Source organism: Hemitrygon akajei, chromosome 20 (genome assembly GCF_048418815.1).
Source record: "Hemitrygon akajei chromosome 20, sHemAka1.3, whole genome shotgun sequence".
Taxonomy (NCBI): domain Eukaryota; kingdom Metazoa; phylum Chordata; class Chondrichthyes; order Myliobatiformes; family Dasyatidae; genus Hemitrygon; species Hemitrygon akajei.
The window spans coordinates 60,220,177-60,292,265 of NC_133143.1; the positions used below are offsets into that span (position 1 = coordinate 60,220,177).

The 72,089-nt window shown below is 42.0% G+C and overlaps 3 protein-coding genes across 5 annotated transcripts; all 3 read right to left on the bottom strand.

Annotated features, from left to right (window-relative positions):
* Positions 1 to 8,681: 8,681 nt before the first annotated feature.
* On the bottom strand, positions 8,682 to 39,323 carry LOC140713836 (ornithine decarboxylase-like). Of its 2 annotated transcripts, none has more exons than XM_073024405.1 (11): positions 39,195 to 39,323; positions 35,315 to 35,432; positions 29,838 to 30,011; positions 27,694 to 27,866; positions 23,378 to 23,512; positions 22,852 to 22,933; positions 22,053 to 22,136; positions 18,809 to 18,968; positions 16,109 to 16,212; positions 12,745 to 12,959; positions 8,682 to 12,593 (listed from the first exon to the last, which is right to left on the bottom strand). In XM_073024405.1, exons 2-11 carry the CDS (start codon positions 35,411 to 35,413, stop codon positions 12,524 to 12,526), a joined length of 1,296 nt encoding a protein of 431 aa, XP_072880506.1. In that variant the 5' UTR covers positions 35,414 to 35,432; positions 39,195 to 39,323; the 3' UTR covers positions 8,682 to 12,523. The 2 variants fall into 2 exon arrangements, with proteins under 2 accessions (XP_072880506.1, XP_072880507.1); XM_073024406.1 differs by having other exon boundaries at positions 35,315 to 35,466; positions 39,195 to 39,307.
* Positions 39,324 to 45,654: 6,331 nt separating this feature from the next.
* Positions 45,655 to 54,349, bottom strand: tfpt (TCF3 (E2A) fusion partner). 2 transcript variants are annotated; one of them, XM_073024407.1, is made up of 6 exons: positions 54,033 to 54,349; positions 52,957 to 53,518; positions 52,136 to 52,206; positions 51,249 to 51,318; positions 47,464 to 47,697; positions 45,655 to 47,011 (listed from the first exon to the last, which is right to left on the bottom strand). In XM_073024407.1, the coding sequence occupies exons 2-6, from the start codon at positions 53,179 to 53,181 to the stop codon at positions 46,874 to 46,876; spliced, it is 738 nt and encodes a 245-aa protein (XP_072880508.1). In that variant the 5' UTR covers positions 53,182 to 53,518; positions 54,033 to 54,349; the 3' UTR covers positions 45,655 to 46,873. The 2 variants fall into 2 exon arrangements, with proteins under 2 accessions (XP_072880508.1, XP_072880509.1); XM_073024408.1 differs by having other exon boundaries at positions 45,655 to 47,008; positions 52,957 to 54,343.
* A 10,472-nt stretch (positions 54,350 to 64,821) lies between these two features.
* Positions 64,822 to 71,814, bottom strand: LOC140713840 (cytochrome c, testis-specific). The gene is made up of 3 exons (XM_073024411.1): positions 71,662 to 71,814; positions 67,849 to 68,027; positions 64,822 to 65,187 (listed from the first exon to the last, which is right to left on the bottom strand). Exons 2-3 carry the CDS (start codon positions 68,015 to 68,017, stop codon positions 65,039 to 65,041), a joined length of 318 nt encoding a protein of 105 aa, XP_072880512.1. The 5' UTR covers positions 68,018 to 68,027; positions 71,662 to 71,814; the 3' UTR covers positions 64,822 to 65,038.
* Between the last annotated feature and the right edge of the window lie 275 nt (positions 71,815 to 72,089).

The window sequence follows — 72,089 nt, forward strand, 5'->3', positions numbered from 1 at the left end:
CCTGAACACTGATCTTTGTTGGATTTTGACATCTCACTCCACTTGTTTGGCAGTTTGCACTAGATCATGGTAGGAAACAGCATTTTCATTCCAAGTTGCTTTCATTAGCTTCACCACTTTGGAAACATCTGGTTTCAAGTCATTCATGACTTGAAGGAGCCAAATGTGAATTCTTCTATAATATCTTCAGTTGTTCCTTGAACTCCTGAATAGTTGATCAAAACTGTCCTATAGTGGCCTTCATATTTAAAATCATCCTCCGAATCCTTTTGTGGTCTAGTTGTAGATGGCAAACCTCCTGTCTGCTTTCATAATCTCCTTTTTCTTTCTTGTGTGCTTTTCATTCCCTTATTTTTATTTAGGCAATTACCTCATCATTGTCATCATCAACTAAGTCACCAGAGGTCTCTGTCGAGTCAGTTTTACATCTATTTTGTAGTTCCTTGAAGTTTCCAAGTTGGCGCTGTTTCTATGGACTATTCACCGATGTCTGCATTCCAACATAAGTGACACTACTGTTAGATGATCCATTGGGTTGGCAGAACCGTCCACCGAAGGTCCCTGCTGTGCATCATAATTTTAGTCATAGAAAGTACAGCACAGAAACAGGCCCTTCAGCCCATCTGGTGTGTGTTGAGCCATTTAAACTGCCTACTTCAATCAGCTTGCACCAGGACCATAGCCCTCCATACCCCTACCATCCATGTATCCATCCAAACTTCTCTTAAACATTGAATTCGAGCTTGCATGCACCACTTGTGCTGGCAGATTATTCCACACTCTTTCGACCCTCTGAGTGAAGAAGTTTCCCCTCATGTTCCCCTTACACTTTTCTCCTTTCACCTTTAACCCATGACACATGTAGTCCCACTGAGCCTCAGGGGAAAAAGCTTGCTTGCATGTATCCTGTCTATACCCCTCATAATATTGTATACCTCTATCAAATCTCCTCTTCATCTTCTACATTCCAAGGAATAAAGCCTTAACCTATTCAATCTCTTCTTATAACTCAGGTCTAAACACAGAAACATCCTTGTAAATTTCTCTGTACTCTTTTAACCTTATTTACACCTCTCCTGTAGGAAGGTGACCAAAATTGCACACAATACTCCAAATTAGGCCTCACCAATGTCTTATACAACTTCAACATAACATCTCATCTCCTGTACTCAGAACTTTGATTTATGAAGGCCAAAAGAGTTCTTAATGACCTTATCTACCCGTGAGGCCACTTTCAACAGATCATGGACCTGTATTCTTAGATCACTCATTCAGTTAACGAAGAGATTCTTTTGTTAAGACTTTTTACTGTCTCTATCATGCTATCCTTTCAGCATGTTACACATTTCTTCCTTTTCCCCTAACTGATTAGTTAAATTATTTACTTGCTCAGTCAACACACCATGTGCTCACTTTAGTTCATACACTTGATTTTCTAACTTGACACGTTCACGTTTAAATTTATTTATTTGACTTCCTAGCATGGCACGTTTATGCTTTCGTAGCTCTGATAATGCTGCCAGTGTCCAGTCAGTTTTATTTCCCAGCAACATTTTCTGAATCTCCTACCATATCTTTTCAACATCACTCATAAGCTAAATTTCACTAGACTCGGCCTCAATGGCATAATTTTCCCTTTTTTTTTGTTAATTGCATCAAATGCTAAAACCCTCCGTTATCTTTTCTCTCACAGCTGGAGATTACACAGTTTGTTTCTCAACTTTGTCCATTGTTCCAGTTCAATCTCAACGAGTACTTTTCACTTGGATGTCAATCACAGTTATTAGAATTGCAACCCAAAATGTGTGACTAGAGTTACAACTGAAGGTATAATAATACTAGGGCTATAACCTGAAACATCAATAGAGTCACAACCTGTAATTTTGCCACTGATGCACTCAAAATATCAATAGAGTCAGCCCATAGCATCTGTAGAGTCACAAACTGAAATATTTTAGTAGAGTTGTGCCCAAAAGGTATCAATAGTGTTGAAACCCAGAATATTTAGCATGCATCCACCACAAATAACAAAGTAAAATAGAGTATTCTTGTCACTCCTAAACTTCCTTTAGCTAGTACACTGAAGCAAAATCAAATGATTTCTCTGACAATTCAGGAATAGAGGATGCTCTTGTTAGCATAGCATAGAAGTGTACAGCACAGGAACAGGCCCTTCAACCCACAATGTAGTGCTGACCAGCTAAAACGCAAATCAAAAACACCCAGACACTAATCCCTCCTACCTACACAAGATCCATATCCTTCCATCTTCCTCACATCCATGTGCCTATCCAAACGTCTCTTAAAAGCCTCTAATGTATTTGCTGCTACCACCATACCAGGCAGCACATTCCAGGTATCCATTACTCTCTGAGTAACAAACTTACCCCTCACATCCCCTTTGAACCTACCCCATCTCATAAACTCATTTTGGACTTCCAGCCAGGTACAGGTATTGAGCTTAACTGACATTTCGATGACAAATTCCACCATCTTCATCAGGGATGATGCCTGGGCATGTCTAGTCTAGTGGTATTATCCCCCCCCCCCCCCACCCCATCATCCACCCACCCTTCCTGATTGGTTAGTCCTCATCCAATCAGGTTTCTGCTGTCCAATCTTATTTACAATTAAATTGCAGATCTTACTTAGAGTGAGACCTTTGTCTTTGTTAAAATTCTTTTCTTCTAGATTTATTTTAATGGCTTCCTTCACCTGGCGGTTCCAAAAGCCAGTGGTATGACACAGAAGTCTTGAGCCATTGAAGTCAATCCTATGGCCATTGCAAATGCAATGTTCTCTGCTGCCAGCTTCTTCGGGTAACCTAACAGATACACCTCCCATGCTCCTGGATGCGGGTTTCCACTGTGCATTCTGTCTGGCTGATACACGCTGCTCTGCATTCACAGGGAATCCTGTAAACACCAACAGTCCAGCAGGACTTGTGGAAAGAGTTACAGCTAACATTTTGGGTCTGAAATGTTAACTCTCTCTCTTTCCACAGATGCTGCCTAACCTTCTGAGTTTTTCCAAAATTTTCTATTTTTTTGTAGCAGATTTCCTGTGCCTGTGGTTTTTGATTTCCAATGATAATTGCAGATCTACAGACTTTTGATATTCCCCCATTAATAATTTGTTGTATATGTGTCAGGGGGCAATAGTGTCTTTTTTTCTTCTGCTTTTCCATATTTCTGTCTATACTTATTCCACAGCAGGGTCCACTGCATGGTCCTCTATGTGCTACTCACCACACTGCTAATGCTTCATTTACATAATCTGATTAACAAAGGTCAGTGATATTAAACCTGATTCTGATTTTGATTCAATACAATGCGTTTAAAAATGATATTGCAAGCTCATTGCAATTCTGATTGAAAAGCATGTGTGAATTAAGTGCATGTTGTAACTGCAAGCTGGGTTAATGAAGACAGAGTAATAGTCAACATTCATACCTTTCAATACTTCACAGCAATTGAAGAGGCAAATCAACAGTTCCAGCCATTCCTTGGACTTACTGAGGAAAACAAATAACAGTTGTTCAGACTTTGCTGTGAATTCTTGTATCACGAAGAGGTGATTTATTTTCTTGAAAACACTGTAAGCAAATTTTGCTTCAAGTGTTCTTCAGTGTAAAGTTGTCTTTGATGTAATTTCTGGTATAGGTTTGGTGTAGGAGAATGTACCTCTACATAACTGGACCATGAGCAAGTGAGCATTTAATAATTTTGGCAGCTGCTTTCCATTGACACTAATGAAGTGATTTTGCTACTGTATCCCAACCCATTCATAGAGTCATAGTCATAGAGCGCTATAGTACTATGCTGCCTCGTCCCATTGCCCTGTACCTGGACCATAGCCCTCTATTTCCCTCCCACCCATCCTTGCAGGCATACTCTATAAATCCAATGTAGAATTATATCCATAACAGGATCAATGAAAGAACACTCCAGTTTCAGTTCAACCAGCGTGCAAAAAACAACAAACTGTGCAAATAGAAAAAGAAATAAGAATTATAATATTAATAAGCAATAACTATCAAGAACATGAGATGAAGAGTTCTTCAAAGTGAACCCAAAGGCTGTGGGAACATTTCAAAGAAGGGGAAAGTGAAGTTATTTTCTTTGGTTCAAGGTCTTGTTGGAACAACGATTGTTCCTGAACCTTGTGATGTGAGTCCTGAGGCTGCTGTACTTTCTTCCTGTTGAGAGCAATGAGAAGAAAGTATGTCCTGGGTGTTGGGGATCCCAGATGATGGATGCTGCTTTCCCATGACAACATTTTGTGCAAATGTGCTCAGTGATGGCGAGGGCTTTACCTGTGATGGACTGGACCGTATCCACTACTTTTTGTAGGAATTTCTGTTCAGAGCCATTGGTGTTTCCATACCAGGCAATGATGCAAACAGTCAGTATACTCTCCAGTACTCATCTATAGGAATTTGTCAAAGTTTTATATGTCATGCCGAATATTTGCAAACTCCTAAGGAAAGCAGAGGTCCTCCTGGTTGCAGGGTAATAACTGTTCCTGAACCTGGAAGGGGGGGACCTAACATTCCTGTAGCTCCTTAAAGAATGTCAATTTCTAGAGACTTGAAATGTAGTTTTTTTGGGGGGGCTGTAAATGAGAGATGGATTTCCTGTTGTGCTTGGAGGAGAGTGTACTGTAGGAGAAAGGAAAGGAGGAGGGAACTCAGCGGGAGGTGATAGACAGGAATCAAAATTAAAATGGCAGAGATGCAGAGAAATTTCTTTAGACAGAGGGTGGTGAGTTTGTGGAATTTGTTACCACAGGGACGCCAGGTTGTTTGGTGTATTTAAGGCAGAGCTTGATCGGTTCTTGATTGGACACTGCTTCAAAGGCTATGGGGAGAAGGCCGGGGAATTGGGGATGAGGAAGTGAAAAAAGGATCAGCCATGATTGAATGGTGGAGCAGATCCAATGAGCCAAATGGCCTAATTCTACACTGATGTCTTATGGTCTTATGAAAAGATCACAGTGGTCCTAATTCTAACTGAGATGTAATTTATATAATATTTATGTTATTTTCCATCCTGCAGGAAATTATGGAAGAGAAATGTTGTGTTTCAAAATACACCTGTATCTGGAAGGTCCATCTGCTGGTGAATCAGTATCCTGGCAAAAACTACACCATGAAAACAAAAGAACACTCCAAGCAACTCCATGAGAAGGATATTGAAAAGCACAAGTCAGGAGATGGATACAATTAAATTTCCAAGTCATGGAATATCCCTTGGAGTACAGATAAGTCAATCATCAAGAAATGGGAAGAATACGGAGGAGCTGTATATCTGTTTAGGGCAGTCTGTCCTCAAAAGCAGAGCAACTATGCAAGGAAGGGACGAGTGAGAGAGGCCACGAAGAGACATATGACAATTCTGGAGGAGTTACAAGCTTCAGTGGCTGAGATAGGAGAGACTGTGCATACAACAACTGTTGCCTGGGTGCTTCACCAGTTGTAACTTAATGGGAGAGTGACTAAGAGAATGCCACCTTCGAAGAAAACTCACATGAAATCTCAGCTAGCACTTGCCATAAGGCATGTGGGAGACACTGAAGTCAGCTGGAAGATGGTTCTATGGTCTGATGAAACCAAAATTGAGCTTTTTGGCCATCAGACTAAACACTATGTTTGGTGTAAGCTGAATACCACACATTATCAAAAGCACACCATCCCTACCATGAAGCATGGTGGTGGCTGCATCACGCTGTGGGGATGCTTCACTGTACAGGACCTGGAGGCTTGTGAAAGTAGAGGGTAAAATGAATGCAGCAAAATACAGGGAAATCCTGAAGGAAGACCTGATGCAGCCTGCAAGAGAACTGCAATTGGGGAGAATATCTGTTTTCCAGCAAGAAAATAACCCACGCATAAAGCCAAAGTTACACAGGAATGGCTTAAAAACAACAAAGTTAATGTCTTTGAGTGGCCAAGTCAAAGTCCAGACCTCAATCCATTCAGAATTTGTGGCTGGACTTGAAAAAGGCTGCTCAATTAGAGTCTTTTCTGTTGATCAGTGTCAGAAAAGCCAAATTAAATTTACTGTAATACCTTTTATAGGTACTGTATGATTTTGACTAGATTTGTAATGGAATGTAGTTCTTTGAACAGTTTAAAATATCTTAGACTCTCAGCATTTCATAAAGAATAGAATAATTAGTACATTTTGCAATTAATATTTTCAGTTATAATCAGAAATATTGTTATTTACTATGCTCTATGCTCTAAAGTCAATTACAGATAATAATTTAGTTAGAGCACTAACTTTGAAATGACACATGAGCTATAGTCAATGTACATTTTTTTCAACCTCATATTAGTTAAGTAATTATGACAATGAAAGTGATAATTTCAGAAGACGTTCTCAATGTTTTCTATGTCTGTGAAAGTCCAATTTTTAGCACAGAGGCTGAAAACTACCTTTCTTTAAAACAATTAATATCTTAAAACCTGATTTTAAGCCAGCTAGTATTGTTGATTCTATACTAACACTTTGGCTTATCTGTAATATTTATGTTTACAGATAAATGCAATTTTTTCATTTGCCTTTTAGATTTGGCACCCAAGGTACCTGTTATTTAATATCTCCATTAAATAAACAGTTTTGTTGGCTTGCTGAATCAATTGTGACAAAATCTCTCTTTCTGTCAAATCTTGCCAGAATTACCAATTGAATGTTAGATGGGAGATGCCAGAGAGTAGTGGTGGATAATTGTTTATCGGGAAGGAGGCCGGTGACTAGCGGGGTGCCTCAGGGATCTGTTTTGGGCCCAATGTTGTTTGTAATATACATAAATGATCTGGATGATGGGGTGGTAAATTGGATTAGAAAGTATGCTGATGATACTAAGGTAGGAGGTGTTGTGGATAATGAGGTGCGTTTTCAAAGCTTGCAGGGAGATTTATGCCGGTTAGAAGAATGGGCTGAACGTTGGCAGATGGAGTTTAATGCTGAGAAGTGTGAGGTTCTACATTTTGGCAGGAATAATCCAAATAGAACATACAGGGTAAATGGTAGGGCATTGAGGAATGCAGTGGAGCAGAGAGATCTAGGAATAACAGTGCATAGTTCCCTGAAGGTGGAGTCTCATGTAGATAGGGTGGTGAAGAAGGCTTTTGGAACGCTGGTCTTTATAAATCAGAGCATTGAGTACAGAAGTTGGGATGTAATGTTAAAATTGTACAAGGCATTGGTAAGGCCAAATTTGGAATATTGTGTACAGTTCTGGTCACCGAATTATAGGAAAGATATCAATAAATTAGAGAGAGTGCAGAGACGATTTACTAGGATGTTACCTGGGTTTCAGCACTTAAGTAACAGAGAAAGGTTAAAAAGTTAGGTCTCTATTCATTGGAGCGTAGAAGGTTGAGGGGGGATTTGATTGAGGTATTTAAAATTTTGAGAGGGATAGATAGAGTTGACGTGAATAGGCTGTTTCCATTGAGAGTAGGAGAGATTCAAACGAGAGGACATGATTTGAGAGTTAGGGGGCAAAAGTTTAAGGGAAACACGAGGGGGTATTTCTTTACTCAGAGAGTGATAGCTGTGTGGAATGAGCTTCCTGTAGAAGTAGTAGAGGCCAGTTCAGTTGTGTCATTTAAGGTAAAATTGGATAGGTATATGGACAGGAAAGGAGTCGAGGGTTATGGGCTGAGTGCGGGTAGGTGGGACTAGGTGAGATTAAGAGTTCGGCATGGACTAGGAGGGCCGGAATGGCCTGTTTCCGTGCTGTGATTGTTATATGGAATGTGGGCTGACAGATTACAGGTTTGCAAGGAAGTGTTTGGTGAGTTCCTGAGACCCTGAAACCAATTTGGAAAGGTGTGATGAATCTTTGTGGACATGGCAAATTCAACAAAGTTGCAGGGGGTGTTTCTGGTGTGCTGAAATTAGTTTAGTGTTCAGTCAGGATCCAGTCTATATTTGTAAGGGCAGGATAAACAGCTTTCGAGGATTTGGATCAATGAAGGAAAAGGAGCACTCTGAAGTTGCTGCTGGGTAGTTTATTAGAGTATAATAAGTGATAAGAAAAACTTATGAGGATATACAAAACATTAAGTTTAAAACAATGTGTAAAATCATTGATAAAAGAACCAAGTCCTACTGCTTACTACTAAGTGATGCAAAGGATTAACTAAACAAGTCTAAAACAGAGTACAGAATAATTAATACAGTAACAACTCTCAGGGCTTTCTGCTCATTGTCGATTCTAATTTACAATGAAGAGCCTGGAGACCCTTCGAGGTGCTTGGTCCCGATTGTGATTCCGGTCTGAGGACAGAAGTTCCACGGACTTGTTCCCTGTGCACATTTATATACTGTACATAATCAAGAAAGCCCACACTTCTTGTCTGATCTGCGCATAGCAGTCAGGCACAATTCAAAAATTAGTCATTTCATAAAAGCATTTTTATTGGGAGGTCTTTACCCAATAAAGCCTTGCTTGTTACTGGAAAGAAAAAAATACTTTATCAGTCACAATTTACTATGCCACTGAAATGGTTTTGTTCATCTCTTTGTAACACATTATCACATTCCTTGATACCATACATCTGCATGCTTCAAGAATCAAAACCTTAACTCTTTCTAATTTACACACTTGCTTGTTATGAGTACTGTGAATGTGCAAACTCCTATAACACAGGCGTAGCAGCCCTGGTCTTCTTACCAGAGCCCAACAGGATCTGACAATATATGGAATTTGGCTGTCAGATATCAACAACATTATCAAATCTCCTGTTTGGGTTATGTTTGGACCGACTGATGGGGTTGGGTTTTAATTTTATAATTAACAGTCTTCTAAGAAATGGATGCTCAGCTTTGGATGTATGAAGCAATACACAATTCTCTTGATATCTTCAATATCGTTTGTTTTACCAGCCAGTAACACTTTGGTTTATGTTAGTCACACAGCAACAGGAACAGCTAAACTGAAGTAAGTATGTCAGTGATATCATTACCTACAAATATCTAAAGTGAACATTAATTTTTCATTGATATAAACAGGTTAAAATTCTCTAGCCTGCCAATCTTTGGAACTGTAATTAGTTTATTATTGTCACATGTACGGAGACACAATGGAAAAACTTGTCTTGCATACTATTCATACAATCAATTTATTATATTGGTGTAGAACAAGGTACAACAATAACAATTAAGTGGAGCATCTTCAGAGAAAGTGCAGGTAAACAGTAAGTTGTAAGATCATAATGGGGTGGATTGTGAGGTTAAGAGTTCAACTTGTACTAGAGAACTATTGAATAGTCAGAGAACTGTCCTTGAGCCTGGTGGTACGTGCTTTCTGGCTTTGGTATCTTCTGTCTGATAGAAGAGAGGATGTCCAGGGTGGATGAGGTTTATGATAATGCTGGCTGATTTAATGAGGCAGAGAGTTGGAAAGACAGACTCCATTGAGGGTTGGCTGTTACTGTGATGCAGAACTGCGTCTAGAACTCTCTGCAGTTTCTTGCAGTCACATAAAGCAGTAGCCATATGAGCCATTATGCATCCAAACAGGAGAAGCAGGAGTGTTAGGTCCCACACCACCAAGTTCAGGAAGTTATTACACTTCAAACTCCTGAAGCAGCATGGAAAGCTTTACCTACCTCAACACTTGACTGATCACTGAACACAACCAATGGTCTCACTTTCAAGGACTTTATAACTCATATTCTCACTATTTATTTAGTTGTTATTATTTTTTTTAATTGGTACATTTCACCCTCTTTTGCACATTAGTTGTTTATCAGTCTTTGTGCATAGTTTTCACTGACTGCTTTGCATTTCTTTGTTTGTCTCTGAATGCCTGCAAGACAATAGACCTCAAGGTAGAATGAGATGATTTTGCTAATAAATTTACTTTGAACTTCTGTGGTGCATTAATAAACACTGGGAAGGGTGAATGGGTCATGTGAAATTTCTTCAGACCCTGAGGATGTTGAGCAGTTTGTGAGCTTTCTTGGTTGTATTGTCTATGTGATGGGACAAGGACGGGCTATTGATGTTCACTCCTAGAAACCTAAAGCTCTCAACCTCAACACCATTGACGTAGGCAAGAGCATGTGGAAAGAAGCCCCTTTCCTGAGATCAATTGCCAGCACTTCTTGTTTTTGAGGTAGTAATGAGGAACAAAGGAATGGTGGGCAAACTTAATAAGTATTTTGCATTAGCCTTCACTTGGAAGGCACCACCAGAATGCCAGAAATTTGAGATTGTCAAGGGGTAGTTGCTATTACTAAGGAGGAGATGCTTGGGACATTGAAAGGTTTGAAGGTAGCTACGTCACCTGGGCCAGACAGATTATTCCCCAGGCTTCTGAAAGAAGTAGCTGAAGAGATAGTGGAGGCAGTAGTTATGATCTTTCAAGAATCACTAGATTCTGGAATGGTTACAGAGAACTGAAAATCTATAAATGTCACTCCACTCTACAAGAAAGGAGAGAGGAAGAGAAAGGACATTATAGGTCAGTTGGCCTGACCTCAGTGGTTGGGAAGAATCAAAGTTTATTATTAAGAATGAGGTTTCATATACTTGGAGATGCATGATAAAGTAGGCCAATGTCCTCATGCTTTCCTTAAGGGGAAGTCTTGCCTAACAATTACGTTGGAATTCTTTGAGGAAATAACTGGCAGGATAGACAAAAGTTGTTTTCTTGGATTTTCATAAGGCCTTTGACAAGGTGCCACACATGAGGCTGCTAAACAAGATAAGAGCCCATGGTATTACAGGAAATATACTGCCATGGATCAAAATTTGCTCACTGGCAGGAGGCAAAGAGTGGGAATAAAGGGGGTCTATTCTGGTTGACTGCTGGTGACTAGTGGTGCTTCACAGGGGTAGGTATTGGGACCATCTTTCACATTATTTATCGATGATTTGGATTACACATTGATGGTTTTGTGGCTAAGTTTGCAGATGATACACAGAATGGTGCAGGGGTAGTAGTGTTGAGGAAGCAGGGAGTCTGCAGAAGGATTTGGACAGACTGGGAGAATGGACAAAGAAGTGACAGATGGAAATATAGCGTAGGGAAGTTTATGATCATGCCCTTTTGTAGAAGGAACAGATTTTCTAAACAGGTAGAAAATTTAAAAATCAGAAGTGCAAAGGGACTTAGTCCTTGTAGGGAATTCCCTAAAGGTTAACTTGCAGGTAAGGAAGACAAATGCAATGTTAGCATTCATTTTGAGAGGACTAGAATATAAGAGCAAGGATGTAGCACTGAGGCTTTATAAGGCATTGGATAGACCTCACAAAGTACTGTGAGCAGTTTTGGGCTCCTTATCTAAGAAAAGCTGTGCTGGCATTGGAGAGGGTCCAGAGGAGGTTCACGAGAATGATTTCCGGAATAAAATGGTTAACATACGAGGAGCGTTTGATGGCTCTAGGCCCGTACTTGATGGAGTTTAGAAGAATAGGGGGTGGGGGTGGGATCTCAGTGAAACCTATCGAATATTGAAAGGCTTAGATACAGTGGGTGTGGAAAGGATGTTTCTTTTCATGGGTGAGTCTGGGAAAAGGAGACATTCATTTAGAAGAGTGATGAGAAGGAATTTCTTTAGCTAGAGGGTGGAGAATCTATGGAATTCATTGACTCAGAAGGCTGTGGTGGCCAAGTCTTTGAGTATATTTAAAGCAGAGGTTGATAGGTTCTTGGTAAGTCAGGATGACAAAGGTTACGAGGAGATGGTAGGAGAATGGGGTTGAGAAGGATAATAAATTAGCCATGTTCAAATGGCAGATCGATTTCTGCTCCCATTTCTAATGCTCTTATGCTTCACTGAGCAAACAGCAGAATTCAACCATCTTCACATGTAGACGGCCAAAGCAAAGAAGGGGGCGCTACTTTCACAGCCCATGATACTGGCTACTTGGTAACCAACCTCCTTACTTGGTTACACTCACAACCAGTCCATGAAATTTGAGCTGGTTATGGGGTGAGCTGTCACACCGTCACCTTGGTAAGTGAATTAGGACTGCCGAACTCAGTGTTACACAACTGCACTGGGGATAGCGCATCTTTTTGTTTTGATGGGATCGGTTCTTAGCTCCCACTCAGTTAGACAGCTATTACTAACACGACTCAGTAAAAATGTTTAACCATGCGACACTATTGCCGTTCTTGCTCTGCACATACTGTACGTAACATCTAACATAATTATTTACACCATTTAGTTTTTATTACGTACTACTACACTGATTTGACTCCTTGATGCATTGAGAATGAACAATGACCGTTTCAAGTGGTAAAATATTATGCTTTTGGAATTCTGCTTATTTTGCCCTCACCTGAGAAATAAATCCTAGGGAAATTGGAAAAGTTGTCATTGTATTGGAAATTTAATGAACAACTTCTGGTAAACTAAACACTAAAAGTTTATTAATTTCTAACATAATAGAAATGTGACAGAGAGCAGTTTAAAATTAACTTGAGAATTCAGAATAGTTCAACATTTAAATGTTGGTGGTGATTGATGAAAATTATCCTCAGCTTCTCTTAGCAATTAAAGCTCTCCTTGGACCTGCTCTTCTGTTGGATGCTGATTTTCCTTCTTTATCTTCTGGAGAATTTCCCTTTGTTTGGGAACAAAGTGACAAGTTAATTCTCATGTATAGTTGAACAGTTGTGTGCAGAGAAAGGTGTAAAACAAATGTGGGTTAAAATGTAACACATTACTGAATCACATTCTCAATTCAAATGGGAAGGAAATGAATTTGTTCCTACCAGGCTTCTTTGGTCACTACAAAGTTTGCAATGGGGCCTGGAAAACCATTGAACTTGTTTGACAACGTGATCGTGTATGCTCCCCTGTTTTGAAAGAGCAGCCAGTCTCCAATTTCCAGCTCAGGCAGCTCGCAGTGATCAATGACACAGTCAGAGCCATCACAAGTTGGTCCCCAAAGTGTTGTGCTAAAAAGTTGTTGGTCTGGGCTGACTTTCTGCAGGAAGTAAATATCAGGTCAGTTGTTAACTTGGAAATAATCAAACATTGCATTGTTGGGCAACGTAAATATATCATCTGAATGTTGCCACTTTTATCATTTATTGCTATCAACACTTTTCATCTTCTATGGACTTTTAAAAAATATCACCTCTAACTTCCACCCTGCCCTTAAATTCACTTGGTCCGTCTCCACCACCTCCCTCCCCTTTCTCAATCTCCCTGTCTCGATTTCCGGAGACAAACTGTCGACTGACATCTTTCATAAACCTACTGATTCCCATGGTCATCTTGACTATACCTCTGCCCACCCTATCTCCTGTCAAAATGCTCTTCCCTTTTCTTCGCCTCCACCGCATCTGTTGCCAGGACTTGGCTTTCGGAGATATCCTCCTTCTTTAAAGAACAGGCTTTCCCTCCCTCTACTATTGATGCTGCCCTCACCCACATCTCCTCCATTTCCCGTACATCTTCCCACTGCCTTCATAGTGACAGAGACTCTCTTATCCTTACCTACTTCCACTTCCATCACACAATCCTCTGTAACTTCTGCCATCTGCCAAGGGATCCTAACACTAAACATTTTGACTTCCCCCTCCCGTTCTCCTCTTTCCGCAGGGATCATTTCCTCTGCAGTTTGCTTGTACATTCATCCCTCCCCATTAATCACCCTCTAAGCACTGTCCTGTACATACACCTCTTCCCTCACCTGCATTCAGGGCCCCAAAATGTCCCTTCCAATGAGGCAACACTTCACCTGTGAATCTGCTGGGTTCATCGATCGGTTTTCTCCACATTGGTGAGACCTGTTGCAAATTGGGGGGCTGCTTTATGGAGCACCTCTGCACCATCCGCCACCAGTGGCCAAACATTTTAATTCCATTTCTCATTCCCTTTCCGACGTGTTGATCCATGGCCTGCTCTTGTGCCAAAATGAGACCACCCTCAGGGTTGAGAAGCAGCACCTTATACTTCACCTGGGTGCCCACCAACCTTATGGTATGAATACTAATTTCTCCTTGCAGTGGACAAATTTCCTCCTGACACCTTCCTCTATTTCCATTTTTGACCTTTAGCTCCTCTCACCTCCCCCTGGGTTGTCTCCTTCCCTTTCTCCTTTTGTTCTCATATCCTATCGGATTCTTTCTTCTACGGCCCTGGCTTCAATAATTAAGTTCCAGCTCGCCTCTTCCCCCTCCATTCTCTGTCCTGAGGAAGGGTCTCAGCCCGAAACGTCGACTGTTAACTCTTTTTCCATAGATGCTGCTTGACCCGCTGAGTTCCTCCTGCATTTTGTGTGTGTTGCTGTCCTTTATGTTAGTATATAATTAGTAGATGGCCATTTTAATCATCCTCTTGAAGAATTGCTTATGGGTTCCAATCCTTTGTACCAATAGCCTCTTGTCTACCATCTGTTATATATTGGAAATATTGAGGCAGATCTTCCACTGCACTTTAACTAAAGGTTGCTACCCCTGGGTCATGCTTGTATTGGTAAGGTCTCGGGCATGATCTTTAATTGGGAACCTCGAACACTGGCTGCGTGCCCTGCAGCTGGTTTTAGCAGCTGGCAGGCTCTGCCTTAATATTGATTGTCACAAATATTCAGTAACTGTTTAAAAATTAGATTTAATTTTACTAAAACCATATATCCACGTAAAAATAATTTTCAGAATAAAGTTTATTGAGAATGCCAAATGCAGGAGATTTGACTTGGTACAAGTTTTGTAGACACTTTCCACACCAGGAACTGAGAAACTACGGAAGATGGCATCTAGCACACTGGACTTGCCATTGCTAGATGGGCACCTACATTGTAGCTTGCACTTGGGATTTTCACAATTCCCCTCAACCCACGCAATCCCACCCCATCCACGGACTTAACATGAATGTTTTTAAACAGTAAGTTAGACATGGAATAAGTAGTACTGAATTCCATATTTAACGTAAAGTTCTGCCTCTCTAGGTTTTAGGTGTGCCCACTACACATGAAGGTAGCCCCCAGATAAAGGATTATTGACCTGAAACATTAACTTTATTTCACTCTCCATAGTTATCAGAGTTGCTGGGTAACTCCAGAGATTTGTTTCTAAGCCTGATTGTTGTGAAACTTTTTCCATTATACATGCATGAATAACTTTGTGTGCTATCATCAATAAAATCTCCAATTCTGATCTTAAAATGGAAGGGAAATCAACAGTTAGGTTTACCCTGGATAATGTTTTGAGGCTGTAATGTTCCTGCCTTGATGCCATTGCCTTCTGTGTCTCCAGGTCTCTGAGGACCCATTCAGCCAAGACAGACAGACATACTTTATTGATCCTGAGGGAAATTGGGTTTTATTACAGTCGCACCAGCCAAGAATAGTGTAGAAATATAGCAATATAAAACCATAAATAATTAAATAATAAGTTAATTATGAAAGTGGAAAAAGTCCCGGACAAGCCTATTGTCTCAGAGTGTCTGACACTCCGAGGGAGAAGTTGAAAAGTTTGATGGCCACAGGCAGGAATGACTTCCTATGATGCTCAGTGTTACATCTCGGTGGAAACTGTTTCTGGCTGAATGTACCCCTGTGCCTAACCAGTACATTATGGAGTGGATGGGAGACATTGTCCAAGATGGCATGCAACTTGGACAGCATCCTCTTTTCAGACACCACCGTCAGAGAGTCCAGTTCCACCCACACAACATCACTGGCCTTACGAATGAGTTTGTTGATTCTATTGATGTCTGTTACCCTCAGTCTGCTGCGCCAGCACACAACAACAAACATGATAGCACTGGCCACCACAGACTCGTAGAACATCCTCAGCATCATCTGGCAGATGTTAAAGGACCTCAGTCTCCTCAGGAAATAGAAATCTCTCTCACCTCTGGAATTAAACTTTGATCCAAGTTTGGACCTAGGCTGTAATAACACAAGGAGCCAAATAATCCCTGTGAGACCCATTCTGGCCATTATTTGACAGACCATTGGTGAGTTAAGACTGCTTGATGACATCAACAATATGTGTCTTATTAATGAATGAAAGTAAACCAATGGGCTGGTAGTTTGCTGGAGTAGATTTGGCCTGCCTAGATGATAGGTGTGCTTACAAAAAGACTTAACAGCATTTTTCTTACGTTATTTTTGTGAATCCTTACCTTAAATGCTATTGGTTTTAATGGAGTATATTCAAATTTTAAAGATCCATGCCAACCATCATTTATATAGTACATTATGGTTTTCTTAGTATCAGTCTCATCATCTAGAAAAGAGAATTAACACATAAGATCCATGTACTGAATTTCAGAGATTAGCTTTGTAACATTAATGTTTAAGAAGGAAGGTAAAGGGCTCGTTCTGCTATTTTTAAAAACATGGCTATCCTCAAGTCAAGTCAAGTCAACTTTTATTGTCATTTCAACCCTAACTGCTGGTACAGTGCATAGTAAAAATGAGACAACGTTTTTCAGGACCATGGTGTTACATGACACAGTACAAAATACTAGACTGAACTACGTAAAAAAAAACAGAGGAAGCTACACTAGACTACAGACCTACACTGGACTGCATAAAGTGCACAAAAACAGTGCAATAAATAATAAACAGGACAGTAGGGCAAGGTGTCAGTCCAGGCTTCGGGTATTGAGGAGTCTGATAGCTTGGACCAATGTTACATGGTCTAGTCGTGAGAGCCCGAATGCTTCAGAGCCTTTTCCCAGATGGCAGGAGGGAGAAGAGATTGTATGAGGGGTGCATGGGGTCCTTCATAATGCTGTTTCCTTTGCGGATGCAGCGTGTAGTGTAAATGTCCGTGATGGCAGGAAGAGAGACCCCGATGATCTTCTCAGCTGACCTCACATTCCGCTGCAAGGTCTTACGATCCAAGATGGTGCAATTTCCAAACCAGGCAGTGATGCAGCTGCTCAGGATGCTCTCAATACAACCCCTGTAGAATGTGATGAGGATGGGGGGTGGGAGATGGATTTTCCACAACCTTCGCAAAAAGTAGAAACGCTGCTGGGCTTTCTTTGCTATGGAGCTGGTGTTGAGGGACCAGGTGAGATTCTCCGTCAGGTGAACACCAAGAAATTTGGTGCTCTTTACGATCTCTACCGAGGAGCCGTCGATGTTCAGAGGGGAGTGGTTGCTCCATGCCCTCCTGAAGTCAACAACAATCTCTTTTGTTTTGTTCACATTAAGAGACAGGTTGTTGGCTCTGCACCAGTCCGTTAGCCACTGCACCTCCTCTCTGTAAGCTGACTCGTCGTTCTTGCTGATGTGACCCACCACGGTCATGTCATCGGTGAACTTGATGATATGGTTCGAGCTGTGTGTTGCAGCACAGTCATGGGTCAGCAGAGTGAACAGCAGTGGACTGAGCACGCAACCCTGGGGAGACCCCGTGCTCGGTGTGATGGTGTTGGAGATGCTGCTCCCGATCTGGACTGACTGAGGTCTCCCAGTCAGGAAGTCTAGGATCCAGTTGCAGAGGGAGGTGTTCAGGCCCAATAGGCTCAGCTTTCCAATCAGTTTCTGAGGAATGATTGTGTTGAATGCTGAACTGTAGTCTATGAACAGCATACGAACGTATGTGTGTTCTTTGTCCAGGTGGGTTAAGGCCAGGTGGAGGGTGGTGGCAATGGTGTCATCTGTTGAGCGGTTGGGACGGTATGCAAACTGCAGGGGGTCCAGTGAGGGGGGCAGCAGGGTCTTGATATGCCTCATGATGAGCCTCTGGAAACACTTCATGATGATGGATATAAGTGCAACGGGACAGTAGTCATTTAGGCAGGACACTGAAGACTTCAGGGCGATGTCTGCTAGCTGGTCTGCACATCCTGAACCGTGAGTAGAGAGAGTATTCAGTGGAACCAGCTTTTCATGCATTTGTATCATAAATACAGTAAATATTGCTCTTTGTGATTGCTAACTCTTCGGAGATAATCTCACATGTTAGGAAAAAACAACTGACACACTTTTCCTGGTCACACATGTACAATTCCCAGTATGGGCTGTCAGCCAGAAGAATGGTGAAAGGCTGCAACTGGATAGCATTCGTATGTCCACTGCTTTTTTTGTTACAAGGTCTGTGGCTTCCATCGCTTATTTTCCGACCTTGGTGAGTGGAATTCATGAACGTACTTCAATCCATCATCTGAAACAATAGTGGAGGGAGATTCAGTATTTACTTATTTAGAGATACGTTGTGGAATAGGCTTTGAGCACCATCGACAACCCGGATTTTAACCCTAACCTCATCACGGGACAATTTACAATGACCTCTTCACCTACCCAGCACATCTTTGGTCCGTGGCAAGAAACTGGAAGACCCAGAGAACACCCACGCATTCCTCAGGGAGGACGTACAGAGACTGCATATAGGGAACACTGGAATTAAATTCCGAAATCCAATACCTCGCTGCAATAGCGTTGTACAAATTGCTACACTACTGTGCTGCCCAATAATCTTCTAGAAAGGGGTATTGGACAAGCAGAATCAGGTTTATTATTACTGACATATGCTGTAAAATTTGTTGTTTTGTGGTAGCTATACAGGGCAATACTGCAAAAAGAGAACAAAAATAGTGAAGTAGTAAAAAGAAAATTGCAGCCATGTTGGAATGGTGGAGCAGACTTGATGGGCCAAATAACCAAACTTCTATGGTCTTAAGAAGCGGACCAGGAATTTCAGCCATCTCCATGAATCTTCCATCCTTTGCCTGTGAGGAATACAAAACTTCCCCTGCCACATCTCCTTCTGGTGGTAAGGCTTTGGAATGTATCACCCATCATTCCCTCATACAGTATTGAGTGCAGAAGATCACCGTAGCTAGTTGGTGATTTGTGGAAGAATTTACCATTGGAGTTAGTTGAATCTATAGTAATTCTTCTTCCAATGATATTTACAGCAACTGTAAGTGAAGATGTCACATAATAACGGCCAGGTTCAGCAATTACATTCACTCCACTTGCTTCGGGAAAGTGAAGATCCAATGCACGATTGATCACTGCTGCAATCTACAACATGGAAATCAATTAGATATTATTACCAAATTTCCAGCACTTTATATGCAGTGGATTCTGGTCAATTGGGGCAGCTGTTTAGTTGGGACATTTCGCAAAGAACGAAAAGTGAGAAAATAGCTGAGATCCGCTTTGATAATTTGGAACACTATGCCGCTTAATTGGAACAGGAGACTGTTGCCAAACAGTTTCTAACTAGCATCATTTGCATTCACTTGTGTGGCCACTAGACACTACACTGTGCTTAGAGCGAACAATTTTCAAATAGCATGAGTTGTGTGCGTTTGTGTTCAAAAAGTAGTGATTTTTGTCACTGATGGTTGGTAAGAAATAAGCAGTAAGACCATTTTGCTCACTATGGTTTCAATCATTCTGGCTTGGAGATGTGAGAAACAGCTGTGAATGAAAATGAAATGTTTTCACCACTTCTGCAAGGTAGGACTATGAGGAATTTGAAGGTATTGACAATCATCTTGAACATTACAATGAAAAGTAAGACTTGCAGGAAGAAGTAGCTTTGAACTAGTGTCAATTGTATGCATTTGTGTGGTTGTTAAAAACTACACTGTGCTTAGAGTCAACAGTTTTTAAACAGCCTCAGCTGCATTTGCTTATGTTATTCATTTTAGGCTGGCTGATGTTGAATTGAATAGCAGTGATTTTTGACACTACTTCATGCAGGAAGGCAAAGAAAGCAGTGCATTATCCACACGAGGTGTCTGCACTGATTTTTTTTCATTTACAGTGTATCAAAAGGACACAGCAATGTATACTGGATTAATTCCTCCATCGATAACAATTAGGAACTAACATGTAGTGTTATAGAACTGCAGTGATATTGTACTGTTCTAATTTGTTCTGTATTTCATTTACATACATAATTTGTTACTCACTTAAACAGTAGTTTATCTTTTTTAAACTATTTTCACAAAACATCTGCTAATTGGGGCAGCCGCTTAATTGGGCCAAAATGTACTGGTCCTGATGTGTCCTAATTAACCGGAATCCACTGTAGTTATAAATGAATTTGTACAGAAAGCACACATACTGAATTTGTATTAAGCAATGAGGTTAATACAAGAGTTCCTTACTAGCTCTCCTAAGTCAATTCTTCAGCTCCTTCCTAGCTACCTCATAACTCGCAAGAGACCTATCTGATTCTTGCTTCCTAAACTTTAAGCTTCTTTCTTCTTCTTGACTAAATATTTCACATCTGTTGTCAACCATGATTCCTTCACCTTACCGTCCTTTCCCTACCTCAAAGGGACAAATCTACCCAGAACCACCATGAAAATGCTCCCTAAACAACCTCCACATTTCTGTGTATGTCTCCCTGAGTACAACTATTCCCAATTTGTGTTCTCAGGTTATTACTGATTAGCATCATCATTCGCCCTCCCTCAACTAAATACTTTCCAAAGCGTCTGCTCTTATCCCTGTCCAAGGCCATCAGGAAGTTGTAGTTGCTCTCTGAAATGCCCACCCACCAGGAGATCTGTCACCTGACTAGGCTCATCGGCTAGTAGTGGGTCCAGTATGGCCTCTCCTTTCTTTAGCCTGACCACATATTGTATCAGGAATCCTTCCTGCACAAGCATAACAAATCCTTCCCCATCCAAAACTTTTGTACTAAGGAGTATCAATATTAGGGAAGCTGATAATATTGATTATCATATCCATGACAACAACCTTGTTATTTTTGTACCTTTCCAAAATTTGTGTACCAGTCTGATCCTCAGTGTCTCTGTAGCTGTTTGGGAGAATCTATGGAATAATCCCATGAGAGTGATTACTGCCTTTGTTTCTGACTTCCACCCACACAGACTCAGTAGAAAATCCCTCCACAGCAACCTCCCTTTCTGCAGCTGTGATACTATCTATGACCAACAATGCCTCTTCCTCTACCTCTTTTACCTCCCTGGTCATTTTGAAATATCTAAGTCCCAGAACATCTAGCAGCTATTCTTGCCCTTGGGGCAGCCAAGACTCTGTAATGGCCACAATGTCGTAGTTCTATGTACTGATCCATGCTCTATTTTCATCACCCTTGTTCCTGATACCTCTTGCATTAAAGTAGACACCTTTCAACCCATGCAACTGACTGCAATTGTGCCCTATCCTCTGCCAGTTGTTTCTCAATCTCTCTACACATAGCATCCACCTGCCCACCAACAGCACCATCCTTTGGCTCTCGTACCTCCGCCGACCCAGTGTGAACTCCTTTCCCAACATCTCTAACAAACCTGTCCCCAAGGATGTTTGTCAGATGTCAGAGTTCAGGTGTAACCTGCCCTTTTGAACAGATCACACCTTCCACAGAAGAGATCCCAATAATCCCCAAATGTGAAAGCCTGCCCCTTACACCAATTCTTCAGCCAGACATTTAACTGCCAGGTCGTCCTATTCATACCCTCACTGAGAGAGTAGCACAGGCAGAAATTGAGAGAGTACTACTTTGAGCTCTGCTTTTTATATCTCCTGCTTCACGTGACAAGTTTATCAGTTACTAAGATGGGCAGACCAGTGGTAGATGGAATTTAATGCTGCTAAGTGCAAGATGATGCGCTTTGGGACTCTCAGAATGATCGGTGGGGCCTTTGGAAGTTTTGAGGAACAGGAAACCTTGGTGTACAAGTGGAAGGAGCCCTTAAGGTGGTAGCGGAGGTAAATGGGGCAGTGAAGAAGGAATACAGAGTACTTTCTTTTATTAATTATGGTATAAAATCGTACAGCTTTTTACTCTTCTGGTTGCCACACAATATGAAGACTTAGCTGAACTGGAGAGGATACGATTTACCAGGATATTACCTGGGATGGGGTGCCACAATTAGGACATGAGACCATACAGTTGAGTTTCATTGACTTATTCACTTTATTACATCAAAGGATTTAAAGAGCAAACATATAATTTAAGACAGTGATACTGTTACACCTGAAAAGTAATTAGAAACCTGTCTGCTGCTTTTTCAGCTCTGAAAACTCTCAAGCCCATATTTTATATGTAAAATGCATACAGTAGGTATACCTATTTGAATATCAATTGTTCCTCAAATGTTACTTTAATGCATAACATGTTACCTCCTCAAATGTAATCTTGTCATCCTCAGAACCAGGAAAACCACCACCAATATCGAGCAAGTTCATATGAAATCCAAGGCTCATCTGGAGAAGATATGTAAAAGATCCAATATTTGTTGTCTCATTACCAGCAAGCACTTTCCATGCAAACCTTATCACTTTCTGTTACTGTCATGACAATTCATACAAAAGCATCACTGACACCAAAGGACATCCCAAACTTTAGGTTTTAGTTTGTCACTACTGCACCATTAATCAGATTCAAATAGGCCCAAACATACTTTTATCCATAGATGCTGCCTGGTCTGCTGAGTTACTGCAGAATGTTGTGTTTTGTTCTTAGCTGTCTCAATATGCCTAAAAGAAACTGTTATCATTGCCTTTTATTCTAATGGGAACATACAAACTCTGTACTCTCAGTATTTCATCTCTGAAGGCCTCCCAACCATCCTAAAGCTTTACCAAGCAACCTTCTGGCAAAAATAATCTCTCAATCTGCACCTGGCTGTTTTTCTTTTTTGATGCCATCAAAAATGGTCTTCCTCCAATTTCAAATCTCAACCAGAGGACCAGTTCTACCCTTCTCTATAGCTATCCTGAAACTAATCTGATTATGTTTACCAGATCGAAAGTGTTCCCCTAGACACACTTCTGTCACCTGCCCTTTCTCATTCTCAAATAGGAGATTGTGTATTTCATACTGTAATTAACTCATCATATTTGAAACTTTCATTGTTATGACTGCTGCATTTCTGAAAATTTCTATTATTCAATATATAAAACTTCAAAAGAAACATACCCCAATATCAAAAACCGTGCGTGAATCTGCTATGACCATAGCAAATGCCTGTGGATCAGTACAGCAACTTCCAACATGAAAGCTGGTTAAAGAAGAGTCATTAGATTAGAATTCAACTGATATTTTTAAGAATATTTAAGGAAAATTTATTTATTTCTCTTACCTGTTAGTTCAGCACTTCGTTAAAACTCAAGCATTGTCCATTACATTTCTAATACCGTACAGGGAATGATGATGCCAAAAACGATTTGGGTATTTGGATATGGACAGGCCAGAAGTACTTTTCGAAATTTATACTTTTTGTGTTTACACTCCAATAATAATGTAATTTATACTGAAAAAAAAGATTTAATTGGTAGACATCATCATTACACAACGTGTTCACTTTGGAACTGCCATGATTCCCTTGCATGTGTTGTTCCCATTGCCATGGTCACAGAGAGTGACACTGCCTTGACATTTTTGTAAATAAACTATTGAATAAAAGTTGCAAACTGTTTTTCAGTAAGTAATACTTTTTTTTTACCTTACACCAATGATTTCCACACACAAAGCCTTTGCACATTCCATCAGCTGTCTGCACTCTTTTAAAGTTGCTCCAAACTTCACACTTAAGGGAAAGAGGGACTTGGCATCATTTGCAACAATGCGAAGAACCATTCTGTCAAGATAGCAACATTAGGAAGACAGGTGTGACTGCTGAAAAGTCAGAGGGAGTTTACCATTTTTGTTTGTTCAGTAGACAATTAGAAAGCAGGCTTGGGGGTCAGCAGTGGAAAGAGTATGCAGTTTCAAATCTCAGGATCTCCGGGACCAAACATATTAATGCAATCACGAAGAAGGCACGTCACCAAAGAATCTGGCAAACTCTGACAAATGCACTTTGGAGAGCATTATGACTGGTTGCATCAATGTCTGGTATAGAGTCTCCAATGCACAGATTCGCAAGAGTTCAGTTAGTTATAGACTCAGCGAATTCCATCACGGTACAAGATTCCCCATCATCAAAAGCATCTTCAAAAGGTGGAGGCTTAAGAAGGTGTGTAAGATTGAAGGCCCTCACCATCTGGGACAGGCTCTATTCTCATTACTACTATCAGGGAGGAGGTACTGTAGCCTGAAGACTCTCACTCAATATTGTATGAACAGCTTCTCCTCTGCTATCGGATTTCTGAAGGGTCCATGAACACGACCTCACTGTTGCTCTTTTACACTCTTCAGTTATCTGTTTGTTTATTTAATATTGTAATTTATATTTTTTCATGTCTTGTACCATACCGCTGCAACAAAACTACATATTCAATTATATATATGTCAGTGATAATAAAATTGATTCTGTTTCTCAGATCTTGATTTTGACTTCTCCCAGTATTATCCATCTGGAAATAACTCTGTGTAGATATTCTTTTGCTCTGGGATCACCAGTTACTTGCACACTTGTTCCTGTTATCCAGTGTACAGTCTTCAACAATTCCTATATGCAATGCTCTGGCTGATACACGGGTGTTACTCTGGTTGGTAATCAGTGGTGAGCGATGTGCCGCAGGGTCGGGGCTGGACAAACAGATGTTCATAATAAACATAAACGAATGGGAGAGGCGGCAGAGTGTAGTGTATCTAAGTTTGCTGATGACACTAAATTAAATGGAAAAGCAAATTGTCCAGCAGATACAGAGAGTCTGCAGAGAGATGAGTGGGCAAGGGTCTGGCAGATGGAGTACAACGTGAGGTCATCCACTTTGGAAGGAAAATGGAAGAGCAGATTATTATTTAAATGGTGAAAAAATGCAGCATGCTGCTGTGCAGAGGGACTTGGGAGTGCTTGTTCATGAATCACAAAAGGCTGGTTTGCAGGTGCAGCAGGCTATCAAGAAGACAAATGGGATGTTGGCATTCATTGCTGGAGGGATTGAATTTAAGAGCAGGGAGGTTATGCTGCAACTGTACAGGGTACTGGTGAGGCCGCACCTGGAGTACTGCGTGCAGTTCTGGTCTCCTTACTTGAGGAAGGATATACTGGCTTTTGAGGCGATGTAGAGGAGATTCACCAGGTTGATTCCAGAGATGAGGGGGTTAGAGCATGAGGAAAGATTGAGTTGCCTGAGACCATACTTTCTAGAATTCAGAAGAATGAGAGGAGATCTTACAGAAACATATAGAGTTATGAACGGAATAGATAAGACAGAGACAGGAAAGTTGTTTCCACTGATATATCAGACTAGAACTAGGGGGCATAGCGTCAAGATTTGGGGGAATAGATTTAGGACGGAGATGAGGAGGAACTGCTTTTCCCAGAGAACAGTGAATCTGTGGAATTCTCTGCCCAATGTATCAGTGGAGGCTACCTCAGTAAGTATATTTAAAAGAAGGTTTGATACATTTTTGCACAGCAGGGGGATTAAGAGTTATGGGGAAAAGGCAGGTAGGTGGAAATGTCCATGGTCAAATCAGCCATGATTTTATTGAATGGCCGAGCAGGCTTGATGGGACAGATGGCCTACCCCTGCTCCTATTTCTTATGTTCTCAAGAAGGCCATTGTGTCATACACAGTTTTCACCACCCTGTTTACCTGTGACACCATTTCCACTCAATATGTACTTTATTTCTCAGTCACTAATGTGGAAATGTACTGATAGTAACTAAATGGCATTTTTGTTTGTCACAGAATGGAACCTGTATTGTACCAGAGTGATTTGTTAATAATATTTGTGTAACATTATGCTGAATAAACCTGAATCCTTGACAAACTACAGACCAGCACATGTATTACTGGAAGAATGCCAAACACACTGAAGAAGCAGAAGGACAGAATGTACCCTTCCCTTGAACTGAGGTCTGGCTAGCTGCACTTGTGTATAAAGGAGTGACTATGCTGTCTGTTTTTTTTTTGGAGGCTGTCATCGGCACTTGTGCGGTGCTAGTCTCCCCTTGCTGCAAGGAAAATAAATGTGCTTCTGATTGATCCACTCTGTTGTTTGCTGTAGGATGTGGTGAAAAGGAGCTCACACTCTGTTCCTCAGCGCTTCCCAGACCCTTACCATTCCTATCCTGCTTTGATTTCTCACATACGAGGACTGAAATAAGATTAACAAACCTTATTAACAAAAACAAATTACACTAAAGGACTGTACTATCTTATGCTGTTCCCAATCCACTTTGAATGCTCTGAGTTACAATTAGTGTCCCTCGGTGCCACTGAGAATAAATTTCTACTAGGAGATTGAACCGCTATATCTTTCAGCAAAGAACACACTGCTGAGGTCAAGGATGTGTGCTTAGCTCACTGTTCTACTCTCCCTGCACTCATGGCTGTTTTGCTAGGCACCACTCAAACACCATCTATAAACTTGCTGATGACACAACTATTGTAGGTATAGTTTCAGATGGTGACGAAAGAGATACATCAACTAGTTGAGTGGTGTCACAACAACAATCTTGCACTCAGTGTTAATAAGATGAAGGAATTGACTGTGAACTTCAGGAATGGGGAGTCAAGGGAACACACACCAGTTCTTATCAAAGGATCAGCAGTGGAAAGGTTGAGCAATTTCAAATTCCTGCATGTCAACATCTAAGGATCTATTCTGGGCGCAACATATTGCATCTCCATCTGGTATGGGAGCAACCAAGCACTGGACCAGAAGTTCCTGCAGAGGACTGTGAGAACAGCTGAGAAGGTCATAGGCGCCTCCTGAACATCCACGGGGACATTTATCAGGAGTGATGTGTACGCAGGGTTCCACCCATCCATCCAGCATCCTCTCTGACTTTCTACCATCAAGCAGGAGATTCTGATGCATCAAAACAATAATGGTCTGGATGGGGAACAGTTTCTTCCCTCAGGCCATGAGGCTTCTGAACTCCCTGCTGCATTGCATTTGAATTCTCTCTGGCTAATCTGTTCTGTGCCTTACAATATTTATTTAACGTGCTTTAGTTTGTTTATACATGTGTAATCCATCTGTAGGTTTTATCTTAATATTCATAAGTTATTGTGTGTTATGTGTACTATTGTGCTTTACACTCTGGTTCAGAGAAATGTCTCGTTTGATGATATATAGGTATATAGTTAAATGAAATAAACTTGATTTGACTTGATGTAATCACAAAGAAGGCATGAGAGTGTCTGTATTTCATTTGGAGTAGCAGCAGACTTGGTATTTCACGAAGCTCTCTCTCAAAATTCTACATTACGTGGAGCGCGTTCTGATTGGATGTATCACCATCTGGTATGGAGGGGACCACTGCGCTGGATTGGAAAAAAGCTGCAGAGGGTTGCAAACCCAGCCAGCTCCATCATGGGCACGAACCTCCCCTGCATCAAGGACATCTTCAAAAGGTGATGCCTCAGAAAGACAGCATCCATCTTTAAGAACCCTCATCACCCAGGATGTGCTCTTACCTCAATGTTACCATCAAGGAGGAAGTACAGGAGCCTGAGGATACACACTCAATATTTTTAAAATAGTTTCTTCCCCTTCGTCGTCAGCTTTCTGAATGGGCAATGAATGGATGTACACAACCTCACTATGTATTTTTTGCTCTATAAACAGTCAGTGGTTTGGGCCAAGACCCTTCATCAGTCCTGGAAAGGAAGGGGGTACAAGCCAGAATATTTCTGCCATGAATGCTGGAGTTTTAGGGGGAACACAGGAGATAGTGTTGTAGAACAGAGAAATATGTAGAACTAGATGAAGGCCAGCACTATGGAAGGACATATGAAAAGTGAACGACAATTCAGACAGGTGTCTACAGAGAATATCAAAAGTAGATGCATATTGTCTACATTTCAGTTGAAATTATCAGCTGATTCAGACGAGAAAGAGATAATTGTCATTTACTTCGCAGTGGGATGGATCCGTGCAACTTTGAAAAGTTCATCTTTGTTATCGAATGTCATCATCTGAATCCCATTGGTGGCAGCAAATTTAATATAAGAGCTCTCCTTGCAGGGGTGTGCATAAATGATTCTCTCTGAGGGGACCCCAATATCTTGTACCATCGCAATCTCATTCTGTTGGGAAAGAAAGAGAGTTATCTTTAATATTTTTTATTTTTCTGAGTTCATTGATTGGTAAATTGTCACATATACTGAAGTTCAGTGGAAAGCTTTGTCTTGCATACTGTCCATAATTCATTAATTTCATTCTGACAATGCATTGAAGTGGTAGAAGGGTAACAACAGAATGCAGAGAACGAGTTACACAGAAAATACAGTGACAGTAACATGCATGTAGACAGTGAAGTACAAGGCAATAGATTGTGAGGTCTAGAGTCCATCTCATCTTGGTGGGATACAAGGGTGGTGAGTCTGGGGACTATATAGGGTGAACCAGAGGCAGAGATAGGCAGAACAAAGGGGCAACTATCCGACGAGGGCAGAACAGGAATCAGCCACAGAGTAAAGTAGGGAGAGCAAAATCATTTTGGCACTGGGCCACAAAACATGGGACAACATGGTAGCGTAGTGGTTAGCGTAACGTTCAATTCCTGCCAATGTCAATAAGGAGCTTATACATTCTACCTGTGACTATGTGGGTTTCCTCCCGGAACTCCAGTTTTCTCCCACATTCCAAAGACATATGGGTTAGGGTTATAAGATGTGGGCCTGCTATATTGCTGCTGGAAGCATGGTGACACTTGTGGGCTGCCCAGCACATCCTGAAGCTGTTGGTTGTTAATGCAAACAACACAGTTCACTGTATGTTTTGAAGTACAGTACTGTGCAAATGTCTTGGGCACACAGGTATAGCTAGGATGCCTAAGACTTTTGCACAGTACTGTCGAAATTTTATGTATTGCACTGTACTACTGCCATTTTTTTTAAAATCACGACGTTTGGGTGATGATAATCCTGATTGTGATATGGGTTTCAGTTGTGGATTGAGAGTGGGAAGGGGGCAGGGAGAGTGGAATCATGGTTAGGAGAAGGGGAAGGGAGAGGGGAAGGTGCGGGAAGCACTGGAGAGACATTCTGTAATGATCAATAAACGAACTGTGTAGAATCAGATGACCTTGCCTGGTGTCTCAGGGCTGGTCTGTCTGCACTCACACCGTCTCCATCCCCTGGCACTCCTTCTCTGCCACATGTTCCTGCACCTCCACCTTCACCATTCCCAGCATGCTTTGCTCCAGCCAGATTTACAAACTTGCTCTCTACTCCACTTTGACAGATACAATATTGACTATATATATATGTGCAATATACTGTATATATGACAAATAAATCTAATCTTTAATGTTAAATGTGAAGCAATGCAAGGAGACGAGGACAGCACCGTCATGCAGAGTGAGCTATGAAATGGTTCAAAAGAAAGGACGAAGCGAGAGCAAACCAGCTGTGGGGGAACAGAGGCAACGAGAAGCACGGAGAAGTGCAGAGGTGGCAGGACAACACTGAGTAGATCTGGCAAATGGGTCACGACATGTAATAGGAATATAGAGGAAACGGCACCAACAATCATTCCACGGCCAAAGTAATTTAAATCACACTTTTTCCCCATTCTGATGTTTTGTCTGACAAAAACTGAACCTCTTGACCAGATCTGCATGCTTTTATGCACTGAGTTGCTGCCACATGATTCTCTGATTAGATATTTGCATTAATGAGCAGGCATATCTAATAAAATGGCCACTGAGTGTATAGTGAGGCATTGAATTGACTTTATTACTTACATCCTTCATATACATAAAGAGTAAAAATCTTTACGTTACGTCTCCGTTTAAATGTGCAACGTGCAATTATAGTAATTTATAATCAGTTTTATATACAACAGGATAGTCAATATAACAGAAATACAGTTGCATCAGCATGAATTAAGCAGCCTGCTGGCCTGGTGGAAGAAGCTGTCCCAGAGCCTGTTGGTCCTGGCTTTTATGCTGTGGTACCATTTCCCGCAAAGTTTGGGAGATTTTCCATTGTTGCATACATTAACACATTTTAATATTTAAAGAGCATCAGTGAGCTCATTATTCCAAATCCTACCTTACTGGCACAGTCAAAGCCGATCCCTAATTGAGCAAGGGTCCAAACTATTGGTTTGCTATCATTGCATTTCACAGCATAGAAAGGTTTCACTCGAGGCAATGTCATCTTCCACTGATGGTGTTTCTTTATGACTTCACCCAAGTCGGCAACGTAGAAAGCATCTGTGTTATCCTGCAACACAAGGCATGGTGATCATACTGACTGTCATTATCCACTAATTTAACATTATTAGATTCCTTCACTTAGCCTTCTCTGCTAAATTCAATAAGTTGAGCAAAACATTGGAATGCTGTGCTGTTCATGTGTTTCGTAAAATACATAGAAAGATTTGTCAGTGCTGCTCCAGGGGGTGGGTGTTTGAACAAGAGCTGTAGGACATGGCAGATCGTGGGGTAGTTGTGGGAAAAGACGTTATTAAGACCACGTTTACAAAGGCAGGAATCAAAAGCATGGTGGCAATAATGTTCTTAGTTATGTCTATTTCAATGCACGGAGTATTGTAGGTAAGGCAGATGAGTTTACAGCATGGATAAGCAGATGGAATTATGACACTGATGTCAATGATGACTAGTGTAGAATGAAGAACACTCATTAAAAATGTGGCCACTAAACAGTATAGTTTGAGAATGAGAATAATTCATTGTAAAAGAGATAAGTTTATTTTGAATTAAAGGTCTCTTTTCTAATAAAGATTTCTTTATCTCATCATCAACATTTATCTTATTCCATAAATCAATCAAATGTTTTAGTATAGGAACAACAACACACACAAAATGCTGGTATAACACAGCAGGCCAGGCAGCATCTATAAGAGAAGCACTGTCGATGTTTCAGGCTGAGACCCTTCGTCAGGACTAACCGAAAGGAAAGATAGGAAGAGATTTGAAAGTAGTGGGGGGAGGGGGAAATGCGAAATGATAGGAGAAGACCGGAGGTGGTGGGATGAAGCTAAGAGCTGGAAAGGTGATTGGCGGAAGTGATACAGAGCTGGAGAAGGGAAAGGATCATGGGACGGGAGGCCTCAGGAGAAAGAAAGGAGGGGGGAGCACCAGAGGGAGATGGAGAACAAGCAAACAACTAAATATATCAGGGATGGGGTAAGAAGGGGAGGAGGGGCATTAACGGAAGTTAGAGAAATCAATGTTCATACCATCAGGTTGGAGGCTACCCAGCCGGTATATAAGGTGTTGTTCCTCCAACCTGAGTTTGGATTCATTTTGACAATAGAGGAGGCGATGGATAGACATATCAGAATGGGAATGGGACGTGGAATTAAAATGCGTGGCCACTGGGAGATCCTGCTTTCTCTGGCGGACCAAGCGTAGGTGTTCAGCGAAACGGTCTCCCAGTCTGCGTCGGGTTTCACCAATATATAAAAGGCCACACCGGGAGCACCGGACGCAGTATACCACACCAGCCAACTCACAGGTGAAGTGTCGCCTCACCTGGAAGGACAGTCTGGGGTCCTGAATGGTGGTGAGGGAGGAAGTGTAAGGGCAGGTGTAGCATTTGTTCCGCTTACAAGGATAAGTGCCAGGAGGGAGATCGGTGGGAAGGGATGGGGGGGACGAGTGGACAAGGGAGTCATGTAGGAGTCGATCCCTGCAAAAAGCAGAAGGGGGGGGGGAGGGAAAAATGTGTTTGGTAGTGGGATCCCATTGCAGGTGGCGGAAGTTACGGAGAATTATATGTTGGACCTGGAGGCTGGAGGGGTGGTAGGTAAGGACAAGGGGAACCCTATCCCGAGTGGGGTGGCAGGTTGATGGGGTGAGGGCAGATGTGCGGGAAATGGGAGAGATGCATTTGAGAGCAGAGTTGATTGTGGACGAAGGGAAGCGCCTTTGTTTAAAAAAGGAAGACATCTCCTTCATCCTGGAATGAAAAGCCTCATCCTGAGAGCAGATGCGGCGGAGACGGAGGAATTGTGAGAAGAAGATAGCCTTTTTGCAAGAGACAGGGTGGGAAGAGGAATAGTCCAGGTAGCTGTGAGAGTCTAGTAGAGGCTTATAGTAGATATCAGTATAGAGGCCATCTCCAGAGATGGAGAGAGAAAGAAAGATCAAGAAAGGGGAGGGAGGTGTCGGAAATGGACCAGGTAAATTTGAGGGCAGGGTGAAAGTTGGAGGCAAAGTTAATGAAGTTGACGAGTTCAGCATGCGTGCAAGAGGCAGCGCCAATGCAGTCGTCGATGTAGCGAAGGAAAAGAGGGGGATGGATACCAGTATAGCCTTGGAACATGGACTGTTCCACAAAAACAACAAAAAGGCAGGCATAACTGGGACCCATACGGGTGCCCATGGCTACACCCTTGGTTTGGAGGAAGTGGGAGGAGCCAAAGGAGAAATTATTGAGAGTAAGAACTAATTCCGCTAGATGGAGGAGAGTGGTGGTAGAGGGGAATTGGTTAGGTCTGGAATCAAAAAAAAAAAACGAAGAGCTTCGAGACCATTAGTATAGGCGATTCTTTCTTTTCCCGTATCCATGTCGATTCCCATTTATATATAAAATCTTCTGGTATATTTTCTCCTATTTTATCTAATTCTATTCTAATCCATGCCGGTTTATCTTCATCAAAAAAAGATGCAATAAATCTAAGTTGATATGCTTTGTAATAATTCTTAAAATTTGGTAATTGTAACCCTCCTGGGTCAAATTTCCATGTCAATTTTTCCAACGATATTCTTGACATCTTACCTTTCCAAAGGAATTTCCTCACACATCTATTTAACTCTTGAAAGAACTTCTGCGGTAATTATATTGATAGTGTTTGGAATAAATATTGTAATCTAGGGAATATATTCATTTTTACAGCATTGACTCTACCTATTAATGTTATTGGTAACATCATCCATTTATCAAGATCCTCTTGAATTTTTTTTAAATAATGGCAAATAATTTAGTTTTATATATATTATAACTGGTTTCAAAAGGGATTAGATATATAGGAGACTGTTTTGAAGGAGGTATATTAATGTCATTTGACCAATTAAAGAATAAATATAAAATATCAAATAACACTCTTTTCTGTTATTTCCAATTAAGGGCTTATTTAAGAGATAAACTGGGTCAAACAATGTTATTGCTGAAACCTAATGAAATAGAAACTTCAATTAATAAAGGAAAAATTTTAATCATATGACAATCTAGTCTTTGTCAATAGCAGCATTGAGTTCAAGAGTCAGGAAGTTATGTTGGATCTTTATAAAACTCTGGTTAGCCCGCATCTGAAATACTGCCTTTAATTCTGGTTGTCCATTACAGGAAGGATGTGGAGACTCTGGAGAGGTTTATCAGGATGCTGCCTATGCTATGAAGAGGGATTGGGCAAACTGGAATAGCAGAAGCTGAGGGGAGACCTGATAGGAAGTTATAAGATTATGAAGGGTGTAGATAGACAGCTTATATCCTATTCACCAAGGTCAAAAGGTTTAATTTTAGAGGGTATATATTAAAGGTGAGAGGCAGCAAGTTCAAAGGAGAGGAGCAGGGCAAATTATATTTTTTTAATATTTTTTTTTAAAACGCAGACTGGGAGTTACCTAGAGAGCGCTGCCAAGCTTGGTTGTGGAAACAAATATGATGGGAGTATTTAAGAAGCTCTCAGAGAGGCACATGCATGTACAGAGAATGGAGAGATATGGATTTGTGTAGGTAGGAAGGACTAGTTTAGTGGGCTTTTAATTATTGACAGAATTAGTTCGGCACAACATTGTCAGCCAAAAGTCCTGTTGCTGTGCCGTCCTGTTCTATGTTCTTCTGGGATTACTGTGGGTAGGTACAAGGTATATCATAGATATGATGGGCCGAAGGGCCTGCTTCGATGCTGTGTGATGCTCTCCGATTTTCACACAGAAACCACATTAGATTTCACCATTCATTCAATATCCCATAATTAAATATCAGAATAAAGTTGTTTGGTTGCTCAAGGTAACAGAGGTGATGATGTAAAGTTTGGCATTTGATGTCATTTTCCCCAATGGATGATTCAATTTATTGGTGATAACCACACTTATTTCTGAGGAAATAAATGCATTAAGCAACCCAAAGCATGTAAAAATGTCATAAGCAACATTTTATTTGTGCCCCCTCTAAATCCATAATTGAACAAGCAGTTTGCACGAGCTCGGACTAATGAATTTTTATTTCTCATTGACCGGTTCCTGTTCTGACAAATGATGTAATGATCAGCATTTGAATACCACTTGGTTTCTGTGAAAGATCTATTACATTTTTAACTGAAGCTGTAGTTTATACCTGAATGGTAAAGATTGATCTCAGGTGTTTATCTTGATGCTTTCTCCATCTGTTCTGGACAGAGGAACCTATTTTTCTAAGCAGTACTTAAAAGACATTTGTATTTATTTCCCTCCCAGTTATCACTTTGCTCTGATTACTTTGTTCCTGCAGGAAGCCTTTGCTACTCATTTTGAAATTCAGACCCATGGAAAAAATCCAAGAAGGCAATGAGGGGAGTTGGGTTCCAGTTCAGAAATGTTCCCATTATCATCAAGTTGCTGGAGTGAAAATCACTGACACAAACAAGTGACACAAGAGAGACTGTAGATGCTGGAAATCTGCAGCAATGTATGCAAAATTCAGGGAGAACTCAGCAGATCAGGCAACATCTATTGAGTCTGATGAAGGGTCTCAGCTTGAAATGTTGATTGTTCATTTGCCTCAATAGAGGCTGCCTGATCTGCTGACTTTTTCCAGCATTTTGTCTGTGTTGCTTCATACAAAGTAATAGTTTTATTTGCAGATACAGTACTGTGCAAAACTCTTAGGCACCTACTGTACATATAGCAAGGCATTTGCAAAGTACTCTCTTTGTCAACATGGAGCGGAGAGCAAGTTTGTAAATCTGGTGAGAGAAAAGAGTGTTGGGAGTGACGAGGGTGGAGTGCCGTGAGAGATGTGTGGAGGTGCAGAGAAGGAGTGCTAGGGGCGGTGGTGACGCAGGTGCGACACACCCAGCCCTGAGACACTAGGCAAGGTCATTTGATTCCAAACAAGTGGTTTATTGATCATTACTCTGGTGTTTACTCTCTGGTGCTTCCTGCTCCCTCCACCTTCCCTTCCTGTTTTCCCAACCATAATTCCCCTCTCCTTGCCCTCTTTCCACTCTCCGTCCACAATAGAGACCCATATTTAGGAGCCTAAGACTCTTGTATAGTACTGTATGTTGATGTTCTGATAAATGGATCATAGTATCAGTGAACGCCAGAAATATTTAATTTGATATTAATGAGCTCAGCCACTTTGTTACAGTAGAAGATAATTTACTTTTGTTACTAGCATTCCTTGAGGATTATTGTAACTTCAGACATTTGATATGCAAATCTTTTTTTGATATATTGTCAAGATTAGTAGTGGCAGAACTTGTTATCCTTGAATAAGCAAATGAATGACATGTACCTTCTGATTATGGCGCAATCTGAAATTTACTACCAGCATAACATCATGTCAATACTCACTGTGAGCTTTTTCTCATTGATCTTCTGGCCAATGACATCCATGGCCATGACCCCCTCCTCCAAAATGACAAAGTTGGTCTCATTAACACAGCCTTCCATTTTCAGTGTTTGCTTGGTGCTATTCCAGAATTCAACAATGGAACTAATTTAGTCTTAAATAAAAATCCAAAATATTAGAAATATCACAATAAAGATTATCAGAGGCTGGTGCAAGTGTTGTTTTCTACATAAACTTTCAGGTTAAATATTGGAATGTTTTAACAATGTCATTCAAGAGATAGAAATAGGTGCTCTTCATCAAAATGTATGACATGACAACACATTCGCAAGTAATTCTTGGGCAAGAGAATTTGATGCTATTATGGAGCATTAACAAAAAATTTAACAAAAATTGTGTGAAACTACAGTATGAAAGATAATATTTTTGTCACTGCACAAGATTCAACTGTGTATTGTTATCATCGGCAGCAAAATTTGCCACTGCTATGAATTCTCCAGTTTCAGATTAACTGTTAAAAGTCAAACAATAGAAATAGCTGCTTCTCAAGCGAATGCAAAGCCATAAGATACAGGAGCAGAATTAGACCATTTGCCCATCGAGTCTGCTCTGCTATTTCATCATGGCTGATCCATTCTCCCTTTCAACCTCAATCTCCCGTCTTCTCCCCGCACACCTTCATGCCCTGACTAATCAAGAATCGATCAACCTCTGCCTTAAATATACCCAGTGACTTGGACTCCACGGCCTCTTTTGACAACGAATTCCACATATTCACTGCTCTCTGGCTGAAGAAATTCCTCCTCATCTCTGTTTTAAAAGGACATCCCTTTAATTTGAAAGGCACGAATGCTGTCGTAGTATTCTGTAACAGGTTTGTTGCGGCCTTGCATGTTAACATTAAGCACATTTAAGTGCTCTGTTATATCCACCAGAAATGCAAGATCATGAAGTCAGTCTGGGTCATCTAACTCTGCCACTGGCTTCCCTTTCTCGTTCATAAACGGCCCAATTTCTGCACGCAATTGAAAATAATGTTTGAGCACAACCCCTCTGCTCAACCAGCGGACTTCAGTGTGGTAGGGTAGGCTGTTTCCAATATTACATTCGGACAAAAGAGTGTCAAATTGCAGATGATTAAATCCCTTTGCTTTAATAAAATTAACTGTTTTGATTACTACATCCATGACATTGTCCATTTATAGGCTCCTGCTACATATCGCCTCTTGGTGTATAATACAATGAAAATTCTAGAATTCCTGCTCTGGATTCTGTCTGAACTTTCTCTCTGAGTTTCACAACACCACCTGCCTTTTTCCCGACCGTGGACGTTGCGCCATCTGTTGCCACGCTGACAGTGTGACTGCAGTCAACCCCCTGTCTGCCCAGGCTTCGACGAGGCTGGAGAAAACCGTCGTTCGCCGTTGTGGTGTTTGTCATGGGCACCATCTCCACAAACTCCTTGGTGACGGTCAAAGATGCATCAACACCACGAATAAATATTCCCAATTGAGATACAACAGTCACGTCGGTGTTCTCATCAATTGCAATAGAGAAGGCAATAAATGACTTCACTTTGTCTTTTAGTTGACTGTTCAAATCTCCTGCAAGGTCCCCGATTCTCTCTGCCACAGTATTTCTTGACAAGCTGATATTACAAAAAGTCTGTCTCTTCTCAGGGCACACCAGCTCAGTCGCCGTCAGCATGCACACTTTGACGAATTCCCCCTCTGACGCAGCAGCTATTTTGTTGGCAATAATATAGCTGGCTTCAACAGCTCCATCATGAATCTCTCAACTTTTGGTGAACCTGATTGCTGTTTTTTTCAGAGCTGCTTCAAGCTCTTTAACCTTTTGCGTCCTGAGTTGTCCTGCTACTTGTCATATTTTTCTCCGTGTGGCGTCTCATAGTGTTGTTTGATATTGAACTCTTTAGCCACAGCCAATTGTTGCGAGCATATCAGACACACAGGTTTGCCGTTGACCTCACAGAAGAAAAAACGATCTTCCCAATTATCGTTGAATATCCGACCTTCGATGTCAACGTTTCTTGGAAAGCATTTTGAACCACAGCAGCAAACAGCGTCAGCCTTGATATGGGTGTTACTTACCTGAATACTCCGTGTTTATACCGTGTTTGCCGACGTAAGTGGGGCCTTATTAGTCTTCAGTACAGGGTGGTAAGTGCTTATGCACAGTGGGTGGTTAACTGCCACCTACTGTACGGCTGCCGTACTGATACATAATAAATAGTCATGAATGTACTTTTTTACCCCCAAATCCTCCCGCGGGCCAGATTGGACTCTTTCGCCGACCAGTAGTTTGATACCCCTGCTGTAGAACCAAAAGCTCTTACCCTGTTAAGCAGCCTCATGTTTGGCCTTTTGTCAAAGGCCATATGAAAATCCAAGTCCATAACATCCACCTTTGTCACATATATGACATGACACCATATTAATAATAAATTATTGGGCAAGAGAAAGTGAATCATACATATGACATGGCAACACATTTGGAATTAATGATTGGACAAGAGAACATGATAACCCCTTAACTATTATGGAGCTAGAAACTAAAAAAAAGAATGTCCTTTAAAAAAAAGTTGCAAATATACAGTAGTAACACACACAAACTGTCTGGAAGCGTTTCTCCCCTCCACCTTCCCTCTTCTCTATTTCTCCACTCTGGCCTCCCTCCACATCCTTCCTGTAGTGAGGCAACCAGAACTGAACACACTACTCCAAGTGGGGTCTGACCAGGGTCCTATATAGCTGCAAGATTACCTCTCGGATCCTAAATTCAATTCCATGATTGATGAAGGCCAATGCACCATATACCTTCTTAACCACAGAGTCAACCTGCACAGCTGCTTTGAGCGTCCTATGGACTTGGACCCCAAAACCCCTCTGATCCTCCACACTGCCAAGAGTCTTACCAGTTGAGCATTGGACCAGAAGTCACTACTAAGGACTGTGAGACCGGCTGAGAGGATCATGGGGGTCTCCCTACCATCTATTGGGGACATTTATCAGGAGTGCTGCATACGCAGGGCCCTTAGTATAATTAAGGATCCCACCCTTCCACCCAGCACCCTCTTTGACTTTCTACCATCAGGCAGGAGGCTCTGATGCATAAAAACAAAAATGGTCAGGATGGGAAACAGTTTCTTCCCCCAAGCCATTCAGCTTCTGAACTCCCTGTCGCATCATATTCAAAGTGTCACGGGTTAGTCTGTTCCGTACATTACAACTTTTAATATTTATGCACTTCTTAAATTGTTAAATGGGAATAAACTTGACTTCAGCTTGATCTGCAGATTTTCTCGTGTTTGTGATTGCTCACAATACTCCAGGTTTGGTTGGATTACAATCCTCAAGATCCTGCTTTTCAGCTTTCTACCTCACTCCCTATATTCTCTCTTTAGGTCCTCAACCCTTTCCCTATCAATGCCATTGGTACCTATACGTACCACAACTGCTGGCTGTTCACCCTGCCCCTTTAGAATGCTGTGAACCTGCTCCAAGATGTCCTTGACCCGGGCACATGGGAGGCAATATCAGGGCGTCTCTCACATCCACAGGATCTCCTGCTTGCCTCTCTAACTATGGAATCCCCTGTCACTACTGCACTCCACTTCCCCCCACCCCCCAGAGTGTCTGAGCCACAGAGCCAGACTCAGCCAGCCAGAGAGTTGGTCGCTGTGGCTTTCTGCTGCTCTGCACTGTAGGCATTGTGTCAGGCTACACTGTGACCCAAGAAAGCAAATACAACTCACATACACTGAAGTACAGTGAAAAGCTGTCTTGCACACCATTCAAACAGATCAATTCATTACATCAAGGTAAAACATCAACATAATTCAGAATAAAATGTAACACTTACAGAGAAAGTGCAATGAAGGTAGACAATAAACTGCAAGGTCAAAACGCTGTGGTTTGTGAGGTCAATTCCTCTATCGTACTAGGGAGCCGATCGGTAGTCTTTCAACAGCGGGATAGAAGCTGTCCTTCAGCCAAGCAGTACGTGATTTGAGGTTTTTATATCACCTAGCCGATGGGAGGGAAGAGCAGAGCAAACACCTGGGATGGGTGGAGTCTATGACTGTGGTGAACTAGATATACCTGTCTGACTGCTCCTGTGGCTCCTCCCACAGACCCCTGCTGACTGCTCCTGTGGCTCCTCCCACAGACCCCTGTATAAAGGCGACTGTGGTCTGCTGCTCTCCCTCATTTTCCCAGGATGTAGTGTTGTTCTTTCAGTCAATAAAAGCCGATATCTCACTTCCTAAGTCTCAGCGTGAGTTATTGATGGTGCATCAATGACAATGCTGGCTACTTTACTGAGGCATCGTGAAGTGCAGAAAGAGTCCACTGAGGCTTGGATTAAATCGGGGGATTTGATGCACCATCAATAACTCACGCTGAGACATCGGCTTTTATTGACTGGAAGAATAAACAACACTACATCCTGGGGAAAATGAGGGAGAGCAGCAGCCCACAGTCGCCTTTATACAGGGGTCTGTGGGAGGAGCCACAGGAGCAGTCAGACAGGTATATCTAGTTCACCACAGGATTGCTGGGTGCTGGGTGCTGCAGCTTGAAGGGCCAGAGGGGCTCATTCCACGTGGTATCTCAATAAATAAAATCTCCCTTTATGACCTTAAAATAGAAGGAAGAACATTGATGAGACAGTTGGTTTAAGGATGAAATCTTAGGGCTGTAATACTCCTTTCTTGATGCCACTGACTTCAGTGTTACCAGGTCTCACTTAATCAAATTTCTCTCACCTCTAGAATTAAGCTTTGCAGCTAGGCTGTAATAACATCTAGAGTCAAATAATCCTTGTGAGACCCATTCTGGCCACTATTTGATAGGGCATTGCTGAGTTCAAACTATTTGACAACATCAACAGTATGGTCCTTTAATGTATGAATAACTGAGACTAAACGGATGAGGTGGTAGTTAGCTGGACTAGATTTGACCCGAAACACCCCCGAAATCTCTTTTCCGTAGGCCGAAGAGCCTGTTCCTGTGTTGTGGTGCTCTATGACTATGTGAAAATAACAGAATTTAAAGTTCACTATGGTGCTCCAGGGTTCAGGACGACTGTTTAGAGTTGAGATGGTAGGCGGGCAAGGGTTAACTGTATTAAGCAACAAGGTGCACAAATTGAGATCATTGATCAAAACAATGCTTCCTCCCAAAACTGGAATTAAAATTTCTTGAGGGCTATAATTAGCTGAAAGCTAAAAGTGTGTTGCAATTAACTTTTTCTCACATTTCTCCCGGCTACTTGTCAGTTTGGAAAAACTTTTATTTTCATGGAAATATATTTCGGAACAGAAGACTTGGTTACTCCATCCAGGTTGTCAACCTTTAGTAATACCCCAGGGCTTTACATGGAATAGTTACAAGCATGTCTCAAATCTATGTTTACAATTAGAATGGAGAATTGTGGTGAGGCAGAAAAAGAAATCTCTCCAAACAGCGATACAGCCGAAGTAGTTTAGGAACCAGGCCAGATTCCCAAACTTTCCATGCCTGCATAATAGGTAATATACTTACGGTAGGAATAACAGTTGAAAAACTGGTTGATTAGACATAACTTACCATGCACGAAATCATGCTGACTATCCTTAATCAGTCCACGTCCATCCAAATACTTGAATATCCAGCGCCTTAGAATATCTTCGAATAGCTTTCCCACTACTAACACCAGATTCAGAATCAGAATCAGAATCAGAATCAGAATTTAATCGCCAAGTACCTATGCACATACAAGGAATTTACTTCTGGCAGATGTTGTCTCTCTGCTCATAACAATAATAATGATAAATATAAATGAAAATATAGATTATACATACAGGTAGTGCAATCCAAGTAATAGTTAGCCAACAGTTAACCGGCAGTTAACTGTTCAGCAAAGTGACCGCAGAAGGGAAAAACTTCTCCAATGCCTATTAGTCTTAGACTGGAGGGATCTGAAGCGCCTACCAGACGGAAGCAGATCAAACAGTCCGTGCGCAGGATGGGAGGAGTCCTTTATGATGTTCCCCGCCCTCTTCTTCAACCTGGAAGAGTACAGGTCCACAATAGAGGCCAGGGAGACTCCAATGATGCGCTCGGCAGTCCTCACTGTGCGCTGTAGTCTGGTTCTATCCTGCTTGGTGGCGGCTCCAAACCACACAATGATGGAGGTGCACAGGACAGACTCAATGACTGCAGTGTAGAACTGCAGCAACAATTCCTGAGGCAGACTGTATTTCCTCAAGAGCCGCAGGAAATACATCCGCTGCTGGGCCTTCTTCAGGATGGAGCTGATGTTCTGCTCCCACTTCAGATCCTGAGAGATGGTGGTTCCCAGGAACCTGAAGTTCTCCATGGTGGACACAGGGCTGCTGAGGACTGTGAGTAGCCTATAATCTCCAGGTTTCTGTTTAGAGCCTTTCTTAAACAGTTCTAAACTGTTTCAATGCATTGTTAGAATGAAGTGATCAGTTTGGATCAAAGTTCAAAGTAAATTTATTATCAGAGTACATCTACACTCAGTGGCCACTTTATTAGGTACACCTGCTCGTTAATGAATTGGATTGAATTGACTTTATTCCTTACATCCTTCACATATGCTTTGACCCCAAGATCCCTTTATTCCTATCGATCCTGCTTCACCCTACTGTTCTGCACCCTCTTCACACTTCCAGTCACTTTGCTCTCCTTGATGGCACTTCTTTGCTCTGTCCATCCTTGCTCCTGGTTCATCTAGGAAGGTACGCTGTGCCTTCTCCCTTTCAGGTCTGTATCAGCTGCACATCATAGGTCGTTCAGCCCATCAATTATGCACCCTTATTCTATCAATGGCTCATTTATTATCCCTCTCAATCCCTTTCTTCTGCCTTCTCCCCGTAACCTTTGACACCATTACCAATCAACCTCCACTTTTAAGTATACCCAATGACTTGGGCTCCACAGCTATCTTAAGCAATGAATTTCAGACTCTTTGTTGCAGAAAAACATGGTTAATTTACTGAACTTAGCAGAGTAGGAAATCAATAATGTTAAATGACAGAATCTAAAGGAATATAAAAGAAAGGATGTAATGTTGAGGCTTTATAAGGCACTGGTTAGGCCTCACTTGGAGTATCATGAGCAGTTTTATCTAAGAACTGATGTGCTGACATTGGAGAGGGTTCAAAAGGGGTTCACAAAAATGATTCCAGGGTTGAAAGGCTTATCATATGAGGAGCATTTGATGGCTCTGGGCCTGTGCTCACTGGAATTCAAATGTTGAAAGATCTCGATTGAGTGGATTTGTGAGAGAATGTTTCCTATGGTTGGGGAGCCTAAGGCCAGAGGACACAGCCTCAGGATAGAGAGACATCCATTTAGAACAGAGATGAGGAGGAATTTATTGCCGCAGGTGGCCAAGTCATTGGGTATATTTAAGGCAGAAATTGAGAGATTCTTTATTAGTCAGGATCAGAATCCGGTTTAATATTACCAGCATGTTATTGAATTTGTTGACTTTGTGGCAGCAGTACAATGTAATGCATAATGTAGAAAAAAATGTGAATATTATATATGTATTAATTAAGTAGGTAGTGCTAAAATAGAAGTAAGGTAGTGTTCATGGGTTCAATGTCCATTCAGAAATTGGATGACAGAGGAACAAAATTGTTCATCCATCATTGTGTGGCTTGACACTTCTGTACCTCCTTCCTGATGGTAGCAATGAGAACAAGGAATGTCCTGGATGGTGAGGGGCACCCAAGACAGGAAGGGACATGGGGAGAATGCAGGGATTGGGGCTGAAAAGGAAATGTTTCAGCCATGATGAAATTGCAGAGCAGATTCGATGGGCCAAAAGGCCTAATTCTGCTCCTCTATCTTATGGTCTTCTGTATTTTGGTGAAATTGTTATACCTTATCTTTGAAATGTGGACAGAAATGTAATAAATAGGTAGATACTTTATTGATCCCAAAGGGAATTACAGTTATACACAGATACAGTGGCATGCAAAAGTTTGGGCACCCCGGTCAAAATTTCTGTTACTGTGAATAGTTAAGTGAGTAAAAGATTAACTGATCTCCAAAAGTCATAAAGATGAAACATTCTTTTCAACATTTTAAGCAAGATTAGTGTATTATTTTTGTTTTGTACGATTTTAGAGTGGGGGAAAAAAAAGGAGCTCCATGCAAAAGTTTGGGCACCCCAAGAGATTTGAGCTCTCAGATAACTTTTACGAAGGTCTCAGACCTTAATTAGCTTGTTAGGGCTATGGCCTGTTCACAGTCATCGTTAGGAAAGGCCAGGTGAAGCAAATTTCAAAGCTTTATAAATACACTGACTCCTCAAACCTTCTCCCAACAATCAGCAGCCGTGGGCTCCTCTAAGCAGCTGCCTAGCACTCTGAAAATTAAAATAAATGATGCTCACAAAGAAGGAGAAGGCTATAAGAAAATAGCAAAGCATTTTCAGGTAGCCATTTCTTCAGTTCGTAATGGCAGTTAACAGGAATGGTGGAGGTCAAGTTGAGGTCTGGAAGACCAAGAAAACTTTCCTAGAGAACTGCTCTTAGGATTGCTAGAAAGGCAAATCGAAACCCCCGTTTGACTGCAAAAGACCTTCAGGAAGATTTAGCAGACTCTGGCGAGGTGGTGCACTGTTCTACTGTGTATGACCTTCATGGAAGAGTCATCAGAAGAAAACCTCTCCTGCGTCCTCAGCACAAAATTCAGTGTCAGGGTGCCCAAACTTTTGCTTCAGGCCCTTCTCCTTTTTTGTTATTTTGAAACTGTAAAAGATGGAAATTAAAAAAAGTAATCTTGCTTAAAATATTGAAGAAATGTGTCATCTTTAACTTTATGCCTTTTGGAAATCAAGTCATGTTTTACTTGCTTAGCTATTCACAGTAACTAAAATTTTGACTGGGGTGCCCAAACTTTTGGATAGAAAAGTTTGTATACAAATATTAGAAAATAAGTAAGAAAGAATAAAAAAATAAGTTACCTCAAACAGTATCTAACAGGAGAGGGTCATCACTTCCCCAGCTAGATCGACTCATTATAGAGCCCATTGGCCAAGTATAAGAATGACCTCATTTAGCGCTCTTTGAAGCAGTGCAGTTATCTTAGTCTATTACTAAAAGTGCTCCTTTGTTCAGCCAAGGTGGCATGCAAAGGGTGAGAAACATTGTCCAGAATTGCCAGGATATTCCCAGGGTCCTTTGTTCTACAACAGCCTCCAGTGTGTCCAGTTTGACTCCTTGTGGTGAACTACATATACCTGTCTGGACTGCTCCTGTGGCTCCTCCCACAGACCCCTGTATAAAGGTGATTGAGGCCTGAGCCCGGCCTCATTCTCCAGGATGTAGTGTTGTTCATTCTTCCAGTCCATAAAAGCCGATATCTCACTTCTTACGTCTCAGAGTGAGTTATTGATGGTGCATCACTCCTATAACAGAGCCAGCCTTTCTAATCAGTTTATTGCGCCTGATGGCATCATCCCTGTTGATGCCAATACCCCAACACACCACCGCATAGAAGATAGTACTGGTGACAACAGACTGGTAGAACATGTGAAGGAGAGGCTGACATATGCCAAAGAACATCAGTCTCCTCAGGAAGTAGAGGTGACTCTGGCCCTTCTTGTACACAGCCTCCGTGTTGGTACTCCACTCAAGTCTGTCATCCAGGTGCACCCCATGTACTTGTAGGTCCTCACCACATCCACCACCTCACCATCAATAGTAATGGAGCAGTGCAGGCTTAGTCTTCCTAAAGTTCATCACCATCTCCTTTGTCTTCTTGATGTTGAGCTGCAGGTGATGTTTGCACCATTCGAAGAAGTCCTCCACCAGTCCTCCCATCATGCACCCTACTATTGCTGAGTCATCAGAGAATTTCTGCAGATGACATGACTCAGTGTTGTATCTAAAGTCCGAGGTATACAGGAGTGTAAGGACAGCACCTCAAATGTAACCAGTCCATTGTTTTCCCTGCTGGCAAAAGAATGACCGACAAGTACTTTTCTGGAAATCAAAAAAAAAACTGCAGATGGAAACACAGATTAAAAATGCTGGATGAATTCAACTGGTCATAAATACTTGTATTTTTGATATGGTGCAGAATTATGTCAATATTTTTTGCTCCATAACAGGACAAGCAAAAATCTCCTTTATCTCACACAGTGGTACACTGCTCAAAACAAGAATCTGTAAATCATGTCAAAAATGAAACTGCAACACACTTGATATGAGATTTGTTACATAGAGGAAACTACTGAGCTCTCTGAACCCAATACGCCTGCACCCTGGATCTCCTCCACAGAAATAACTTGAAAGATGTCAAAAATGAACTGCTTTTATTAAATTAATGCAAGAACACAACAAAAAAAGATTCAATAACATATTTCATACATTACTTTTCTTGGGTACTGTTCATATTTCTGTCTAATCAAGTTGGATTTATGAGGTTTTACCTCCACAATCAATCACGTTCACAGTTATTGAAATGTTGACTTATTGTTACTTCAAAGATCGATGGAAAAGTAGGAATTACTGGACAATAACAAGAAATTACTACACTGGTCAGAACCATTATCTCTAACAGTGCAGAGAGAACATGTTTAAAAACAGTGCAACACACACAAAATGCTGGAGGAACTCAGCAGGCCAGGCAACATCTATGGATAAAAAGCACAGTTGATGTTTCAGGTCGAAACCCTTCGGCAGGACTGGAGAAAAAAAGTCGAGGAGTAGATGTCAGTTTTTTTTCCTCCAGTCCTGCCATAGGGTTTCGACCCAAAACGTCGAATGTGCTTTTTACCATAGATGCTGTCTGGCCTGCTGAGTTCCTCCAGCATTTTGTGCGTGCTGCTCAGATTTTCTCTTGTTTGATGTTTAAAAACAGAACAGATATCCCTCAAGGTGTTGGAAGTAAAGGGAACATCTAACATGTACCTGGAGAGATTCTTACAGGGCAGTACAGAGCAGAGGTTCTACCCAACCCTTCTTATCTCATGGACGAAGATCATTAAGCAAAGGGTCTGGGGACCCCAGCTCGGGAACTCCTGGTATAAAGGGAGCTGTATACTCTGTCTATGGAGAGAAAGAAAGATGGGAGAGACATAAGTGGAGAAGGGAAGCAGGAAAGACAGGTGTGAAAGACAATGTCCATCTGACAAGAGTAAAGAGTGGTAAAAAGTGGCTGAGGAGGGAGGGAAAGTGAGACAGATACAGAAAGAACATGAGAGATAGATTTAGATTCAGTCCTAGATCTAGCCTGTTCTCCTAATTCTTTGCACTCCTAATCCCAATTTTGCTGCCCATCCTGCCGCCTCCTCCCTTGGCATGGTATTTTCTCAGACGAATACTACTGGAATGACGACCTTGTTAACATAGAACACTGCTGACAGTGTCACAAAACATGTGGCCAGGGATCTGAGGGGGTGGGCCCTAAAATATTGGAAGGTGCGGGTGGTTCAGGTCCTTTGAACTGGCCTGCCTCCAAGTGCCAGTCCCCAGCCCTCTTCTTCTGATGCCTCCTAGTCCAGGATTGAGGGCTTCAGTCAAATTCAGGGTAGACAGAAGGGCTGGAGTATTCTCCATACACAACCTTCCCTTCGGGGCTCTCAGTGTTCCAGGGACGGGAGAGGGCCTCACCCCCTTCTCTGGGTGACAGTTCTTCATCACTGGAATCCTGCTGGGACAAGGTATGGGGAGCAGGATAAACAAGTAATGGTTAGTCGCAATGGAAACAACCCCTTGACATTCACTCCCACTGTCCATAATCCAAATGGTCCAAAATTCTTTCCATTCATTTTCACTGTTCTTATTCCCAATGGAACCAACTCCTTCCCATTTACTTCCACTGTCTGAAATTCCAAGGAACAAAACTCTTTACTAATGACTTCCACTATCTAAAATCCCAATGGACACCACTTCTTTCCAATCACTCCCACTATACCCAATCTCTTCATTTACCACCACCGTTCACAATCTGAATGATCTCAACCCCTACCCATTCACTCCAACAGTCCATAGCTCCAATGGACCTGACCCTCTCACATTCACTGCCACTGACCACAATCCCAATATGCCCAATCCCTTCCCATTTGCTTGCAAAGTCCATACTCCCAGTGGACTCCTACCTACCTGTTTGGGGAGGTCACGGCTGAATTTATAGAAGGAATTCAAATGCCTCTTGTTGGTTGGGCCCTCTCTCTCTTCCTTTACTCTCTTCCTCTTGTGAGTGCCCCCCTCACTGGGCGTGGGACTGTCTGATCCTTGCGAGCTGTGCTTGGCTGCTGGGGTTTCCTCTCCATCTGGGATCTGGCCGCTTGGGGGGTTGTCCAACAGCATTTCCTCACCTCCTCGGCTGCTCTCGTCCTGCACATATACATAGAGACATTGAAGCCCCGTACACCAGTCCTCGTTAAATTGCTACCAGGGATCACTGGTGTCGAGAAACCCAAATGGACCAGCCACATAAATACACAAAGCTACAGAATCAGGTCAGAGGCTGGGTATTGCTGGCTCCTTGTGCTTTTGCAATCCAGAGGTCTGGAAGTCAAGAATGAAGCATGAAACCTGGTGGTTACTATCGTGTTTTTAAGTAATACAAGAATAAAGAAGTTGTGGTCATTTTATACAAAATAAAACTAGCTCCAACTAAAAAGATTACAACATTCCAGTGATAACAATTAACAGTGGCGCTATAAAGTATGTGAACCCTGCAGAATTTTCTCTATTTCTGCATTAATATGACCTAAAATGTGATCAGATCTTCATGTAAGTCCTAAAACTAGATAAAGAGAACCCAATTAAATAAATAACACAAAAACATTATACTTGTTCATTTACTTATTGAGATAAAATGATCCAATATTACCAATTTTGGTTAAATAATCCAATATCGGTTAAAATAGGAAGGTAGTTGAGAAACAAAAAAAAAAAAAAGAGTACTCAACTTTGTATTAGCTCAGTAGTATTCAGTGTTATTTGGCAACTGGAAAGGCAGAATATACAGTGCTGAGCAAACGAACGTATTAGGCACCCTGGGTATATAAATGTACCTAAACACATTTGTACAGTATTGTATACAAAAATAGAAGCATAAGAAAGTTAAACTACAAGAACCTTGTCACATTCTACAGGGGTTGTATTGAGAGCATCCTGAGCAGCTGCATCACTGTCTGGTTCGGAAATTGCACCATCGGGGATCGCAAGACCCTGCAGTGGATAGTGAGGTCAGCGGAGAAGATCATCGGGGTCTCTCTTCCCGCCATTACTGACATTTACACTACACGCTGCTTCCGCAATGCAAACAGCATTATGAAGGACCCCATGCACCCCTCATACAAACTCTTCTCCCTCTTGCCATCTGGGAAAAGGCACCGAAGCATTCGGGCTCTCACGACCAAACTATGGAACAGTTTCTTCCCCCAAGCTATCAGACTCAATACTCAGAGCCTGGACTGACACCAAGTTACTACCCTGTACTGTGCCTATTGTCTTATTATTTATTGTAATGCCTGCACTGTTTTGTGCACTTTATGCAGTCCTGGGTAGGTCTGTAGTCCAGCGTAGTTTTTTCTGTGTGTTTTTTTTTTACATAGTTCAGTGTAGTTTTTGCACTATTTCATGTAGCACCATGGTCCTGAAAAACATTGTCTCATTTTTACTCTGTACTGTACTAGCAGTTATGGTTGAAATGACAATAAAAAGTGATTTGACTTGACTTGAAACAGAACAATTCTACACCCTGAACCAGTAGGTGGTGGGGTGGAGATACATCTCTACCAAAGAAGGTACAAGATACTCCTTCCCTCTGCTAGCCTACAGGTCACCCTTGGGCTAGGAGTAGCATCTGCTTAGCAACCCTAAACAGGATAACGTGAAGCCCTGGGAGCAGGTGGTGGATGGTCGTACGAGCAGCTGGTACATATCACAAGTCCTAGTTATACGACCACTGACACCAGGCAGACAATCTCTGAGGAGTATTGGTAATGTTGGGGTCGCTTGACTTGTAAAGACACTGCCCTGAAGAAGGCAATGGCAAACCACTTCTGTAGAAAAATTTACCAAGAACTATCATGGCCATGGAAAGACCATGATCGCCCACATCACATGACACGGCATACAACAAATAAATGAACACTCTAATTCAACAGTACCCTGTAGTGAGTGTTTCATGTCCTGATGTCCCAAGGCCTTACAGCCATCTACAGGTGTGACGGAATGTTCTCCCCGACCCAGAGAAGGGGATGGAACGAGGGAAAGTCACACACATAACATCTATCACATTTATCCACATTAACTTTCCACCATCTACAACTCACAAGTCAGGAATACGATGGATTACCCTCTAGTTACCTGATTGTTAGTCCATGTACTCAATATCTGTCACATTACTTAGAACACCCCTCCAACATCCCCCGTGACGGAATACTCCCCACTCGTCAGGGTGTTGATAGTACGTGCTTTCAACATACATTATGTTTACCACATCAATAAAGCACAAACCAGGAGTGTAATGGAATACTCTCATCTTGCCTCAGATTCAGTCTGTATCACTTTACTAAAATCACCTCTCCACCATCCATAAACTGAGAGTGCAATGGCTTACTATCCAGTCAACGATTCAGGAACAGCTTCTTCCCCTCTGCCATCAGATTTCTAAACTGACTATGAACCGACCTATGGACACTACCGACTCTCTTTTTACAAAACCTATTTCATTTTATATGTGCTCACGGTTGGTGATAATAAACCTGATTCTGTGCGCAGCTCCAATGACACACCGGGAGTGTGACAATCATCCAGGCTGAGGCAACCCAGCAGACTGACCATTCCCTTCCGGCACCACCGGTGCTCCCTGGCTGCTGGGTAGGCCGTCTACAAAAAGCGCTGTGTTTCTTTGCCTGGTTTACTCCGACAACATCTCCTGCACCTGTCGCCTCTACTGCAGCGGGCACAGATGCAGAAGAACAGACTACCCTGAACCGGAAATACACCAGCTGTTCTTTCACTGTGACTGGGACTGAATCCTGGAACTCCCTCCCTGGTATCACTGTAGGAAAACCTTCTGCATCTCACCTCTGCCTTCTCTGGCAAAATCCAGGAAAGTGCTGATGAAAAGAAGGATGGTGCAGAGTAATTAGGAGAGCAACAAATTCCATACACTACCATAAAGGTGAACATTTCCTGGAATTAATTACCACAACAAGCCTATCTTTTCTCTCCCCTTTTTCCAGCAACTTTTGGGGCAACACGTGGACTGGGATTGGGACTGCTTCTTCCCAACATTGTTCTTTTGATCAGCTGGGAAAAATCGATCTCCGCAGAACAACTTCCAGATCAGTGAAGGAAACCAGCTGAAGGGGAAAATAGATAAAAGTTAATGAAGAATGGAAAAGGGGTAGAGTGGGGAGGCTGAGAATCCCTGGGGTGATCCAGGCAGAGGACGTAGAACAGTACAGCACAGACCATTCGGCCTGTGATGTTGTACCAAACCAGCTGAAAAGCAAATCGAAAACACACAAACACATTCCTACCTACACCATGTCCATATCCCTCCATCTTCCTCACATCCATGTGCCTATACGAACGTTTCTGAACAGCCTCTACCACCATTCCAGGAAGCACACTCCAGGCATCCACCCCTCTCAGAGCGAAAAACTTACCCTCCACATCCCCCTTGAACCTACCCCCTCTCACCTTCATGCCCTTTGGTATTAGACACTTCAACCTTGGGATAAAGGCCAAAATGGGAGTAGCCTAGACTTCCCAAGAATTTCAGAATTTTGCAGAGATAATGGTGGTTGTGGGGGGGGGGGGGGGGCAATCAAGAAATTTACAAAGACAGGGAGGGGGTGAGGGTTGTGAAGGGAGAGGTGAGTGATAGTGCTTGACACGGAGCTCAAGCAAGCATCTATTACCTCGAGCAGTATGGTCAGCTGGGCTGTTCGATAGGAGTCGCCATGAGAGTCCAGACACTTCATCAGGAACCTGGCGAGCACAGAGAAAAGCATCAGATCACCTCCCCCTCTCTCTAACTCGGGGCTACGGAGCAGTGATGGATGAGGGAGGACAATGGCTCGAATCCTAGCTGATTTTTCCTCTCAACGTTTTAGAAACAGGTTCTTCTCCTCTGCCGTTACGATTTCATAACACCACCCTCACTCTTTTAACATTATTCTTCTATTGTAACTTACATTAATTCTTACGTGTGTTCGGGTGTAAATACGTCATCGTCAAAGGAGGTGTAAGCCGCTCCTTCCCTCCACTAGCCTGCAGGTCATCCTTGGGCAAGGTGTGGCACCTGCTTAGCCCTCGTAAACAGGATAATGTGAAGCTCTGGGACCAGGTGGTGGGTGGTCGTATGTGACCACTGATGCCAGGCAGAAAATCTCTGATGAAAGATGGGGTCAATCGCCTTATAAAGACACTGCCCAGAAGAAGGCAATGGCAAACCACTTCCGTAGGAAAATTTGCTAAGAATCATGGTCGCAGACCATGATCATCCACGTCGTACGACACAGCGATAATGATAATTTCTTTTTGTCTGTCTTGCATTATTGCCACAAAATGACAAATTTCATGACGTACAAGTATGTAAGTGATAGTAAACCTGATTCTGTTTCTAATTCAGGTGTCATCCTGCAGTGATCTGGAGCAGGATCATGGTAATTTCCCCACCTCATCCTAATCTGTAGGTCACTGGGTCATGACCAGGAGTAGGAACGCCAGCTGATCTCCCCGCTTTCTTTAAGCCACTGCTCAGTGAGCAGTAACTGGGTTGCAAGAACAGTGTTACGTATGGTACCTTCGTTCCTTCTTTAACCGCTGTGTTATCTTCCTCACATTTTTCAGTCTGTTCAAGAGTTTTTCATTTACCTGGAATAGAAATCATGAATGGCAATTAAATCTTTGTGATTTTTTACAAAGCTGACAGTCAATTTAAATTGGGGTTAAGATGGTTTGGTGTCACGGTGATGCAACAGTTAACATAATGCTATTACAGTACCAATGATCAGCAAAAAGGGCTCAATTCCCACCACAGTCTGCAAGGTATTTGTACGTTCTCTCCATGACCGTGTGTGTTTCCTCCCACAGACCAAAGATGTACGGGTTAGGGTTAGTAAGTTGTGGGTGGCAGAAGCTTGTGGACTGACCCGGGCATATCCTCAGACTGAGTTGGCCATTGATGCAAAATGACACATTTTACTGCTTGTTTCAATGTTCGTGTTTTACAAATAAAGCCAATATTTCATTTTTAATGCAGGTGTTGTAACAGAGTCCTGCTTCCCCCATCAATTCAGACCAAGGCTGATTTGTAACATTGACCTATTTTCCTCCCCTATCCCATTTACTCAATTTCCTTAATATCCAGAGAACTCTCCATCTCTTTTACCTCTGACCTATTGTAAATGGATTTGTTTAGACTACTTCCTAGTTATAAGAAAGTCACTGACTCTTAGTTCTACCACTTCAGAAGCTGCCTGATCTACTGGGTGTTTTCAGTATTCACACATCTCCCTCACAATGCGAAGCTCCTCAAATATTGTGTCATTCATGCTTCACTCTGAGGCTGGATTTGCACTCAAGAGCAAGGAAATGTTGAAGTGTTTCTTCTGACAGACTTACCGTCTCAATCTCCTTGCATCTTCGCTGCAGCGCATGGTACTTCTTCCGGTACAGCTCGCGCTGCCTCGCTGCCCCTTCTTCCTCCGCGGTGTCGCCGTTCAGCCCTGCGTCCGCGAACTCCACCTCTTGCTCCAGCTCACTCTCCAGGATGTTGCCACCAAAGAGCGGTGGCAGGGCCAGCTCGGAGCAGGGGCCTGAGAAGTCGTCGAAGCCGACTGCAGACATCTCGAGCGCAAGGACAATGTGTGCACAGTTTTTATGCTTTTGATACCACAAAACAACAAATTTCACAACGTATAAGTCAGTGATGATGAACCCGATTCTGATTCTAGGCTTCTTTCTAACAACCTGAATAACCCCTTCAGATTTCTGTCAAGAGTTCCTGGATCTGATCAGGGGAAATGGAGTGGGAAGGGATGCTGTATTTCCTGCAGGTTGTTGGATCAAACCTCTACACCTGGCAGAACTTTGCCTTCCTCTGAGTGGCCCAAATGTTCAGTGTCAAACTGGTATTCCTTACAGGAGATCAGTCCGGTCTCCGATTACTTCCTGTAAACAAAGCCTGTCGGCAAGAAAGAACAGACGTGATGGAGAGGGGTGAAAAGCAGTTTTAAACATCTCTATGAGCCATTTCGGCCGCAAACAGGTCAGAGGTCAACTCCCAAAAAGCTTCACCCAGTTTCCCTTGCGTCAGGTGGGATCCATGCGCCAAACTACGGCCGAAAGATGGGTGGGATATCATCCGGATGAGTGACAATTACTTAACCCAATCATTCTCGGGCAAAACTTGCATTCAGCCAATTAAAGAAAAAGATAGTTGGAGACGTCCTGTGAATGATTGACAGGACGAATACCAATCACTGAGCCCGGCGGTTTTACGATGAAATTGATGAGCAGACAACCAATCAGTTTGCTGGAATTGCGGACGTAAACCAAGAAGTTGTGGCGGACATGAAAGAGATCAAAATTCAAATTCACCAATCAGGCGGAGGTGTTTTACGACTCCCACGACAATGCCGGAAAATGCTGCTAGGATTTTATTAGGATTAGAGGGCGGGACAAGCAAAACTCCGTACCTCGCTGAAAGACGGAGCTGTTTTTCCCGTGAGAAGTTCTTGTTAGCTTTACACTACGGTTACAAAAATCCTCCGTGCCCTCTTCACAACATAACGAAGCACGTTTGTCTTTATTTTGCTCCATCCAAAAGGTGCGGCTTGGCTGACAAGCCCATGGCACGCAAGGCCGGCTGTCCCTGTGAACTGGCGGCGCTGAGCGGTTCGATGTGAGGCGATCATGGGCAGGATTCCCTCTTCACCCCAGAGATGGGCCTCCTCAAATTCCGCCACCCATTGGTTGCTTTTCATACGAACTCCGCTCCTATTGGTTTCCTTCCCAACGTTGCTCTTCTATTGGTTGTTCTTCCAACTGCAGCCCTTCCATTAGTTGTCACTCCAACCTCGGCCTCCCATTGGTTGGATCTCTGAACGTCCTTTCGACTATTGGTTGACCTTCAACATCTATATTTTCCTTAACATTGGCTTAATTTATTCCAATCCGTTGGCTTTCTGACTACGGTATATTTCCCCTCCCCAACATCGGTTATGAGGCTCCCTTCTACGTCAATAGTTGTCCTGTTGCATCTCAATGTGGTGGATTTTAACTTTTGTATTGACTGGAATTTATTACAGTAAATGTTTCCACTTACTGCTTAACTCGTTAAGTCCTCTCACCGTATTGTCCGTCCGTACTGTACTTCCTCTGTAATTGACATGCTTTATTCTATATTCTGTTTTTTGTGTAAATGCACTGTTGTAATGAAATTATCTGTATGGGTGGTGTGTAAAATAGTCTTTCATTGTACCTCCATACATGGGACAATGATAAACTCACTCACCTATGTCCTGACGAAGGGTCTCGGCCCGAAACGTCGACAGCGCTTCTCCCTATAGATGCTGCCTGGCCTGCTGTGTTCCACCAGCATTTTGTGTGTGTTGTTGTTCACCTATTTAATAGTCCTATTAGAGATGACATATCAAGGGAAATGAAACTCGGCAGCCAATGGATGGAAAAAGTTGATCAAAATTCTATATAACTTTAATGCCAGTTATTGTGACGGCAGACACAATCTCAATGGCTCTTCACATGGCCTTAGACCACCTGGACAATATGAATACCTATGTCAGGATGCTATTCATCGACTATAACTCAGCATTTAACACTATCATTTGCACAATCCTGATTGATAAGTTACAGAACCTGGACCTCTGTACCTCCCTATGCAATTGGATCCTAAACTTCCTAACTGGAAGACCACAATCTCTGTGGATTAGTGTTAATATCTCCTCCTTGCTGACGATCAACACTGGTGCACCTCAGAGGTGTGTGCTTAGCCCACTGCTCTACTCTCTCTATACCCTTGACTGTGTGGCTAGGCATAGCTCAAATACTATCTCTAAATTTGCTGATGATACAACCATTGTTGGTAGAGTCTCAGGTGGTGATGAGAGGGTGTACTGGAGTGAGATATGCCAACTAGTGTAATGGTGTCACAGCAACAACCTTGCACTTAATGTCTGTAAGACGAAAGAGCTGATTGTGGACTTCAGGAAGGGTAAGATGAAGGAATACACACCAATCCTCATAGCAGGATCAGAAGTGGAGAGAGTGAACAGCTTCAAGTTCCTAGGTGTAACGATCTCTGAGGATCTAACCTGGTCCCAACGTATTGATGTAGTATAAAGAAGGCAAGACAGTGGCTATACTTCATTAATTTAAAGAGATTTGGTATGTCAAAAAAAACCACTCGAACACTTCTGTAGATGCAGCATGCAGAGCATTCTGACAGGTTGCATCACTGTCTGGTATGGGAGGGGGAGCTACTGCACAGGACTGAAAGAAGGTGCAGAGGGTCATAAATTTAGTTGGCTCCACTTTGGGTACTAGCCTACAACGTACCCAGGACATCTTCAAGAAACAGTGTCTTTGAAAGGCAATGTCCATTATTAAGAACCTCCAGCACCCAGGGCATGCACTTTTCTCACTGATACCTTCAGGTAGGAGGTACAGAAGCCTGAAGGCACACACTCAGCGATTCAGGAAAGGCTTCTTTCCCTCTGCCATCCGATTCCTGAATGGGCATTGAACCCATGAACACTAACTCAGTTTTTAAATATATATATTATTACTGTGTTTGCATGATTTTTAATCTATTCAATATACATATACTGTAATTGATGTAATGTATTGATTTATTATCATCATTTTTCTTCTCTATTATATTTTGCATTGAACTGCTGCTGCTAAGTTAACAAATTTCATGACACATGCTGGTGGTAAAAAAGCCTGATTCTGATTAGGGATAGGGCCCTAAATTATGAGGTATCTAATTTGAATAGCAGAAGTGAAAAACTGGGAAAAGTATAAAAGGAGCAGATACTCATCGGTAAAACATCTAACAGGTGAGGGATTTTTTTTTTAAGAGAGTTCAGGGCCAGCACTATCTGGTAAAGGAGAAGAGCAAAGTTGGCAAAGCCTTGCATGACAGAGGATACTGCAAATTTGCCCAGGTAAAAATGCAATTATATAACAAGCAAAGGCAATTTGAATTGAATGAATCTCTGGAGAAATAGAAGACCATAAGATATTGGGGACGGTTTGGGCCATTGGGCCCATCGAGTTTGCTATGCTGTTTGATCATGGCTGATTTATTTTCCTTTTGAACCCCATCATCTGCCTTCTGATAACCTTTGACAACCTTACTAATCAAGAACCTATCACCCTCTGCTTTAAATATACCCAGTGACTTAGCCTCCACAACCACAGATTCACCAATCACTAGCTGAATAAATTCTTCATCTCTGTTCTAAAGGGGCATCCTGTTACTCTAAGGTTGTGCCCTCTGGTCCTAGATTCTATCACTACTGGATGCATCCTGTTCATGTTCCTGCTGTCCTGGCCTTTCAATATTTGTCAAGTTTCAATGAGATTCCCCCTCATCTTTCTAAAATCTTGAAAATATATACGACAGTGACCTTCTTCAAAACTACAGCCTCTCATTGTCCAGTAATTACCATGCCTCATCATATTGCCCTGTAAATTTGATAAATATTTTTTTTTCTCTTCTTTTCGGTCCCTTGCTTTCAGCTCCCTTTTTTTTCTGGTAGTAGGCATTATTATCCGCTGTTGCTAAGTGTATTCACAGTCTGGGAGTTTGACTGTCCGGACTTATACTCTTTATACTGTGTGGTGGTTGGTCTGGAGTTGTTGTTTTTTTCTTGTGTTGTGGGGTTTGGGGAGGACACTAAGCTCACTTGTCTTTAATTTAGGTGCTTTTTTTGTTAAGTTCTCTTCCTTTGTAGCATATTGTTATTGTATGCTTAATCTTGCACTGTATTAATGCTCCTCATTGGGATTTGGGATTTTTAATTTTGTAAAATGTTTTGAAAAACTAATAATTTTTTTAAAAATGATAAATATACCTCAAGGTTTATTGTTCTGACTATTGAAGGTTGTTATTAATCCACACCCCTGTTGGTCAGTTGATTCCAGCTGGAAGCAACAATGAAGGCAAAACGATGCCTCCATTAGATCTGCTGAATCACAGCTCCGGCACTTCAAGTTCAGTCATGATCTCCGTTGCTGTCTGGGTGGAATTTGCATATGCGTGCTGTGACTGCACGCGTTACTCCCAGGAGCTGTGCTTTCTCCCCTACATTCCAAAGATGGGTGGATAAAAACAGTATCCAGCTCAGTTAGGAATATCAAATACAACAGACAAACTGTGCGGAAATCAAATGACCTAAACGAGAGTCACAGTTCAGTAAGGATCTCAGTCGCAATGCATATACACTCAGCGGCCACTTTATTAGGTACACCTCTACACCTAATCATTAATGCAAATATCTAATTAGCCACCGATGTGGCAGCAAATCAATGCATAACAGCATGCGGACATGGTCAAGAGGTTTATTTGTTGTTCGGTCTAAACATCAGAATGGTCAAGAAGTGTGATCTAAGTTACTTTGACCATATAATGGTTGTTGGTGCCAGACAGGTAGTTTGAGTATCTCAGAAACTGCAGATTTTCTGGGATTTTCATACACAACAGTCTCTAGAGCTAACAGAGAATGGTGCAAAATACAAAAATCCAATGAGTGGCAGTTCTGTGGACGAAAATGCCTTGTTAATGAGAGAGGCAAGACTGGTTCAAGTTGACAGGAGGGTGATAATAACTCAGATAACCACACGTTACAACAGTGGTGTGCAGGAAAGCATCTCCGAATGCATAGCACATCAAACCATGAAATGGAGAAGGCCATAAACATACCCTCACTGACCACTTTATTAGGTGTAGGAAGTAACTACTGAAGTGGCCACTGAGTGTATCTAAGCCACTGAATTTGAAAACAATTATTTAATCTTCCCTTCACTTTTTCTGCTTGAATATGAATCATGGCCTATTTACTTCACTTAGCTGATGTCCTGAATCTCTGGTACAATTTGGATTAATCTATTCTCACTCCCTCCAAGAATCTGTCATCATTCCTATGGTGCAAGTTTTTGAATTGGACATGGGATGTAACCTTTGTTTTGTAAGTGATCAGCAAAACGTAAGAAAATATCAGTATATTCAGCAGGTCAGGTAGTATCCAAAGAGAGAGAGAGAGACACACACAGAACTAAGAGTTAGCATCTCAAGTCAAAGCCCTTTTGTCATTCCATCATTATCTACTTTTTATTTCAACTTTCAAAGATTCAAAGCACATTTATTATCAAAATATGCATGCAAAATATAACCCTATCTGAAATTTGCCTTCCCACAGACGGCCATGGAACCCATTGAAAGAAAATGTCAAACACCCAACACACAAAGAAAAAAAGAACAAGTGACTCAAATGGCAAAAACGAGCGAGTAAGTCCAGCCAAAATGTGCTTTTGTTTCCACATACCCTGCTTGTTCTTCTCCTCTCTGTTTCTACTTCTACACTAGAGGATCCCCATTGCCCTTCCGTGGCCGTCTCACCATATCTGCCACTGTCGATGCCATGAGTGCTCACAGGTACCGGTTCTTCTTTGCTGACATCCCTTTAAACTTGTGCCATTTGGTTTAAACTGACTTTGATCTTGGCATTTTACCAAATTACAAAATCTGCCAACTTCATCATTGTCATTCTGAATGTGTTACTGTTCTTGTTTCGGGCTGAGACCCTTCATCAGGACTAATATAGATGCTGCCTGGCCTGCTATGTTCCACCAGCATTTTGTGTGTGTTGTTTGAATTTCCAGCATCTGCAGATTTCCTCGTGTTACTGTTCTCAGTGTGTTTTATATTTCTAAGATTGTCTGTAACTGTCTCAGACATGTTTCATTGAGATGTTTATTTTATGTTTTTGTCATAAATTCATGATTATTTTATCGTCTTAAAATATTTTTTGTAAGGTTTTATTTTAATGTAGAGTTTAATGGGTCACATGACCAGAGTTTAATAAAAGCATGACTGTGGTATTATGGGTCAGAACCAACATGGAAGCAGAGAAAGACATATGGCCCTAAAATAACCTTATTCTGTATGTGGTCCAAGAGGTGCACACAGTAATAGTTTTATATTGTTGTTGATGTGCCTTTATATGGACAGTGTGATATGTTTTTAGTGATTTATTTGATTTCAGCGTATGTGTTAACATGTTTGGGCCTGTTTATCGGTGGACACTACCTTTAAAAGACCGAGATGTATGTTTCAAACCTTTTATGACCTTTATTTTCTTGTAGTTTTCACGGTGTCTACTGAAGAAAGAGAGCGAGAAATAAAACAAATCTTCAAGGACAACTGTATGTTGCGTGGCCATTATTTCATTGGACCGGTGCGGTTAGATTGTCTTTGCTTCATGTATAGCAGCTATGCACTTTAAGTGCGAATTTAAAGTAACAACTCTAATAACAAGAAGACCTGTGAATGCCTTTGCCCTGGGTTCCATTTTAAATATAAAAAGACAGAGGTCCGATATCAGCCATTTATCCAACCCTTTATAAAGCTGATGATACCATCGTTGAAAATGTCGACCACTTTCCCTGCCTTGGCAGCATTCTCTCCTCGAAAGCAGACAAACTCAGATATCAAGCAGTTACTGAGCAGTGCTAGTGGAGCCTATGCAAGATTAAGGAAAAGTGTCTTTGAAGACTGCAACCTACAGGTCCAAACACTTGGTTTATAGAGCAGTCCTTCCTACGTTACTGTATGGAACTGAATCATGGACCAGCTACAGTAGACACCTGAAAACTCCAAAGTGCCGTACGAAAGATTCTGAGGATCATCTGGAAGCACTGATGCACTCACTGCCAGCTACTGGAGGAGGCCACCATGGACAGCATCTTCACGATGATAAAGCAATGCCAACTCCAATGGATAGGTCATGCCATTCGGATGCCTGACTCACATCTCCAGTTGAAGGAAGGTCAGTGAGCCCCTGGCAGGCAAAGAAAATGTTCAAGAAGCAACATCAAAACCCGCCTCAAGAAATTCAACATTACATTTTAAGACTGGGAAGACATTGGACCCTTAAATACATCTGGAGAAGATCTGCTACATGCGAGCGACCTCTGCTGTACCACAGAAAGCAAGCGGCAGCTGGAAAAGGAGAGACTGAGAAACCAAAAGACCCAACCACTAACCACAGCTACCACTTACTATTACCCACAGTGCACCAGAATATGTGGATCCCGGATTGGCTTCCACCAATAGACAACTGCCTAGGAGAATATCATACTTGACTTGAGTGATCGTACTACTACTAAATCCAGCCACTATGGGGGTGGGGGCAGTACCATATAGCACTTACATCCAGTCTCAAAAGTGGTCAACACTTTCCTGGTTTCTCTCAGCCACTCTGCACCCACAGTGCTGCTGTTCTTATAACCTTAGCTATCCAAAAAGTAGTGGATACAGCCCAGTCCGTCACCGATAAAGCCCACCCCACCACTGAGCACATCTACATGAAACACTATCGCGGGAAAGAAGCATCCCATCATCAGGGACCCCCCCCCACCCCCCACCACTCAGGACATGCTCTCTTCTCACTGCTGCCATCAGGAAGAAGGTACAGGAGCCTCATGACTCACACCACCAGATTCAGGAACGGTTATTACCTCTTAAACATCAGGCTCTTGTTCAAAGAGGATAACTTTGCTAACACTGAAATGTTCCCACACTTATGGACTCATTTTCAAGGACTCTTAATTTCATCTTCTCAATATTTATCATTATTATTATTTCTTTTTGTTTACAGTTTGTTGTCTTTTGCACACTGGTTGGACTCCCAAGTTGCTGCAGTCTTTCATTGATTCCATTATGGTTATTATTCTATGGATTGAATGAGTATGCTTTGAAATTTGGTCATTTCCTTTCATCTGCCTCCCTCCCTTCTTATGCAGTGGAGTGACATTTACAATTTTCCAGTCTTCAGGATTTCTTAGGTATGGACAATCAATCTAGTGTATTTGTAAGATTGGTAGATTTTTAAATATTTCCTGGGCTATGATTTTTGTGTCCCAATTCTTCAATTTGATTTATTGCAATTTTACAGCCAATTACTGACCATTACCAAAATGGCTCCAATATGTAGACATGATCCTAGCAAATCACACCACATTGCCACTGAAACAATTTTGACTGTTCTCAGATATATACTCATTGGCCACTTTATTAGGTACAGGAGTGGAACCCAGTGGGGGCTTCTGCTGCTGAAGCCCATCCACTTCAAGGTTTAACATGTGGTTAATGGAGTTACTGTCTTATCGAACTAGTCTGGCTATTCCACTCGTACCTCTCATTAAACACACATTTTTCCTCTTAGAAATGCTGCTCACTGGAATTTTTGGGACCTTTCTCTGTAAACTCTAGTGACTGTTGTGCATGAAAATCCCAGAAATCAGAAGTTTCTGAAATACTCAAACCACCCTGTCTAGCACTAACGATCACTCCATGGTTAAAATCACTTAGATCAGTTTTCTCCCCCCCACCCCACCCGATGTTGGGTCTGAATGAATGAATCTCTTGACCATGTCTGCATGCTTTTATGCATTCAGTTGCTGCTACATGATGAATGATTAGATATTTTCATTAACGTGCAGGTGTACCTAATAAAGTGATCACTGAATGTAGGCTCCTCTGATGGTTCATCAGAGTCCCTCATTTTCTTTATAAAGGAAAATCAGTCAAGGTGTATAAGCAAGCAATCAAAGCAAAGGCAAAATAATTCGTAAATAGACTGAATAACAAGAAAAATTTAACATTGCCTAGTACGAATGGCTAAGACTTTATTTTTCCAGGCAGTGTATGTCACTGGATAAAGTCTACTGAAATTCTACTGTGAATGGGTGGGGCAGTCATGAATTAGTTAAATAATAATTAAGGTTTAAAGGATTCAGGACAAATCTTGCATGGGAAGTTGCTTTGCTTCATATCTGAATCAGAACCCATCTGGTCCATCTAGTGCTACGATTCACTATTCCCAAAAATATCAACTGCCTTGTACATTGACCATTGCAGCTTATAATCACCTGGCAATTTCAAAGATCCTTGATCTTCAGTTTGATTTAATGTTAAAGATTTAACCAGATACTTGATCAATATGTCTCTACCAAAGGAGTTGTAAGGTGCTCCTTCCCTTTGCTAACCTGCAGGTCACCCTTGGGCAAGGTGTAGCATCTGCTTATATTCCCCCCCCCCAGATCAGGGTCACCATGGAGTGGGTGGAGAATGGTTGTATGAGCAGCTGGTGCATATTACAAGTCCTGGTTATGTGTCCACTGATGTCAGGCAGACAATCTCTGAAGAGTATTGATAATGGCTGGGGTCACTTGTCTTGTAAACCATTCCTGTAGGAAAATTTGCCAGGGACAGTCATGGCCATGAAAAGATCACGATTGCCCACATCATACAACTTGAGATGTATCGAACAAACAATTGTAATGTAACAAAAATCTGGAGGAACTCAGGTCAGGCAACATGTGTGGAAAGGAATAAACAGCCAACAATTTGGGCCAAGACCTTTTATCTGGACTCATCAATGACATATTATTGTAAAATATTGAATTGCTTCCAGACTTTGCACTTAGGCAGCATACATCTTTACTTGCTAAGTTTCAAAGGTTTTATTGAAAAATTAGTGGAAAACTTATGCAATCTAATATCAACTGATTTCCACCATTCACAAACATGATCTGTACAGGTTACAGAATTGTCTGTTACAATACTTAAAATAGTTAAAGATAAGATGAGTGGAATCAATTTAGAAGATCACTAATGTGAGTCATTAAATCATTACTAAAATGAATAAAGTGAACAGTAGCATCCTCCATTCTTGATCTGTGTGCGCACACCTGGAAATTAAAGAGCTGTACAGAGAAATAAAAACTTTAAATCTTTTAGTATGTAGGCATTTGTATTATTAAACCACCACAAAGTATGAACATAAAAATCTGCTATGATGGCACATCAACTTCTTCGTGCTCACCTGCAGAAACAGCCAAATTTGTTGTTAATGTCTCATTTTCCTTTTCAAGGTGGATGGGGTTCCATCAGTGCCCTTGACCTGCAACTGCACTCAAACTGCGGTGAATCCCCGCTCCCAGGAGTCTCCGACTGGGCATTTTTTGATATCCAAGCCTAGTGGACGAGCATGCCTTCGGTGTGCTGAGGCTTTGCCAGTTCTATGCTGGTGTTACTGACCAAAGCATTGCGGGAGGGATGTCTCTGTACTCTGATTGCTATCTCCCTCTTGATGGTGGAGGAGTTTGCTGTCACTTCTCAAGAACTCCGGAGAAAGAAGCAACATGGCAGACTTTAACATCGCAATCTGAGAGGTTTTTTTTGTTTTGTTAGTATCCCCTCTCGCTGCGTGACATCTCTCTGCCCCTTTATCAGGAAAAGACCGCCTGTGGCATGTCAATTTGTCAGGTGAATCATTAGATTTTGTGGTATTGCAGTTCATGGTCCTCTTTAGGGGCTTTGCTATCGCTTGCATAGTGGGTGCTGATGCTTTTTGCTGTAGTAAGTGGGCAAAGGGGAGGGAGAGTTGGAGTGGCTTTGAGATTCTTAACATTTTTACTGTCACTCATTCTTTGGTGTCCCTCTGTTTTTGTGGATGTTTGCAAAGAGCAAGGATTAAAGGTTGTATATTGCACATATTCTCTGATATTAACTGGAACTATCGAAATAGTTCTAACATTTTTAAAACAGATCTAGTGTCAAAGTTTTGTCAGACTCATTTGCCATCCAAATGAAGTGAAAACAGGAGGAAACATTCTGTGTGATGCTAAGTGTCAGACCAGTGAGATACTTGCATATGAGAGATTTCAAAAAGAAATCAATTTGTGATGAAAAACATTACCTACCAATATAAAATACAAAGAGTGGCATCAAAATTGCATGAAGTACATTTGCATTTTAAATATTTTTCTGGATGTGTAATCTAGAGTTTTCATATTTGTAGTTTAAATTACATGCAAATGTAATCATTATGATATACAGCTTGACACTTCTATTCCAGATCTGGTAACTCTCAAACTTACCTTCGAAATGTGACAAGACTCACATCTAAGTACCGGAAAATGAACTTTTCATTAAATTGCCTCACACTGGGTATTTGATGTGGCCAAGTTCTGCAAATGTTTTGGTTGAAATATCCTCCTGGGCAAGGGGGAGAGGGAGGGGAAGATTTGATCTTTTTTCCAATAGCTCTGGCTGGGACTCAGATGGAGCAGATAGTGAGAACCCACACAGTTAGTACATTAGTGATCTGGCCCATCAACACAGTTAAACAAATCAGACCACAAGTGACACTGCCATGAAAAAAGGAAAAATGCTGATTGATTGATCTTCCCTTTTATTGTCTCAACAGAATGCATTGCCAGTGATTTACAATTTTAAAACTGAACAGTGTTACAGGGTGGTAGAGAATGCTCTGTACAGATCATGGTTAAAAAACCAGTTTAAAAAGTCGACTGCAACACCTTTCCCAGGTTGCTCAATCACGAGACAAATCTAACCATTAATAAATAAGGCAGCAGATACGGTGGCTGCGAACTATTTGGCGGTGGCAGATTTAAGGTAAGCTATCAAGTCTTCACGCTCGCCCTTCTTCTTGATACCCGCAAAGATCATTTTTGTTCCTGGGATATATTTCTTTGGATTCTCCAGGTAAACTCTGAGCGTCTCCTCACTCCAGATAATACCTGTGCAGAAAAAGGAAGCGTTACCACCTTCAAATCAGATGAAAACTCCCACCTGAAACTGTCTGGAAACAATTGAGTGCATTCAGATCAGCACACAGAACCAGTTTTATCAGGAGGTAAAGCAACTTCAATTGGCTAGAGTAGCCCTAAATTCCAGGAGGGGTTGAAGGTCAGGGAAGCAATACTTCCAGCACCCATTCATACCTGTGTGCTCTAATGAGGTCTGTGGTTAAAATACTGCCTATGTTCAGGATCAAAGATCAAATATAAATCATCTTATGATCACAGGAGTTGGAAGGTGCCTATGGAAATTAATTCAATAAACTGAGGGCAAAACAAGAAAATTAAATGAGTGGAGGTCTCTTGTTCTGTAAGAAATTAAAAACCACAAGTCAAAAAGTCAAAAATCTTCCAAGTACAGTATATTCAATTTTATTTCTATATTTAGTCACCTCAAACAATGGAAAAAAGTCCACAACTACAAAGTATCATTCCTTTTCCTGAGCAAATAACTGGATCTGTCCTCCAGCAAGTGGACCCAGAAGCTCACATTACAAACTGCACATTGTGATTGTTCAACATAGATTATCCTTCCGCTAGCTTCTAGGAGCACTTTAAAACTCAAGATTGTACAACGTCATTTCCAGTACACAAGTGTAAAGGAGAACAAAATAAACAATTAAGTTTCAAAACTAGTTTCAATACAATGACTCAGGATATGCTCTCTTCTCACCATTGCCAACAAGGTGGTGGTACAGGAGCCTCAGGACCTGCATCGCCAAGTCATGAACAGTTATTACTCCCTCAACCATCAGGCACTTCACTTAGCCCATCACTGAACTGGACTCCATCTCACGTTCTCAATATTTATTGCCTATTTATTATTTTTATTCCCCCCCCCTTTTGTATTTGCAGTCTGTTGTTTTTTGTGTATTGTTTGCTGTCTACCCTGCTGGCTGTGGGCTCATTGATTCTATTGTGTTTCCTGTGTGAATGGCCACAAGAAGGTGAATCTCAGGGTTATATCTGGTGACAAATATGTACTTAAATAATAAATTTACTTTGAACTCTGAAATGAAATTTTATTTAAAATAGAAAATGCATGCAAGAACTGCAATACCAAAATAGTACCTGACTAGTATAGATTGTTAATAACATACAAAGTTAGTAATTTTACCACAAATGATGATCGACTATACCAATACACTTCAGAAACTTTTCCTCACTGTCAGATAGCCAAGCTTGGGATAGATTTTTAAGCATTATTTAGACTAATGAGCCTTCCGGTGCAATGAGGCTGTGCCACCCAATTACACCCATGTGACCAATTAACCTACTAACCTGTATATTTTTTAAATGAGGGGAAACTCAGGAGATTGCCGAGAGAACAGACAAACTCCTTACAGAAAGGGTGGGAATTGAATTGAATTGTTGCTTGTTTGGTGGTGGTGGGGGGGGGGGGGGGCAAGGCTAAAAATTCTATTCCAAAAAGATCTCGCGTGCTGAAAAAAACCCAAATTGTTCATATAAAGGTTTACTACTAAAACAAGTCAATGCTAGAAATCTTTTACTAAATGCTTCCAAAATATCCAGTAACAATAATTTGATTTTGTGAGTATGAAAGCTTGAGGAATACATGAATAATCAACTATGTTAGAACATTTAACAAATGTTAAATGTAACATGTAATGTTAAAATTGTACAAGGCATTGGTAAGGCCAAATTTGGAATATTGTGTACAGTTCTGGTCACCAAATTATAGGAAAGATATCAGAGTGCAGAGACGATTTACTAGGATGTTACCTGGGTTTCAGCACTTAAGTTACAGAGAAAGGTTGAACAAGTTAGGTCTCTATTCATTGGAGCGTAGAAGGTTGAGGGGGGATTTGATCGAGGTATTTAAAATTTTGAGAGGGATAGATAGAGTTGACGTGAATAGGCTGTTTCCATTGAGAGTAGGGGAGATTCAAACGAGAGGACATGATTTAAGAGGGGGCAAAAGTTTAAGGAAAACACGAGGGGGTATTTCTTTACTCAGAGAGTGATAGCTGTGTGGAATGAGCTTCCTGTAGAAGTAGTAGAGGCCAGTTCAGTTGTGTCATTTAAGGTAAAATTGGATAGGTATATGGACAGGAAAGGAGTGGAGGGTTATGGGCTGAGTGCGGGTAGATGGGACTAGGTGAGATTAAGAGTTCAGCACGGACTAGGAGGGCCGGAATGGCCTGTTTCCATGCTGTGATTGTTATATGGTTAAATGGAAAACTAACTGATCACAATCAAATTTCAGTTGATGCGATGTCACAGTTGACATTAATTAATTCAAATAAAGTTCAAAGTAAATCAAAGGTCTCTCATTAATTAAGTGATGTTGAAAAACAATAATATATCCTGTATAATAATTAGGCTCAATTTGCATTTCCAAACAATTTGCTTGGCAAGCACACCATGTTGCAATGTTAATAGCTACAAATTGTTTACACTTTGAACCCTGAAGATTAAGTAATCTCATATCAAAATTTACATTTCACATTTCAGCTATTGTATAGTGCAAAAGTGAAATGCCTGAAGTAGTGATTTTCAAAAGCAGCAAATCTTCTTCTAACAAGTGAAGGAGTTAAAAGTTTCTAATTCGAAAGGAGATCCCAAACACCCAGAACTTACCCTTGTTCTTGTTTGCGTCTGTGTAAGAAAACCCTTCGGCCTGGCCAGTCTTGCGTCCAAATAACCCATGGAGGTTTGGCCCAGTCTTGTGCTTGCCACCACTTTCAACAGTGTGACACTGCGCACACTTCTGAACAAAGATCTTCTTGCCCTTTTCGATATCACCCATTCTGTTGTTTCTAAGGAAGAAAGCAGGAGTCATCAGCTACATCTTTGCCTATTTCTGCTTTGTTACCGATCTGCAGCTTGAAAATTCAAACGTTAAAGACAAAGTTGAGTTTATCACATGTAGACATGCAATGAAAAACTAAGTCGCACCATAGGCATGTTCCATACAAGCAGAAAAATTAATTGCATAGATTTTACAAGAACATAAATACCAAGATTAAAGTCTTTATCAATGCTAAAATCGAGTGATCCAGGTTCTGCCAGATGGTTCAAGAATCAAATGGTGGAAAGCTGTTCTTCAATTCCCACCACAGCCTGTAAGGAGTTTGTTGTATGTTCTCCCTGTGACCGTGTGGGTTTCCTCTGAGTGCTCTGGTTTCCTCATGCAGTCCAAAGACTTAATGATGATGCAGCCAGTCAGGATTCCTTCAACAGCACATCTGGTGATGTTTGGTAGTGTTTGGTGAAAAGCCAAACCTAAAGTAAAGACATTGGTGCATTTTCCTTATACCATCGTCCCTCGGTATCCATGAGGGATTGGTTCCAGGACCCCCCCCCACCGCGGATCCTCATCCCTTATAAGAAATGGCATAGTATTTGCCTTTAACCTCCACACATTCTCCCGTATACTTTAAATCACCACTAGATTACTTATAATACCTAATACAATGTAAATGCTATGTAAATGGTTGTTATACTGTATTGTTTAGGGAATAATGACAAGAAAAAAGTCTACATGTTCAGTACAGATGTAACCATCGTAGCTCTTCTGGGAACGCTGATGCTGCCTCGGCATCAGCCAATCCTGATTCTCCCGTGATCTTTAAGTTCCTGAGGCTGTAGCGCCTTACTTAGCCAGCCAGCCATCCCTTACTAGCCGTAAGCTCCTTCCTCTCGCTCACAACACAAGTAGCGAACGAACGAGACGCAAAGTGAACAATGCTCAAATGACGAGTATTGGAGAGAGACCGAGGATCTGCGAAATGGCGGGAGGCTACAGCAGGGTATGCCTACACATCACTTCATTTGTGTGGATTTGGCATACTGCTCAGCAAATTCAAATTTCACTTTTTGAAACTTTCTGGAATTTTTTCGAATATTTTCAATCCACGGATGTGGAACCCGCGGATACGGAGGGCCAACTGTAATTGCATTTATGTGCTGGGCCCAGGAAAGGTTAGCGAATACGTTAATGCCCAGGTGCCCAAGGCAGCTGACTCTCTCCACCACTGCAGGAGCTGTGCTTAGCCACACAGTTGTGCATACAGAGAGTAGAACAGAAAGCTAAGCGCGCAGTTGACGGTCAGTGAGAGGCCATTACCGACTCCCCACTGATTCTGGTCTGCCGATGAGGAAGTTACAAAGGGAGATACAGGAGCCTCGGTCTTGAGCTTGTTGAATTGTAGATGGAATGATTGTGTTGATTATGAACAGCAGCCTGTCATCGAGGTAATCCAGAAGAGTGAAAAGCCACCAGAATCATATCTGCTGTTGCAATGGTGTGGACCCAAGTCATTTCCTAGGCAGGAGCTGATGAGTCACACCATAACCAGCCTCTGGCTCTTTAATGATTGATGCTAGTGCGATTGGACAGTAGACACTAAGGCAGGTCACCATCCTCTTCTTGGGCTCCAGTACAATAGATACCTTTTAGAAGCAATGAAACCCTAAAATTCATAAGAACTCACAGTAAAAGTAAATTTTACCTTTTTTTTCTGCTTTAAGCGCCACATTTAAAAACACAACTTGTGGCAAGGACTCAGGTTTACAGAAAGTCTGCCCAATATTCATTTGGAAGAAAATCAATGTTCATCTCCTATGCTACATTGGATGAGAAACGATAAATCAGAGCGTGTGGCGGTCCTGGTGACAAATCCCACCATCAGCAGACACAAAGGTGACAAATCCCACCATCAGCAGACACTGCAACTGGTGGATTTCCTGATAACACGGAGCAAAAATACCGAGGCAGTGTTCACGGGCTGTTCTGAACTCTGTTTCTAAATCATTGAGCAAGGGTCTTCAGGCTCCTGTACCTCCTCCCCAATGGTAGTTGGGGAGGAATGCAAGACCATAAATTATAGGAACAGAATTAAGCCATACAGCCCATAAAGTCTTGCTTTAAATATACCCAATGACTTGGCCTCTACAGACAACTGTGGCAATTAATTCCACACACCAGCCAACACACTTTTTGTCCCACTTCCCTCCGGGAGAAGGTTCAGGAGCATGAAGATTCGCACAGCCAGATTTGGGATCAGCTTCTTTCCAACTGTGATAAGACTGCTGAACAGATCCTGACCCAGATCTGGGCCGTACCTTCCAAATATCTGGACCTGACTTGCACTAACTTACTTTCCCTTTTCTAATTATGATTTATAATTTAAATTTTTATTATACTTACTTCGATTTGTACTTCAGAGAGCGCAGAAACAAATATCACTGTGATGATTGTACCCTCTAGTATCAATTGTTTGGTGACAATAAAGAATGATCACCCTCTTGCTAAATAAGTTCCTCACCTCTGATGTCCTATTCTGAGGCAGGGATGTTTTTCCAAAACTAGTCATAGTATCATCTATAGGTCGTACATTCGACGCCCAAAGAACAGTCCATCACTAAATGAATATCGTGAGTTTTTTTTTAAACTTTAAAAGTACGTTGGCGGTGGGTACATAGTAACTTTAAATTCAACGCGCTTACTTCGGACCAACCGATTGGAGCTTCAAGGTCAAACTGAAAGTCATTCTAAACACTAACGGGAGGTCAACATCGGCGCGGTGGACGATTTCAAGGTGCTAACAGCATCCAACAGGAATCGGAAGGAGTCCTAGCAACAGCTTCCTGCACTCGAAGACCGGCATTACGCAACGGCAAGGCGGAGAACCAGGCCGAAGGGCGAGAACAATTCCCCCTCAGTCGCGTCAGAGACCCCATCGCGACCCCCCATGCATTAAACCTCGTGTTCCCTCCTACCAGCGAGCAACCCTCGTTACTCCTCGCAGGATGGCTCAGTAACCGCACTTTAGACTCTGCCCTTCATTTCTCCTTCACCGAAGCCGGCCAAAAGCAGGAAGCCTTCGTTTTTAAGTCAAGCCTTTAAGAATAGCTATGCCTGTACATCTGATACCCATGCCCTGCTCACAAAGCATGGCCAGTAGTTACCACAAGACCGGTTAATCAGCGTCCACTTAACAAATCCAGGTTTAAAAACGAAACCAATGAATCTAATAGAGGGCAAGGGGCTGAGAGTAGAAGCGAGGGCTTTCGGAACACCAAGGCCCCATCGTAATGCTGATAAAGCAGAGTTTTCAATTCAGCCTTATTAAATAACCAGACCTCGCCGCTTCCTGTCCTCGGATTCCCGCCAGCCGGGCCCACGCTCGCCTCCAGTGAAAGCTTCCCTTCAATGGGGCTCGGTACCCCGGGTTCTAGCCCGGCAGCTCTCCACCACCACGGCAGCTGGAGCTCAGAATTCGTCACCTGCGGCGCCCCGGCCACCGCTTCCCGCGGCCAGACGAGACCGACCGGGAGCGGGTTCGGGGGACCGGCCACGAACGCCACCGACCCCCGCAGTCAGTGCGTACGGCCCCATCACACCCGTTCCGAGCTACCCGCCCTCCCGTTCACCAGGCGCCCCCTCACCTCGCCGCACACCGCCTCACTCAAGGTCGTCCACGCCGCGCCGGCGACCCGCAAGATTCCGCCGCCCGCTTCTCAAGGGTGTCCGGGAGACAGAGAGGGAGCAGGAAGTCGCACCACCCCGCTCCCAGCTATTGGACAGGCCCGCCGGAGCCCGGATACGTCACGAGGATGGGGGACGCTGAATGGATTAACCCCCTGTCAATCAACGCCTCATGACTTCAGCCGGCTTCGTTTGCGTCAGTCGCGGTCGATGACGTAACAGGTTCCCATGTAGCCGTTTGAAGTGACCGAGGCGGCTGGACGGGGTGTTTCCCGAAACTACACGCACGCAGAACGTTGTCGGAGCTCAGTAAGTCAGGCAATATCTATGTAAGGGAATAAACAGGTGAAGGGTCTCGGTCCAAAGCATCGATTGCTTATTCCGCTCC

Bases quoted from the DNA above. Each gene is read 5' to 3' on its own strand.
- LOC140713836 (XM_073024405.1), bottom strand. From the start codon at position 35,413: ATGGAAGGCTGTGTTAATGAGACCAACTTTGTCATTTTGGAGGAGGGG. The intron at 27,867-29,837 runs GTAGGATTTGGA...CTTTCCCAACAG, and splicing joins GCTTTGACTGTGCCAGTAAG to AATGAGATTGCGATGGTACA. The intron at 23,513-27,693 runs GTAAATGACAAT...CTATCTTGACAG, and splicing joins CGGATCCATCCCACTGCGAA to AATGGTTCTTCGCATTGTTG.
- LOC140713840 (XM_073024411.1), bottom strand. From the start codon at position 68,017: ATGGGTGATATCGAAAAGGGCAAGAAGATCTTTGTTCAGAAGTGTGCG. The intron at 65,188-67,848 runs GTAAGTTCTGGG...TTTTCTGCACAG, and splicing joins AGACGCAAACAAGAACAAGG to GTATTATCTGGAGTGAGGAG.
- tfpt (XM_073024407.1), bottom strand. From the start codon at position 53,181: ATGTCTGCAGTCGGCTTCGACGACTTCTCAGGCCCCTGCTCCGAGCTG. The intron at 52,207-52,956 runs GTAAGTCTGTCA...TTTCTATTCCAG, and splicing joins GATGCAAGGAGATTGAGACG to GTAAATGAAAAACTCTTGAA. The intron at 47,698-51,248 runs GTAATAGATGCT...GTATATGTGCAG, and splicing joins AGCTGACCATACTGCTCGAG to GACGAGAGCAGCCGAGGAGG.